A 71,922-nucleotide genomic window follows, 5' to 3' on the forward strand; every position below is an offset into this window, starting at 1 on the left:
GTTTAAGTTTTAGTAATCTCAAGCCTCCAGCGGTCTCTCATGTTACCGTGCCTGTAACTGTTACATACGCCCATATGCATTCATGATCTGGAACTGCACATGTCATGTGTGTAAATACAATGTATAACCTCTGTCCATACAATGTAACCGTGTATTGTTACCACAGACCTGTGCCAGGACATGTATAGTTACCGCAGCCCTGTGTCAGGACATGTATTGTTACCGCAGCCCTGTGCCAGGACATGTATTGTTACCGCAGCCCTGTGCCAGGACATGTATTGTTACCGCAGCCCTGTGCCAGGACATGTATTGTTACCGCAGCTCTGTGCTAGGACATGTATTGTTACCACAGCCCTGTGCCAGGACATGTATTGTTACCACAGACCCGTGCCAGGACATGTATTGTTAACGCAGCCCTGTGCCAGGACATGTATTGTTACCGCAGCCCTGTGCCAGGACATGTATTGTTAACGCAGCCCTGTGCCAGGACATGTATTGTTACCACAGCCCTGTGCCAGGACATGTATTGTTACCACAGACCCGTGCCAGGACATGTATTGTTAACGCAGCCCTGTGCCAGGACATGTATTGTTACCGCAGCCCTGTGCCAGGACATGTATTGTTACCACAGGCCCGTGCCAGGACATGTATTGTTACCGCAGCCCTGTGCCAGGACATGTATTGTTACCGCAGCCCTGTGCCAGGATATGCTGGAAGGAGAGGTAACTCTCACTGTATTACTTCCGGCTAAAACATTTTGTAAATAAAACGTAAACAACAATGTAGCTGCGGCTTTAACAGCTAGCAAACAGTCTTATCACCAAACAGACATCAGATAAAGATGGTAAAACCCATCCCATGGAAATGTTACATGTGTTTTTTTTCTTCAAAATACAAACATTTGACTGATTTTATTAAATAAAAGGTCAGTCAGCGTCATGTAACCTATTAAACATGCCCTGTCTCTATAAACAATGATCCTTATCGGTAATACTGATTGGAAACAATACAAGGTGGTAACGGAGTGTGGTATGCAGAGGGTGCCCACCCCCCGTAGTTTCACCGCTGTGGTTTTTTAGTGTTACAATGTATTATTTATTTATTTATTTATTTATAAAATATTTTACCAGGAAGTAATACATTGAAAGTTACCTCTCGTTTTCAAGTATGTCCTGGGCACAGAGTAAAACAAATAATACATGGTTACAAATACAGTTACATAAATGAACAGGGTATACATTATATACAAGACATTGCGTGCATAGTTAAAGAAAATATATATTATGGGCGTATGTAACAGTTACAGACCAGATTAAAGTGTGAGACAGCCATAGATTTGAAAGAACTTAGACTGGTGGTGGCTGTAAGAGTCTCCGGTAGGTTGTTCCAGTTTTGGGGTGCACGGTAAGAGGAGGAGCGGCCGGATACTTTGTTGAGCCTTGGGACCATGAACAGTCTTTTGGAGTCTGATCTCAGGTGATAAGTGCTGCAGGTGGTAGGGGTGAGGAGCTTGTTCAGATAGCTGGGTAGCTTGCCCATGAAGAATTTAAAGGCAAGACAGGAAAGGTGAACTTTGCGCCTAGACTCTAGTGATGACCAATCTAGTTCTTTGAGCATATCGCAGTGATGTGTGTTGTAGTTGCATTGGAGAACAAAACGACAAATTGAATTGTAGAGGGTGTCAAGTTTGCCAAGGTGGGTTTGAGGTGCTGAGCCATATACTATGTCTCCATAGTCAATAATTGGCATTAGCATCTGGTGTGCGATACGCTTTCTGACCAGAAGACTTAGGGAGGATTTGTTCCTGTAAAGTACCCCTAGTTTGGCTTAGGTCTTGGTTGTCAGGGTATCAATGTGCATCCCGAATGTTAAGTGGGAGTCAAACCATAAGCCCGGGTATTTAAAACTAGTGACAGGGATTAGGGTGGTGTTAGCGTTGGTTCTAATCAAGAGCTCAGTCACTGGAAGCTTTAAAAATTTAGTCTTGGTCCCAAATACCATTGTTACAGTCTTATCAGTGTTTAAAAACAGTTTGTTTTGGGAAATCCAGTTTACGAGTCTCAAAAAGTAAGACTGAAGTATATGTTGAAGGTCAGAGAGGCTATGGATGTGTGCATATAGGATTGTGTCGTCTGCATACATGTGTATTGAGGCTTCCTTACAAGCTGTTGGAAGATCATAAATGAACACTGAGAAGAGTAGGGGCCCCAGAACAGAGCCTTGCGGGACACCACAGGTGATATCCAGGGGGTTGGAGTTAGAGCCTGAGATGGACACATGTTGGGATCTTCCTGATAGGTAGGAATGAAACCAGTTTAATGCATGCTTCCCTATTCCAGAGCTCTGGAGTTTGTTAAGCAGGATAGCATGATCAACTGTGTCAAAAGCCTTTGCAAAATCTAGGAATACTGCACCAGTGAGTTGTCCCCGTTCCATTCCACACTGGATTTCATTGCAAACTTTTAGCAGGGTAGTTACGGTGGAGTGTTTGGGACGAAACCCAGATTGGAATTGGCTATGGAAATTTGTCTTGGTATAGAAATCGCTTAATTGGGAGTGGACACATTTTTCCATGACTTTGGATAGAATTTGGAGAAGTGAGATTGGCCTGTAGTTTGAGACAGTGTTTTTGTGCCCACTTTTGAAGATTGGGACAACTCTGGCAGTTTTCCAGGTATTAGGGATATGGCCTGCAGACAGGATAGAGTTGACTATGGACGCAATTGGTTTGGCAATGGCTGGGGCACCAAGTCGTAGGAACCTAGATTGTAGTAAGTCAGGTCCACATTGGCTGCTTAGTTTTAGTTTGAGGAGCGCTTGAATAATCTCCTCTTCAGATACTAGGCCAAATTGAAAATTGTGGGCAGTGTTGGGAGGGGGTGGGACTATAGGGGTACTCCCAGGATGAGATTCAGGTTTGTGGTTTGGGCTGCGTTTTGCTATTAAGTTAGTGGCACACCCCACAAAGTAATCATTGAATGCATTTGCAATGTCAGTGGGGTTTGTCAGAGTAATATCCCCCTTAGTGATATTACTTGGTTGTTGATGGTTAGGAGGCTGGAATATATTGTTGATAACCTTCCAGAAGTTAGCTGGGTTTGTTGTATTTTGGTGGAGATTGTCAGAGTAATATTGTGCTTTTGCATGTCGTTTGCCTTGTGCACATGTTCCGCAGGCATCTGTAGTGATTGAGATCCTTGGTAGTGCCAGTTACTTTGTAGCTTTTCCACAAGGTATCCCTGAGCTGGTAGAGTGCAATAAGGTCAGTTGTAACCCATGGAAGGTGGGCCCCCCGTACCCTTATTTTGCATAGTGGAGCATGGGTATCGCATAGTTTTAAGAACTCGGATTGGAAATAGTCGAGTGCAGAATCAGGGTCGGGAATTAAATCGATTCTGTGCCATGGGCAGTTGGTAAGGTCATCCAGAAACTGTTGTGGGTTAAAGTTTTTAAATGTTCTAGTGAGGAGAACTTTAGGGCTTGATTGGGGCAGTTTAATTTTCCTTACACCGTACACTATTGCATGGTCACTGAAAATGTCAGGAAGGATGCCAGAGGATTGGGTTCTGCTGGGGTTTGAGGAGAGAATCCAGTCTAGCAAGGAATGGTTATGCGATTTCAGGTTTATCCGTGTGGGTTGGGAAATGAGTTGCGATAGGTTAAGTGACTTGCGTTGTATCTGGATTTTGTGGTTTTTAGGGTCAAGCCAATTGAAGTTGAAATCCCCAAGAACTAGCAGCTCACTCTTCTCATTCAGAGAGGAAATGGAGCCAAGAAATTGGGTGATATCAGTCAGGGATTGTAGAGGGGCTTTAGGGGGGCGGTAGATGCCAGCGAGCAAGATTTGCTTAGAAAAGGGGAGGCAGATTTTGCCAACTAGAATTTCAAAGGAGGGTGGGCTTGGGGGGCAATTTAACAGTGTAAATTGTAAGGTGTCTGCAATATAAAATAACACCCCTCCTCCTCTCTTTGACCTATCTCTCCTAAAAATGGAGTATCCCTGAATGGCGATATTTACATGAGGACTTTTAAGGGATAGCCATGTTTCTGTAAGAATGATGGCTTTGGGTTTATGCATAAGGCACCATGCCCTTAGTTCGTCCAGTTTGGGCAGCAGGCTCCGGATATTTATATGGGCGACAGATAGGCCTTTTTGGAATTTAAAGGTGGAATTCTCAGGGGCATGGGACAGAGCTGAAATGTATGATTTCTTCATCTCTGGCATCCGAGGTTAACGTGGTAAACGTTACACTGCATTGGGCTCCGGGGAGAGCTCCATTCCCCCCCTCCCAAACCCCTCCCCCCACCCCACGGGCCCTTAATGTTTCTATCTCCTGAACCGAGCTGCGGATTTTCTAAATAAAAACAACGTCGGAATTTAGTGGGAAAAATAAAATGCACAAAAAATACGGGACCCCCAGCGGTATTACCTCCCAGAGGGGTGAAACGGGGAACTAGGGGAAAATGCCGGGCAGGGTCCGGATCGCTGACTAAATAATATCCAGGGGTGGGAACGCCAGTCCTCAGGGGCCACCAACATGTCAGGTTTTAAGGATATCCCTGCTTCAGCACAGGTAGCTCAATCAGTGGCTCAGTCTTCGACTGCACTGCCTGTGCTGAAGCAGGGATATCCTGAAAACCTGACCTGTTGGCCACCACAGCTGTACAGTGTCTTTGCTCCCACGATCTGAGCTCCATGCTTTCATCTCCACTTGTTAGAACTCCTGTCTGTCCCTTTTAGACCCATGTTTTATAGCCTGGGAACAGGGCAGAATCCAGAGCGCTGATGCTCCTAAATGTTTATACCAGGGCGTGTGTGTGATTACTATGATGCAGAGATGTAATTATTTACTTCCCTCACTCTCCCCCCCCCCCCTCTCCTTTCTCACTCCCCCTCTCCTTTCTCGCTCTCTCTCCTCTCCTTTCTCACTCTCTCTCTCCTCTCCTTTCTCACTCTCTCTCCCCTCTCCTTTCTCACTCTCTCTCCCCTCTCCTTTCTCACTCCCCTCTCCTTTCTCACTCTCTCCCCCTCCCCTTTCTCATTCTCTTCCCCCTCTCCTTTCTCACTCTCCCCACTCTCCTCTCACTCTCTCTTACCCCTCACCCTCCTCCTCACTTTCTTCCCCCCTCTCTTCTCTCTTCCCTCCCCCTTTCTCCCTCTCTCCCCTCTCTGTTCTCACCCTCTCTCCTTTCGTTTCCATCTTCCCTCCCCACTCTTTCACCCCGGCTGAAGTCTATTCATCCCCCCAGCCCTCCCACTGTCCCAGGAAAGAGGCCTACAGATGTGTAATACTAGTTCTAAATAGACACAACTACATATCATTCTGCTTTTAATTTAACCCCTTGAGGGCCGGAGCACGGGTGATGGCGCCCGAGTGCCACGGCCCCTCCAGCGCAGCAAGGTCAGTGTGACCGCGGCGGCCATTTGAGAAAATGGAAGAGGAGGGACCCTCCGCCTCCGTTTCCTCACTGGTTAAATCCCGTCCTACGCTCCTGTGGAAAGCCGGACGCGATCGAACCCGGAAAAAAAATCCCCAGCCCTCTGAGGGTAACGCAAGTCGCTAGGTCATGAGGTCATAGTGTTGAATCAGGGGCGTCTCCGGAGCTGACCCCCCCCATGAATTTCAGCTCCGGGGACCCCCTGCTTCTGGAGATACAGACCCTCCGTATGGGGCGCCAGTAGTCACTCTGCTCGGCTACCAGGGTTTGAGCTGCAAGCTGTAACAATAGACAATGTTACCATAGTAATATCAGGATACATTGTAGCTGCTGAGTTACACTGATTGAAGGAGTGACTGAAACGGAATGGCGGCCATTATGTTAGGCCCCCAAGGAGGATTTTTACAGATTTATAGCACCAAACGATTGCCACCTAAGATAAGAATGTAGAAGTATACATTGCACAGCCTTTACATATACAATAATAATAATTAAAAAAAAGAGAAAACAAGTGGGAAAATAGTTATTGCTGCTTTAATAACTGTACATTATTAGTGTAATATTATTTATAATTGCCAAATTGTGAAAATAATACATCTGGTTCACCTACTGCATATAGCTAATTAGTGGTTGATACACCGCAACTTAATCGTATGCTAACACTATTAACAGGCGGAGAAATTTCCGGCTAGTATGTAAGCGCACATACACCCCGTAAAGTCATCAATAAAACAGCTTTCCGCATACGCCCAAAAATATATATTCTAATAGTGACAGTTTTTGAAGTGAAACGTCTTTGTTGGCACCTACCTATAAAAATGTTGCTGGGACAAGTCTGCTTCATGGTGACAGAAGTCTGTAACATAAGTGACACGCGCATGCGCATAACACCTTTCTCTCCCAGTTTCTTCCCTGCGCATGCGCAGAGGCGGATAACTTTGTGCGCATGCGCAGACGGATAACTTTGTGCGCATGCGCAGACGGATACCTCTGTGCGCATGCGCAGAGGCGGATAACACCGTGCGCATACGCAGGGACGGATAACACCGTGCGCATACACAGGGACAGATAACACCGTGCGCATACGCAGAGACGGATAACACCGTGCGCGTGCGCAGAGACGGATAACACCGTGCACGTGTGCAGAGACGGATAACACCGTGCGCGTGCGCAGAGACGGATAACACCGTGCGCGTGCACAGAGACGGATAACACCGTGCGCGTGCGCAGAGACGGATAACACCGTGCGCGTGCGCAGAGATGGATAACACCGTGCGCATGTGCAGAGATGGATAACACCGTGCGCATACACAGGGACAGATAACACCGTGCGCATACGCAGAGATGGATAACACCGTGCGCGTGCGCAGAGACGGATAACACCGTGCGCGTGCGCAGAGATGGATAACACCGTGTGCGTGCGCAGAGACGGATAACACCGTGCGCATGCGCAGAGACGGATAACACCGTGCGCGTGCGCAGAGACGGATAACACCGTGCGCGTGCGCAGAGACGGATAACACCGTGCGCGTACGCAGAGGCGGATAACACCGTGCTCATGAGCAGAGACAGATAACACCGTGCGCATACGCAGAGACGGATAACACCGTGCTCATACGCAGAGACGGATAACACCGTGCGCATACGCAGAGACAGATAACACCGTGCGCATACGCAGAGACAGATAACACCGTGCGCATACGCAGAGACGGATAACACCGTGCGCATACACAGAGACGGATAACACCGTGCGCATACGCAGAGACAGATAACACCGTGCGCATACGCAGAGACAGATAACTTCGTGTTCATGCGCAGAGACGGATAACACCGTGCGCATGCGCAGAGACGGATAACTTCGTGTTCATGCGCAGAGACGGATAACACCATGCGCATACGCAGAGACGGATAACACCGTGCGCATACGCAGAGACGGATAACTTCATGTGCATGCGCAGAGACGGATAACACCGTGCGCATACGCAGAGACGGATAACACCGTGCGCATACGCAGAGACAGATAACTTCGTGTTCATGCACAGAGACGGATAACACCGTGCGCATGCGCAGAGACGGATAACTTCGTGTTCATGCGCAGAGACGGATAACACCATGCGCATACGCAGAGACGGATAACACCGTGCGCATACGCAGAGACGGATAACTTCATGTGCATGCGCAGAGGCGGATAACACCGTGCTCATGCGCAGAGACAGATAACACCGTGCTCATGCGCAGAGACAGATAACACCGTGCTCATGCGCAGAGACAGATAAGACCGTGCGCATACGCAGAGACAGATAACTTCGTGTTCATGCGCAGAGACGGATAACACCATGCGCATACGCAGAGACGGATAACACCGTGCGCATACGCAGAGACGGATAACTTCATGTGCATGCGCAGAGGCGGATAACACCGTGCTCATGCGCAGAGACAGATAACACCGTGCTCATGCGCAGAGACAGATAACACCGTGCTCATGCGCAGAGACAGATAACACCGTGCGCATACGCAGAGACAGATAACTTCGTGTTCATGCGCAGAGACGGATAACACCGTGCGCATGCGCAGAGACGGATAACTTCGTGTTCATGCGCAGAGACGGATAACACCATGCGCATACGCAGAGACGGATAACACCGTGCGCATACGCAGAGACGGATAACACCGTGCGCATACGCAGAGACAGATAACTTCGTGTTCATGCGCAGAGACGGATAACACCGTGCTCATGCGCAGAGACGGATAACACCATGCGCATACGCAGAGACGGATAACACCGTGCGCATACGCAGAGACGGATAACACCGTGCGCATACGCAGAGACAGATAACACCGTGCTCATGCGCAGAGACGGATAACACCGTGCTCATGCGCAGAGACGGATAACACCATGCGCATACGCAGAGGCGGGACACACACACCCTAATGAAGTTAAAGAACAAAACATGAACATTTCTTGTAAATGTATAATAACATTATGTAAAAAAAAAAGAAAGAAAGGCAACCTGCAATGAAAAAGCCGATTAATATATATTGGCTCAGGCGGCTTAGGTTGTAATAAATGATTGTACCGTATGTAGAGGATTAGAAAACATATTAAACGTTTCTTAAAGTAGATAGCTGAGACTTTAACAAGCAAGTTACATTTATCCGCGCCCTTCCCCAATTACTGCATTACCTACGCAAAAAGTAAAACCAATGATGAGTAATATGAGCCTAACAACTGTCACCACTTGTCACAAAAATCTTTCTTATTGTTCTTCAATAACAAAGATTATTGTGTCAAGTTCTGAAAGTTGACAGGGGCAATTTGTTAGGTCCGATTAAGGCAGCATTTCTATAGTAAAACCGGTTGAATAGTAGATAATCGCTGGTAGATTTTAAAAGGGAAATGTTAAAACGGTGAGCCCGGTCTAAGTGAAACTTCTGTGTGTTTTGTCCCTGAAATTGTATTTTGATTTTCCTTTTTTTTTTTTGATTGAATGACAAACGTTTGGGAGAATAATTACAATGTTCTCACATTGAAGTGGGCTGATCGGTTGAACCCCTTCGTTGGGCGTCTATAAAGCGTCTTCTATCCATAAAAAAAAAAGAATTTGTATCTTTCGGGCTATTCTCGTTTACTTTATGTACAGGTAATCTAGCATTACACCTCAACCCGCTAATCACACAAACGTTCATGGGATACCTAATAAAATAAATTATTGCAATCAATATACTCGTATTGGACATTACGTAATTATCCTCCAAATAGTTGAATGTGACCCGTAATAAAGTAGCCAACCCTCCTACTCGTTTTTCTGTAACTCCCCCCTCCCCAGAGCGGGACCTCGTTATTTTTGCTCCGGGGACCAATTGGTTCTCAAGATACAAGTAGAGCGTCCCTGTCCCCTTCAGGGGAAACAAAATGGCGGTATAAACCTCCAGCATAACTTGGGCCAACAGGAAGCAACAACGCCATCTGTAGTGGCTTACTGTTGGCCGGCATGATGCTGAAGATTGAAATACTGGGAGGTAACCGGCGCTACCTTTCTCGGTTAGTATCTCAGGAACCAAAAGGTTCCCATAGCTGATAGTAACCAGGTTTATCTCCAAGAGCCCTGCCCCCCCCCTCCCATCCTAGTAAGAACAAGGGGGAAGTGAGTGCAGCTGCGTCATGGAGAGTGGATTCCTTGTGCAAAAAATATCCCTCCCCATAGAGCAGGAGTGGCCAACTCCAGTCCCCAAGGGCCACCATCAGGTCAGATTTTCAAGATATCCCTGCTTCAGAACAGGTGGCTCAATCAGTGGCTCATCCTACGACTGCACCACCTGTGCAGAAGCAGGGATATCCTGAAAACCTGACCTGCTGGTGGGCCTTGAGGACTTGAGTTGGCTGCTCCTGCCGTATACTTCCATGGGATCCCCACATGACTTAATAACCGTCTTCATTAGTTTCAATGAGATCCCCTCTACAAGGCCTTATTTGTATATAACTGATTTAATCAGTCCCCTTAAAAATAAATACTTTCATTGTTTTTAATGGGATCCACTCATGATTGGTCTCCATCGCAACGTATGGGAAACAGGTTTTTGAAGGGACGGGATGGGAAAAGATCCCCTGTACCCTCGGCTCCGGGGTCCTTATAGCTTGGTCATATCGTCATGGACAACCCGCTGGCGCCCGTTCTTCTTCAGGCATTGCCTCAAAACGCTCAGGGTGACACCCAGCCTGCGGTCCAAGGCAGAGAGGTGAGGCTCCGACAACACGGGTGTGAGGGGGTCCAATGAGAGCGACTCCCGCATCAGGTCGCTGAGACGGTACGAGTCCGAGGAGAGGAGCTGCAGACGCTGAAGGGTGGACTTCTTAATCCTAGGTGAGGAGGAAGGAGCAGCTTTGTGGTTATCCAGCATGGAGGAGATGAGAACACTACAATGTCCATCGTTATGGAGTACCCCATAGAAACATAGAATTTGACAGCCTGTAATAACCACTTGGCTCACCTTGTCTTTATTTATAACAACACTTATATAGCGCTCTTATCCAGGGCGATGTATATTAGTTAGTAAAACAAAGGTGTGGTTATATATAGGTTAGATTATAGAGTAACTGTTAAGATGTCACTGTGGTGGGTAGGGAGGGAATGTGGAAACATTATGGTCGGGTTATGGGTTAGGTGCATTGAGAGCTTGCTTGGTTGGTGGGTAGGGGGGGGACATTATGGTCCGGTTATGGGTTAGGTGCATTGAGAGATTGCTTGGTTGGTGGGTAGGGGGGGGGGACATTATGGTCAGGTTATGGGTTAAGTGCATTGAGAGCTTGCTTGGTTGGTGGGTAGGGGGGGGGGACATTATGGTCGGGTTATGGGTTAGGTGCAAACGAAAAGAGCGGAGAAAGCTCACTGAGATGTAGAATATACAGTTATATAGTAAAATAGTCCCACGATAGGACTTAACAATGCAATGATACAGTTATACAGTTATACAATAATAAATTTACATCTAGCTTGTAGGTACGGAGAAGGTCACCGGGAGATCCGAAAGTGCAGCTGCGGAAGCAGATTAACCAGGTCCGGGCCCGTGAAGCTCTGTCGGCTAACCGTTCCTCTCTCCTACCGGTTTGCCTCTCCACCAGTTCTTTATGAAGCACGCAGTGCGAAACACGTTGAGGTCACGAGGGGCTGCTACGTGAGCTTCTATTGGTGGAGAGTCAAACCGGTAAAAGAGAGGAACAGATAGGCGACGGAGCTTCACGGGTCCCAACCTGGTTCATCTGTTCCCGTGGCTGCTCTTCTGGATCTCCCGGTCACCCACTCCGTACCTCCAAGCTAGTTGTAAATTAATTATTGTATAACTGTATCATTGTATTGTCCAGTCTTATCTTGGGGCTATTTGACTATATGAATTTATATCCTGGATTTCAGGGCGCTTTCTCCGCTCTTTCCGTTTGCATTGCTTTGTGAGTTCCCGTCTGGGGGCTCACATTACAGGAGATCGTGGAGTTCTCCAGCGGACGGCAGCAAGAGACTTGCAGATCTTTTTATAAACATTTGGGACAGCGTGAGCGCAGATTTCCTTTCAAATTGTCTATGGGTAAGGTGCAGTGAGAGCTTGCTTGGTTGGTGGTTAGGGAACATTATGGTCAGGCTATGGGTAAGCTGCATTGAGAGCTTGCTTGGTTGGTGGGTAGGGAACATTATGGTCAGGCTATGGGTAAGGTGCATTGAGAGCTTGCTTGGTTGCTGGGTAGGGAACATTATGGTCAGGCTATGGGTAAGCTGCATTGAGAGCTTGCTTGGTTGGTGGGTAGGGAACATTATGGTCAGGCTATGGGTAAGGTGCATTGAGAGCTTGCTTGGTTGCTGGGTAGGGAACATTATGGTCAGACTATGGGTAAGGTGCATTGAGAGCTTGCTTGGTTGGTGGGTAGGGAACATTATGGTCAGGCTATGGGTAAGGTGCATTGAGAGCTTGCTTGGTTGGTGGGTAGGGAACATTATGGTCAGGCTATGGGTAAGGTGCATTGAGAGCTTGCTTGGTTGCTGGGTAGGGAACATTATGGTCAGGCTATGGGTAAGGTGCATTGAGAGCTTGCTTGGTTGCTGGGAAGGGAACATTATGGTCAGGCTAAGGGTAAGGTGCATTGAGAGCTTGCTTGGTTGGTGGGTAGGGAACATTATGGTCAGGCTATGGGTATGGTGCATTGAGAGCTTGCTTGGTTGCTGGGTAGGGAACATTATGGTCGGGCTATGGGTTAGGTGCATTGAGAGCTTGCTTGGTTAGTGTGGGGGGGGGGGAACATGGTCAGGCTATGGGTTAGGTGCAGTGAGAGCTTGCTTGGTTGGTGGGTAGGGAACATTATGGTCGGGTTATGGGTTAGGTGCATTGAGAGCTTGCTTGGTTAGTGGGCAGTGGTTAGGGTCAGGTCTCTGGATTTAGTCTTTTCGGTGGCATGGTGATGGGTCTGATAGTGGAGGCAATTGGATTGATTCCATTTTCCTACCTGCTGTAGAACCTTATACTTGGTTTCCATACAGAAACCCAACCTCTTAGAGAAAAGAGAACTTCAAAGAGAGAGACCTCTGCTGTGGCTGTGGTTTGGCTTCCAACCGTTTCCACTGCCAGAGGGGACGAGCAACGCCTTGCAAAGCATCATATAATGTGTAATCTGCAGGTACTACAGGGGTTAAGTCTCTCGACTGCAAAATTGGGGCAAAAATGTAGCATCAGATTTATCAAAGAAATACAACTCCTGGGGGTGATGTATCGGAGTAAAAGTGACCCAAATTACGTCATTTTCATCTGGCGTCTCTGTGTCAATGTATCAAGCTCTGTGCTCTGAGTTTAGTGTCCCCTTGCGATTTCAGGGAGTGTCAGGAGGAGGAGTCACATGACGCACAGATTAGAGATGTATCGAACTCTGCGTCCAGAAACAAAAATCAGAATTGACGTCAACTCTTCTAGTTTGCGTCACATAGGAAAAACTGTCTTACATTTGACACAAATACGAGCGGAAAATGCAGCCATGTGTCAAAACAAACGTCTACTCACTTATAATCCCGTTGGAAAGGGGTGATGTGTTTTAATTGAATCCTGTGCTACTTCTTTGCACAAATCCGTTCACAATCCAGGGGGAGCACATAAGGGAAATAAAACAAGAATACAATCTAAGTGCAGACAATATGACAAATGGTGAAGAAATATACTAAGTCTTGGCTCTTTAGTCCAGCCTGCTCACAAGATGTAGATAAAATACGGGCAATAAGGAACACTGTTTCTTTGCAGGAAGACCTCTATTTCGATTGTGATGAAGACCTCCAATCTCAGCAAAACAGCGGTGTATATAAGGAAGGAAAGATGTACATAGTGCAGACCAATCATAAAACACGTGGCTTTTATAGGGTTAAAAAATGAACACTTACAATATGACCATTCAAATAATGCATATATCACGACAATTGTGATGGAAGAGAGAATGCGGTGGACATCTGGCTCACCCCCCGCCTCCGGTCTGCAATCTCTGTGTAAGACGCCGCTAGGTTGAGCTCTCCACCTCCGGGGCTCCCTCTGAGGTGTGCCGTGCCGTCACGTCACCTCCGGTTGGCCACGACACGTCACCTCCGGTTGGCCACGACACGTCACCTCCGGTTGGCCACGACACGTCACCTCCGGTTGGCCATGACACGTCACCTCCGGTTGGCCACGACACGTCACCTCCAGTTGGCCACGTCACGTCACCTCCGGTTGGCCACGACACGTCACCTCCGGTTGGCCACGTCACGTCACCTCCGGTTGGTGTTTCTGGGTCTAAGAGCTCCTTCGCTGATTCTCTGATCCAGTGGGCGGCTACCACTCTACGCGTTTCGCCAATCAGATGCGTGGCTTCGTCAGGAGTGTACCGCCCCCTCCTACCTAGCAACCTAATATACCCTCCATAATTGGCAATTAATAAAAGGTGTTTACTTCTAAAAGGTCTGCACTCATTTATGACGTTAAATACTTTATTGGCAATTCCATCTGTGTATATAAGGGAGTATTATACTGTCTCTGTACGTTCTCCCTACCTACCAATTAGATTGTAAGCTCCTCGGAGCAGGGACTCCTTCCTTAATGTTACTTTTACAGTATGTCTGAAGCACTTATTCCCATGATCTGTTATTTATATTTGTTATTTATATGACATGTATTACTACTGTGAAGCGCTATGTACATTTTATGGCGCTATACAAATAAAGACATACATACATAAGCAATTATTATAACAAAATCTCCCGGAGGTGGAGAGCTCAACCTAGCGGCGTCTTACACAGTGATTGCAGACCGGAGGCGGGGGGTGAGCCAGATGTCCACAGCATTCTCTCTTCCATCACAATTGTCGTGATATATGCATTATTTGAATGGTCATATTGTAAGTGTTCATTTTTTAATCCTATAAAAGCTACGTGTTTTATGATTGGTCTGCACTATGTACATCTTTCCTTCCTTATGTACACCGCTGTTTTGCTGAGATTGGAGGTCTTCATCACAATCGAAATAGAGGTCTTCCTGCAAAAAAACAGTGTTCCTTATTGCCCGTATTTTATCTACATCTTGTGAGTAGGCTGAACTAAAGAGCCAAGACTTAGTATATTTCTTCACCATTTGTCATATTGTCTGCACTTAGATTGTATTCTTGTTTTATTTCCCTTATGTGCTCCCCCTGGATTGTGAACGGATTTCTACAAATTGGGGGACCTACGAAACCAGTCCCTACCAGCTGGGTTTGAGCAGGGGGTTTTAATTCATTTATTTTTCATGGTATTATCACGTTTTTTTCACTGAACTATTTTGAATCACTTGATTGATTTAATATATTCACTGCATAATTAGGAGTGAACACTATTAGTGTTAGCGCCTTTTTTCTTCACCATCACACAACACCTATTTCTTTGCACCACATTTTGCCCCAGATGTGCTAGCTGGAGATTTTAACACACAGCCCTCGAAGACTGTAGTCTCGTTTATGGCGCTGAGTATGTGAAGTGTCACTTTTAGCTCCCGCCCTTGCTGAACATGTCATACATAGCTTTATAAGTTGATGACAACCCTAACCCATCACAGTTTTCAGCAACAAAAAAGGACACTTATGAGCACATTCACATCTAAACAGGGCCCACAAACGCACAGTGTACCGTGCTTCCACTACAGCAAAGGATTCTGGGTAATGACATGCTCATGTCACCATTTGAATACTCTTTCTAGACGGTTATCTGGGGTAAAATGGGCAACTGAGAAAGGTACCTGATCCCATTAAATAATCCCTTCCTAATCCGTCCCTAAAAATAGCAACTGTTTCCAGCATGTCTGTTTACTAAAGTCCCGGTTACAAGACGTGGGGCCATTAAAATGCACCCGATTTATTAAGAAAAAATATTCCCCTTGGAACCAATGGGATTTTTGTTTCTGTTTATCAATGCAGAGCTGGTTTTTTTCCCCTTGTGACAGGGTGAATGAACGTCACCAGCCATATGCCTGGAAAACCTATGTTTAGGCTTGCAGTGCAGCAGTGACGAGGTTAAGTTGAGAAGGGCTGCTTAATTAGTCTGACCCCAGCTGCATAATCAAGGTGTTAAAACCCCAGGCTGTACACACAGGCAAGAGAGCTGGTGAGGAGACAGGGCTGAAAATGCTGAAGAGATTACTGCTGTAAGGTCTGTGTTGCAAAGTACATGTGTGATGAACTGTCTGTCTCCTGCATACAAAAGAGAAGCTGCCTTATTTTTGTTTTGTCTGCTGAAGAGAAGCTATTTTGTTCTGTCTGCTAAAAAGAAGCTATTTTCTTTTGTTTGCTGATGAGAAGCTATTTGTTTTTGGTGTGCTGTATGTTTTAGGGCTCAAATAAATAAGCCTTATCCAAAGAACCCGCCTGTGTGGTTGCATGTACCCTGCAACATCCCTGTTTTGGCCCCAGTTTTGCAGCGGGGAGACTTCGGGGTGTCGCAAATGCTACGAAAGAAACCAATAATAAAGGAGCTCTATTAACCCACTGACTGGCAGAGAGGCCTGCAGTGTTGCTGATTTTTCTGTTGGAAGATGGGTTAAAATTAGCTGTCTGCTGATTTTTTTTTGCAATTTTTTGTTAGCGTCTGTGTTTTTCCGTGGTACCCCAACTTCTGGGGACCCCGAGGTTCCCGATCAATGAGCAGTTTTGTCCAAGAATACTTGCTTGGCGAAGACAAAATGGCCGCTGAGTCAAGGTTTGCTACGAAATGCCAACAAAATGTGGCAAAGCTATCGGGAGATGACATCGCGACTTTCTGTTCCCCGCACCCATACTTGTTGTTTTTTGTGAGAGGGAGCGGCTCAGTGAGCAACAACACTGACTGGCACTGAGTTTGAAGCAGGGGAACCTGGTTCAATTCCCGGTGTCGGCTCCTTGTGACCTTGGGCAAGTCATTTTATCTCCCTGTGCCTCAGGCACAATAAAATAGATTGTAAGCTCCACGTGACAGGGACCTGTGCCTGCAAAATGTCTTTGTAAAGCGCTACGTAAAACCAGCAGCGCTATTTAAGAACATGCTATTATGATTATTATTATTTGTGTGTGACAGGCACAAACAAAATAATACAAATATCTTGAGACGGGGGTGTTCTCCGGACATTGGGGTACCACAGATCAGCTCCATTGTTCAGGTAATCTTTAAAACAAAATGGTGAGAGCAGAAGGATGGTCAAGTATTCAAGCTGCCAACCCCTCCGACAGACCCGTGCCACACTTTGAAGCTGGAATGAAGTTGCAAACCAAAGTGAAGATGAGAGACTAAGATTACAAAGGACCCCATTAAATAATCCATGCATTGGAGAAGATCGACCATTTCTTGGGACCTAGAAGGATAGAGCATTAATCCACATTGCTTTTCCCGCCCCTCTGTCAGAGGAAAAGTGTCTAACAAGACTGACCGGCAGCACTGCTGGAGAGGGGCCAGGATGGAAAGGTCATCATACGAGTGACGTCCGAACCTGGGGGTTAGAGCACAGACAGTCAATATTACGGGATCGTCTTTCACTTACTCTGCTTCAAACTCTCTACCTCCTCTCTCTAATTCTCCAATGCTACTGTACACTCCTCCTCCTGCATTCGTTCTATCACTTCTCTGTCTTCCTCAACACTTTCCAGCTCTTTGATCTCTTCCATCGCCACACACACACACTTCCTCCCTCTCTCTCTTTCTCCTTCAATTTCACCCCTCTTTGTACTCCCCTTCTTTCTCACCTATCTAACTCCTCTTTCTTTCCCTTTCTCATCTCTTCCCCCTCTCTATATACTGCATAGGTCTATCTCACTTCATCTCTACCGCTCTCTCTATTTTTCTCTACCTATTTTTTTTTCTCTCCCCCCACCCCTCACGCCCTATTCCCAAATCCCTCTTTCTCCTCCCCCTCTGTCCTCTCACCCTCTGCCATTGTCCAGATGGAGGAGGAAAGTTTGGTTCCCAAACTTCTCGAATGTCTCATAGTGATGTCGATCTTGGTTTCCTTTGGGAGAGAAATTTACAAACACATGAAGATCATGGTCGTGGGGGAATAACCACGAGATAACCCCCAAACTGGGAATCCTAACCCAACCTACCCACTTCCAGAAACCTACCATCGCTCTCACTAAACAATAAGTCAAGGGAAGGACCCTTAGTATGACTGCCATGTTGTTTGTCTGGGTTTCTTGATTCTTGTGCCCTCAATCCCAGAGTAAAACCAACAGTCCCTCCCCTCAATAGACAGGGAGAGAGTAGTCATTTATGACACTGGCTTTGCCACTGAAGGCAACCAATGTGTGTTAGAGAATGGTGATCCCACAATAGTCTATTGGATGTGATGAAGGGCGTAGGAGGAGGGTGGTGATCCCACAGACGTGTATTGGATGTGATGATGGGCGTAGGAGGAGGGTGGTGATCCCACAGACATGTATTGGATGTGATGATGGGCGTAGGAGGAGGGTGGTGATCCCACAGACGTGTATTTGATGCGATGATGGGCGTAGGAGGAGGGTGGTGATCCCACAGACGTGTTTTGGATGCGATGATGGGCATAGGAGGAGGGTGGTGATCCCACAGACATGTATTGGATGCGATGATGGGCGTAGGAGGAGGGTGGTGATCCCACAGACGTGTATTTGATGCGATGATGGGCGTAGGAAAAGGGTGGTGATCCCACAGACGTGTATTGGATGTGATGATGGGCGTAGGAGGAGGGTGGTGATCCCACAGACGTGTATTGGATGTGATGATGGGCGTAGGAGGAGGGTGCTGATCCCACAGACGTGTATTGGATGTGATGATGGGCGTAGGAGGAGGGTGGTGATCCCACAGACGTGTATTGGATGTGATGATGGGCGTAGGAGGAGGGTGGTGATCCCACAGACGTGTATTGGATGCGATGAAGGGCGTAGGAGGAGGGTGGTGATCCCACAGACGTGTATTGGATGTGATGATGGGCGTAGGAGGAGGGTGGTGATCCCACAGACGTGTATTTGATGCGATGATGGGCGTAGGAGGAGGGTGCTGATCCCACAGACGTGTATTGGATGCGATGATGGGCGTAGGAGGAGGGTGGTGATCCCACAGACGTGTATTGGATGTGATGATGGGCGTAGGAGGAGGGTGGTGATCCCACAGACATGTATTGGATGTGATGATGGGCGTAGGAGAAGGGTGGTGATCCCACAGACGTGTATTGGATGTGATGATGGGCGTAGGAGGAGGGTGGTGATCCCACAGACATGTATTGGATGTGATGATGGGCGTAGGAGGAGGGTGGTGATCCCACAGACGTGTTTTGGATGCGATGATGGGCGTAGGAGGAGGGTGGTGATCCCACAGACGTGTTTTGGATGCGATGATGGGCGTAGGAGGAGGGTGGTGATCCCACAGATGTGTATTGGATGTGATGATGGGCGTAGGAGGAGGGTGCTGATCCCACAGACGTGTTTTGGATGCGATGATGGGCGTAGGAGGAGGGTGGTGATCCCACAGACGTGTTTTGGATGCGATGATGGGCATAGGAGGAGGGTGGTGATCCCACAGACATGTATTGGATGCGATGATGGGCGTAGGAGGAGGGTGGTGATCCCACAGACGTGTATTTGATGCGATGATGGGCGTAGGAAAAGGGTGGTGATCCCACAGACGTGTATTGGATGTGATGATGGGCGTAGGAGGAGGGTGGTGATCCCACAGACGTGTATTGGATGTGATGATGGGCGTAGGAGGAGGGTGCTGATCCCACAGACGTGTATTGGATGTGATGATGGGCGTAGGAGGAGGGTGCTGATCCCACAGACGTGTATTGGATGTGATGATGGGCGTAGGAGGAGGGTGGTGATCCCACAGACGTGTATTGGATGCGATGATGGGCGTAGGAGGAGGGTGGTGATCCCACAGACGTGTTTTGGATGTGATGATGGGCATAGGAGGAGGGTGGTGATCCCACAGACATGTATTGGATGTGATGATGGGCGTAGGAGGAGGGTGGTGATCCCACAGACGTGTATTGGATGTGATGATGGGCGTAGGAGGAGGGTGGTGATCCCACAGACGTGTATTGGATGCGATGATGGGCGTAGGAGGAGGGTGGTGATCCCACAGACATGTATTGGATGTGATGATGGGCGTAGGAGGAGGGTGGTGATCCCACAGACGTGTTTTGGATGTGATGATGGGCATAGGAGGAGGGTGGTGATCCCACAGACATGTATTGGATGTGATGATGGGCGTAGGAGGAGGGTGGTGATCCCACAGACGTGTATTGGATGTGATGATGGGCGTAGGAGGAGGGTGGTGATCCCACAGACGTGTATTGGATGCGATGATGGGCGTAGGAGGAGGGTGGTGATCCCACAGACGTGTATTGGATGTGATGATGGGCGTAGGAGGAGGGTGGTGATCCCACAGACGTGTATTGGATGCGATGATGGGCGTAGGAGGAGGGTGGTGATCCCACAGACGTGTATTGGATGCGATGATGGGCGTAGGAGGAGGGTGGTGATCCCACAGACGTGTATTGGATGCGATGATAGGCGTAGGAGGAGGGTGGTGATCCCACAGACGTGTATTGGATGTGATGATGGGCGTAGGAGGAGGGTGATGATCCCACAGACGTGTATTGGATGTGATGATGGGCGTAGGAGGAGGGTGGTGATCCCACAGACGTGTTTTGGATGCGATGATGGGCGTAGGAGGAGGGTGGTGATCCCACAGACGTGTATTGGATGCGATGATGGGCGTAGGAGGAGGGTGGTGATCCCACAGACGTGTATTGGATGCGATGATGGGCGTAGGAGGAGGGTGGTGATACCACAGACGTGTTTTGGATGCGATGATGGGCGTAGGAGGAGGGTGGTGATCCCACAGACGTGTATTGGATGTGATGATGGGCGTAGGAGGAGGGTGGTGATCCCACAGACGTGTTTTGGATGTGATGATGGGCATAGGAGGAGGGTGGTGATCCCACAGACGTGTATTGGATGCGATGATGGGCGTAGGAGGAGGGTGGTGATCCCACAGACGTGTATTTGATGCGATGATGGGCGTAGGAGGAGGGTGGTGATCCCACAGACGTGTATTGGATGTGATGATGGGCGTAGGAGGAGGGTGGTGATCCCACAGACGTGTATTGGATGTGATGATGGGCGTAGGAGGAGGGTGGTGATCCCACAGACGTGTATTGGATGTGATGATGGGCGCAGGAGGAGGGTGGTGATCCCACAGACGTGTATTGGATGCGATGATAGGCGTAGGAGGAGGGTGGTGATACCACAGACGTGTTTTGGATGCGATGATGGGCGTAGGAGGAGGGTGGTGATCCCACAGACGTGTATTGGATGTGATGATGGGCGTAGGAGGAGGGTGGTGATCCCACAGATGTGTATTGGATGCGATGATGCGTAGGAGGAGGGTGGTGATCCCACAGACGTGTATTGGATGTGATGATGGGCGTAGGAGGAGGGTGGTGATCCCACAGAAGTGTATTGGATGCGATGATGGGCGTAGGAGGAGGGTGGTGATCCCACAGACGTGTATTGGATGCGATGATGGGCGTAGGAGGAGGGTGGTGATCCCACAGACGTGTATTGGATGCGATGATAGGCGTAGGAGGAGGGTGGTGATCCCACAGACGTGTATTGGATGTGATGATGGGCGTAGGAGGAGGGTGATGATCCCACAGACGTGTATTGGATGTGATGATGGGCGTAGGAGGAGGGTGGTGATCCCACAGACGTGTTTTGGATGCGATGATGGGCGTAGGAGGAGGGTGGTGATCCCACAGACGTGTATTGGATGCGATGATGGGCGTAGGAGGAGGGTGGTGATCCCACAGACGTGTATTGGATGCGATGATGGGCGTAGGAGGAGGGTGGTGATACCACAGACGTGTTTTGGATGCGATGATGGGCGTAGGAGGAGGGTGGTGATCCCACAGACGTGTATTGGATGTGATGATGGGCGTAGGAGGAGGGTGGTGATCCCACAGACGTGTTTTGGATGTGATGATGGGCATAGGAGGAGGGTGGTGATCCCACAGACGTGTATTGGATGCGATGATGGGCGTAGGAGGAGGGTGGTGATCCCACAGACGTGTATTTGATGCGATGATGGGCGTAGGAGGAGGGTGGTGATCCCACAGACGTGTATTGGATGTGATGATGGGCGTAGGAGGAGGGTGGTGATCCCACAGACGTGTATTGGATGTGATGATGGGCGTAGGAGGAGGGTGGTGATCCCACAGACGTGTATTGGATGTGATGATGGGCGCAGGAGGAGGGTGGTGATCCCACAGACGTGTATTGGATGCGATGATAGGCGTAGGAGGAGGGTGGTGATACCACAGACGTGTTTTGGATGCGATGATGGGCGTAGGAGGAGGGTGGTGATCCCACAGACGTGTATTGGATGTGATGATGGGCGTAGGAGGAGGGTGGTGATCCCACAGACGTGTATTGGATGTGATGATGGGCGTAGGAGGAGGGTGGTGATCCCACAGACGTGTATTGGATGTGATGATGGGCGCAGGAGGAGGGTGGTGATCCCACAGACGTGTATTGGATGCGATGATAGGCGTAGGAGGAGGGTGGTGATCCCACAGACGTGTATTGGATGTGATGATGGGCGTAGGAGGAGGGTGGTGATCCCACAGACGTGTATTGGATGTGATGATGGGCGCAGGAGGAAGGTGGTGATCCCACAGACCTGTATTGGATGCGATGATGGGTGTAGGAGGAGGGTGATGATCCCACAGACGTGTATTGGATGTGATGATGGGCATAGGAGGAGGGTGGTGATCCCACAGACGTGTATTGGATGCGATGATGGGCGTAGGTGGAGGGTGGTGATCCCATAGACGTGTATTGGATGCGATGATGGGCGTAGGAGGAGGGTGGTGATCCCACAGACGTGTATTGGATGTGATGATGGGCGTAGGAGGAGGGTGGTGATCCCACAGACGTGTTTTGGATGTGATGATGGGCGTAGGAGGAGGGTGGTGATCCCACAGACATGTATTGGATGCGATGAAGGGTGTAGGACGAGGGTGCTGATTCCACAAAAGTCTATTGGATGTGTTGATGTGTGTAGGAGGAAGATGCCATTCAAGTGTATGGGGATATGGACAGGCGTTGCTCAATTCCTTACCCATGAAGAAGTCCAGGATGCAGAGATCTATCAGGTCTAGGAGTCTGGTTCCCTGGTCATAGGGCGGGTGCACTATCACTGTGTCACAATAATCCGGATTTAACTCCCAGCTATAGGAGAAGCAGAGATCAGATTGGGGAATAGGTATTAGCCTGGTACTGCCAGAAAAATGCACAATTATACTATCTATCTATTTGATATCTTTCTGTTTGCCTGTCTATCTTTATATCTCTATTTGTCAATCCGTCCGTCTGCCAGTCTTGGATTTATCCATCTATCTATATATCCCGTCTCTTCTCCATTAACAGTGCTATTTTCATATAACTGATTTATAACTAGTCTCTTTAGTCTGTTACTGGAATCATTACTTCAGTCTTTCCCTGGGTATATACAGGTGTATGTTCAAAATAAGGTGGTGTTTATCAACCAAGTTTTCAGTCAGTCAGTCTACAACAAATCTATGATCTCCGGGAGAAACAGCTGCGGGATCAGGGCTCTTCCACCAGTTCCCCAAAGGGGCCAGATCACAAAACATTTAAGAGTAGAAGGGCAACACGTTTATTATAATGTCAGTTTAGAGACATTGGAAGACTTCAAAATTATGATTCAACATTTTGCAAACATTTATAACATCTGTACCATATATATTTACATGGCTTTAACATATATATTTATGTGGCTTTAACATATATATTTACATGATATTTACATGTACCATATATATTTACATGATATTTACATGTACCATATATATTTACATGGCTTTAACGTACAAGTGAGTTTTAGAGAGAAAACTGCACTTCTCTCCAGCTAATTTCATACTAGTTGCCTGGGCAGCTGAGAGTCCAAGAGCCAAATCAAGGCCCCTCCCGGGGCGCCAGCTGACGAACTATCAAGTTATCAGACCCCCCCTCTGTGTACTTACTCAGCCTTCCTGCTCTTGTGATAGGAGCGCCTCCATGGGCTGCGCCAGGACTTCCTTTTGGCAAGCACAGTGTCCGGTAGGAAAGCGGCCAGCGACCCCTCCAGAAGGTCTGGCTTCCCACACAAGGCGTGCTCCGTGGAGCAGTAGTAGGAGCACTCACCATAGAAACACACATTGTTAGCTGTGAGACAGAGAGACGTGAGATCAGGGCTGAGGGGTTAGTGTGGTGTGGTCACTGATAGAAAAGAAGGGAGTGCATCCATGGAATGGAGTTTACTTGTGAGTGTGAGTGTTGGGAGGGCATGACTGGAAATACTCACTCACCTAGAGTGAGTCTCACTTGTTGAAATACACTCACTCGTCTTGAGGGCCAGTCCCTGGAAGGTAGCTTTACTCATTTAAATTGCGTCTCACTCATAGTAAGGCATCCTCACTTATTGGGAGTGAGTCTCACTCAGAAAGCGGCCTCAATTATTAACAGAGAGTGTCACTCATTGGAAGGCAACCTCACATATTAAGAGTGAGTTTCACACATTAGAAGGCAGCCTCACACACTGGAAGTGAGTCTCACTCACTGGAAAGCAGTCTCACAAATTTAGAGTGAGTGCCACTGATTAGAAGTGAGTGTCACTCATTGGAAGCGAGTCTCAATCTTTTGGGTCTTGTCTGGCTCTAAACATCACATGTGCAAGAATCGAATGGACAAAGGGGACCTTGAAATATAATTCCTAACAGAACACATGAACCTCGTCACCTCCCTGCACTCTTCTCAAGATATTTAGAATCTACATTTCAATGAAAAAGCCCCAAACCTCCAAATCTATGATCTCCATGTGTGCATCTTGGCAAAACAATGCTCATTTAGCGAAGGAAAAACATGGATTATAAAGATGAGTGAAAGACAATAGATTGTGTTTCACAACTGGGGTGACACGTCTGGTAACCCTACCCAAACGTTAGCGCCCACGAGGCCACACTCAGACGCGATCGCCAGAACATGTTCTGGAGAGAGAGGGGGAGAGAGAGAGAGAGACAGCCTATCTCCTTTCACTCACTTCTCTCCTGGTCTCATCTGCAGCTGAGATGAAGCCACCAGAGATGAAGATATTCCAACCTCTAAAAGGCAAAATCAGGGGTAGATTTGGGGGTTCTGGACCACAAAAACTACATTTTAATGGAAGACTGCAGAGTCCATGGGACGCTGATGCTCAAAATGAATGAGAAAGACCTCAAATTGTATTGTATTGTATGTATTGTATGTCTTTATTTATATAGCGCCATTAATGTACATAGCGCTTCACAGCAGTAATACATGTGGTAATCAAATAAATAACAGATAATATAAATAACAGATCATGGGAATAAGTGCTTTAGACATTAAGGAAGAGGAGTCCCTGCTCCGAGGAGCTTACAGTCTAATTGGTAGGTAGGGAGAACGTACAGAGACAGTAGGAGGGAGTTCTGGTAAGTGCATCTGCAGGGGGCCAAGCTTTATGTGCCATGTGTTCAGAATAGCCACAGTCCTATTCATATGCTTCTTTAAGCAAGTGTGTCTTAAGGTGGGTCTTAAAGGTGGATAGAGAGGGTGCTAGTCGGGTACTGAGGGGAAGGGCATTCCAGAGGTGAGGGGCAGTCAATGAAAAAGGTTTAAGGCGGGAGAGGGCTTTAGATACAAAGGGGGTAGAAAGAAGACATCCTTGAGAAGAACGCAAGAGTCTGGATGGTGCATAACGAGAAATTAGGGCTGAGATGTAAGGAGGAGCAGAAGAGTGTAAAGCTTTAAAAGTGAGGAGAAGAATGGAGTGTGAGATGCGGGATTTGATCGGAAGCCAGGAGAGGGATTTCATGAGGGGAGATGCTGAGACAGATCTAGGAAAGAGTAGAGTGATTCTGGCAGCAGCGTTAAGGATAGATTGTAGGGGAGACAGGTGAGAGGCAGGAAGGCCGGACAGTGAGACTCTCAGAAAATTGGTGAAGGTAGTATTATGCTGGGTTTGTAAAAGTACCGGTACTCCCAGTTTGTAAATAAGAAAGTAGTGGTTCTCTGAACCCTTTATAATCATCACACAGAGACCTCGGAACATCTTACTTTCTCCCTGACAGAAGTTCCCTTATCCCTGGCTGGAGGTCTCCCATGTTGGTCCCTCACCTGGTGAGATGTAGAAGGTCTTGGCCAGCTTCTTGTCTGTGGTGATATCTCGGACCTCCTTGGTCAGGTTCACCAGACGCCCAACGACAGGCGGGATGCGGCGGAAGTCCAGGATCCTTCATAGGAGAGGAGAAGTGTGATACATGAGTGAGCATGGCTGTATATATGTGTGTATATGTGTGCCTGTATGTAGCTGTATCTGTTGCTAACTGCAGTTGTGTGTTTGTATCTGTAAGTGTGCCTGTCTCTTAAGTGTGTGTCTGTGTATTAGTGAGACAATAAGTGTGCATCTGTTTGTATGTGTGTAAGTTTGTGTCTTTTGTGCTGCTAACTCTGAATTATGCCTTATTGTAACTGTATGTAATTGTTTGTTTGTGTGTAGCTATGTGTCTAGAGTCTGTGTGTAAATCTTTGGGCACCTGTCCAACTGCAAAGCTACTATTTCTGCATTGTGTTTGTGTAGTTGTGTGCCTGTGTGTACCTGTCCAGGTGGAAAGCTGCTATCTCTGAGTTATGTCGCTCGAAGTCTGAAAAGTAGAAGAAGTCTGCGGGCGTCTCCTGGTCCCTGCTTTGTCTGAGAGAAACCAAAGAAAATATAATATATATATATATACACGCCCACGCACACGCACACAGAAGTATTCACCCCCTACCAATAATATCACAGTTACATAGTAGTTGATGTACTCCACTCACGACTTTAGCCCAACCTGAAAAAGTTCCATTTATGACAACCCTCTGTTGTCTGTCCTTCAACCAGTTTTCAATCCAGGTGCATATATTATTACTGAGTCCAATTTGCTTTATTTTGTACACCAACCTCGTGTGAAACCGTATCAAAAGCTTTTGCAAAATCTAAGTAGACCACATCAACTGCATTACCCTGGTCTAAATTCCTCCTTACCTCCTCAAAGAAACAAATAAGGTTAGTTTAGCAAGATCTATCCTTCGTAAATCCATGCTGACTATTACTAATAATTTTGTTTCCCATTAGGTATTCCTGAATATTATCCCGTACTAAGCCTTCAAGTAGCTTCCCCACTATAGATGTCAGGCTTACAGGTCTGTAATTCCCTGGTTGTGATCTAGCTCCCTTTTTAAATATAGGCACCACATCTGGTTTACGCCAATCTTGTGGTACTGAGCCTGTGGAAATGGAGTCCTTGAATATTAAATATAATGGTTTTGCTATTACTGAGCTTAACTCCTTGAGAACTCTTGGATGTATGCCATCGGGCCAGGTGCCTTATTTACTTTAATTTTATCAAGCCGTCTATGAACTTCTTCCTCAGTTAACCAATTGTTCATTAATATAGACGTTGTGGCTTCCTCCTGCGGCACTACTATTGACACAAGTTGTTGAATTACAAATAATATATGCGCATTGTTTCAAACTAACAATTTTTATTCAAAGTTACAGAGGGGAGAATGGATGGTGCAAATTACAGGGAATCCTGGAGGAAAAGCTGTTCCAGTTCAGCCCAGACTCTGACACTGGGGAGGGAAGTCACATTTCAGTAGGACAATGACCCGAAGCAGAAAGCCAAAGTCACACTGGGACATGGAACAAGAAGAGAATGGATGTTATTGAGCGGCCCAGTCACAGTCCTGACCTGAATCCAATGGAACAGTTATGGCGAGACTTGAAGACCGTCGCCATCGACGATCCCCAACAAACTTAACAGAACTGGATCAATTATCCTGGGAAGAATGGGCAAAAATATCACCATCCCACTGTGCAAGGCTGGTAGGGACCGGTCCAAAGAGACCCAATTGCTGCAAAAGGGGCTTCTTCCAAGTACTGACTTAAGGGGCTGGATACTTAGGCCGCGGTCCCAGTGTACACTGTAGCATGCGCGCCCGGCGGGGGGGGGGGGAGAGGGGGGGCGTCACGTGCACAGCGCTTCTGCTGCGGTCTTTGGAGAGAGGCAGAGATTGCGACGGGAAGAGGCGAGGTGGGGGGTTTGCAGGGGCATGGCCATGACCTCATCCAGCTGGTCCACCCTCATTGGCTGAACCGTCGGGGGGGGGGGGGGGAAGGGCATTGCCACGCCTCCGTCGCAAGTTGCAAATACAATTTTTTTGTATTTGCAAAAACTTGCAGTAGAATGTGGATGCACCTTCCACGAGGAGGTCATTACTGGGACCGGACTGATTGGGTCACAGCGCACGCGTAGAAGGCACTGGGACCGTGGCCTTATGCAACCAGTATTTTTCACTGTTTCTTTCTTCCTTTGCTGACCTGTAACCTCCTCGTATAAGAATGAGCAACCCCTACAGCTCCTTAGCTTTGAATAAAAATAGTCAGTTTGAACAAATATGCATACATTATTTGTAATTAAACAACTTGTGAGATTGTTGGTAGGGGGACAATAGCTCTGCAAGCCACTGTACACACACGTACACACACGTACACACACGTACACACACGTACACACACGTACACACACGTACACACACGTAGATAATCATCCTGCCTTGTATACACGTCTCCCTCTCATCGTTCTATAGAAACACACTGTCCCGCTGTGTCTCTGCGCTCCGGACTTCTCTCTTCTCATACTCACTTCATGGGTTTGAAGAGAGCCTGTCCATAGTTGGGAAAGGTCATTAGCAGCTTCAGTTGGGTGCCACCCGGCTTCTGAACTGCAATGTGACAGCAATGGAGATATGGGTTGGTTTTCTGGCAGATAATGTGCGCTAGCTGATAACCCCTCGCTATGCTGCTGCTGATATCTACTTTTAGAAGCTGCAAGATGCTACATGTGATAGCAAAGACGTCAACGTATTAAACAAAGCTCCACCGGGCCCTCGCAGGGACGTGTTTAAGACGTTAAAGCAGCAAAACATACAAAATCTTACGTGTTTAATAAAAATCAGCTGCGTAGTATTAGAGAAGAGTGTTTTTTTGTTTGTTTTTTTTTAACATTTATTCAACTCTTAATGCCATTTTTAACTGTGTGCAGAGCCGGAGTTTGCGCAGGCAAAGCCCGCTCCCCCTAACTTTTTGTTAGGCTCCAACAGGTTTAGGGTGGGCTAGAGGTGGTGTAAACACTTGAATCACATGCGCCCCCCACCCACTCGCTCTATTGTGGGGTCCAGATTTAAAAAAAAAAAAAAAAAGACAATAATTTGTAATTTCCAAAGAAACCAAGACAGCCGCATGTTCGCTTCCAGCCCCGAGTCCATTTGATTAAGAAAGCCAACGACATTGCCACCTGGCACTGAAATGGTTAATGGAGTAGCCTACTCCTTCAATTTAAGTTTTGGCCCCCCCCCCCCCGGCTCCCACAATACATACTAGGAAAGGTGACGCTGGAACATCAGCGAATTTCAATCTCCCGACTCCCCCAGCGGGGGGCGCCCTCCCCCGGAGATGTTACCGCCGCTACCGTTACAGGCAAGTAGCTAGGGTAGCAGGGGATCCCCGGAGCTGAAATAAACGTGCTTCAGCTCCCGCGACCCCCTGCTTCTTACCCTTCGGCCAAGGGGAGGACTACTTTAATATATGGGGTGCTGTTTTTGGAGTCGCAGAATTGCACCCCACCGAGCGAGACAGTAGATCAGGGGTGGGGCAACTCCCGTCCTCAGGGTCCACCAACAAGCCAGGTTTTCAGAATATCTCTGCCTCAGCGCAGGTGGTGCAGTCGAAGACCGAGTCACCTGTGCTGAAGTACGGGATATCCGTAAAACCTGACCCCACCCCTGGAGGGGTATAGATAAACAGCGGAGGGGAAGAGAGGAACAGCAGATAGAAGAAGGGTAGGACCACGAAGGTGGACAATAAGAATAACCAGTAGGGGTAAAGAGCAAGTGAGGGCTGCAGAGAGGGTATCACCAGAGTTGAGGATCTTCTCGGAAGACAGCTCTTTCAGTAGGATGGGGAGAAGAGGGTCTCTCCGTGGGTATAGCTCGTAGCGGTTAATGCCAATGTGGAACTTCAGCCAAGTGGGGTAGGTGTCAGAAGCTGCGTCTCCAGTTGGAAGAACAAACTCCATGCCAGCGCTAACCCTGCGGGGAGAGGGAGAGACAAGCCAGTGAGTGGCAGAGGGAGAGAGAGGGAGAGCGAAGAGGGGGCGGAAGGTAAAGAAGGAAGAGGAAGAAATGGAGGAAGGAAGAGGAAGGGATGTGGGCAGATAGAGAGGGAGGGAGGAAGAGGAAGGGATGTGAGCAGGTAGAGAGGGAGGGAGGAAGAGGAAGGGATGTGGGCAGGTAGAGAGGGAGGAAGGAAGAGGAAGGGATGTGGGCAGGTAGAGAGGGAGGGAGGAAGAGGAAGGGATGTGGGCAGGTAGAGAGGGAGGAAGGAAGAGGAAGGGATGTGGGCAGGTAGAGAGGGAGGGAGGAAGAGGAAGGGATGTGGGCAGGTAGAGAGTGAGGAAGGAAGAGGAAGGGATGTGGGCAGGTAGAGAGGGAGGAAGGAAGAGGAAGAGATGTGGGCAGGTAGAGAGGGAGGGAGGAAGAGGAAGGGATGTGGGCAGGTAGAGAGGGAGGAAGAGGAAGGGATGTGGGCAGGTAGAGAGTGAGGGAGGGAGGAAGAGGAAGGGATGTGGGCAGGTAGAGAGGGAGGAAGGAAGAGGAAGGGATGTGGGCAGGTAGAGAGGGAGGGAGGGAGGAAGAGGAAGGGATGTGGGCAGGTAGAGAGGGAGGATGGAAGAGGAAGGGATGTGGGCAGGTAGAGACGGAGGGAGGAAGAGGAAGGGATGTGGGCAGGTAGAGAGGGAGGGAGGAAGAGGAAGGGATGTGGGCAGGTAGAGAGGGAGAGAGGAAGAGGAAGGGACGTGGGCAGGTAGAGAGTGAGGGAGGAAGAGGAAGGGATGTGGGCAGGTAGAGAGGGAGGGAGGAAGAGGAAGGGATGTGGGCAGGTAGAGAGGGAGGAAGGAAGAGGAAGGGATGTGGGCTGGTAGAGAGGGAGGAAGAGGAAGGGATGTGGGCAGGTAGAGAGGGAGGAAGGAAGAGGGAGCGATGTGGGCAGGTAGAGAGGATGGAAGAGGAAGGGATGTGGGCAGGTAGAGAGGGAGGGAGGAAGAGGAAGGGAGGTGGGCAGGTAGAGAGGGAGGAAGGAAGAGGAAGGGATGTGGGAAGGTAGAGAGGGAGGAAGGAAGAGGAAGGGATGTGGGCAGGTAGAGAGGGAGGAAGGAAGAGGAAGGGATGTGGGTAGGTAGAGAGGGAGAGAGGAAGAGAGGAAGAGGAAGGGATGTGGGCAGGTAGAGAGGGAGGAAGGAAGAGGAAGGGAGGTGGGCAGGTAGAGAGGGAGGAAGGAAGAGGAAGGGATGTGGGCAGGTAGAGAGGGAGGAAGGAAGAGGAAGGGATGTGGGCAGGAAGAGAGGGAGGGAGGAAGAGGGAGGGATGTGGGCAGGTAGAGAGGGAGTGAGGAAGAGGAAGGGATGAGGGCAGGTAGAGAGGGAGGAAGGGAGAGGAAGGGATGTGGGCAGGAAGAGAGGGAGGAAGGAAGGAAGAGGAAGGGATGTGGGCAGGTAGAGAGAGAGGGAGGGAGGAAGAGGGAGGGATGTGGGCAGGTAGAGAGGGAGGGAGGAAGAGGAAGGGATGAGGGCAGGTAGAGAGAGGGAGGGAGGAAGAGGAAGGGATGGGGGCAGGTAGAGAGGGAGGAAGGGAGAGGAAGGTATGTGGGCAGGTAGAGAGGGAGAAAGGAATTTATTTTTACCCTTATGAGATATCATTGGATGATATGACACTGGGGTTTTGTGTTTGCTTCCTCTGGATCAATAAGTAAGTATAGATAAAGGATAACGTATCTATCGTTTAAATTTAGCATAGGGTGAACCTGATGGACGCACGTCATTTTTCAACCTCATCTACTATGTAACTGTGTAGTATGTGCAGTGTATACAGTATGTAATATAAGATGTTATACCTGTTGTATCCAGCAGGAGCCGCTCACGGAGCAGCAGCACATGGGCGGCTTTCCGTTGCTGGTTGATCCTACTCAATGGGCTTTTCGCGGCCACGAGACTTGGATAAATATAGCAGGGCAGCTGCTGTCCTGGCCGGTTCTGCGGCTCTTAATAAGTGTACAAATCCTTCTAAATTAACAAGGTAAATGTGCCGGGACGGGAGAGGAGACTGAGACTGATCAGAGCTGCCTCCTGTAATCAGCGCAGTGGGGTATGCGCACATGTATCAGTAGGGACAGTGGTGCCCTGTTAGGTATTACTCTGCACAGTGCATTACACATCCCTGGGGCAGTGAAGGGGTTAAGTACACGCGGAGTCCCAGAACATAATAAGGTGTCTGCCTCGGGGATATCATAATGGTAAATTGACACTACGGAAGGCATTTTTAATCTGCGTTTTAGGCCCAGGTGTACTAAATTCTGCTAAACCCCGTTAACCCTGTATCCACAATTGACAGTAACATGAGATTAAGCCCCATTTTCTCCCATCACAGGGTTAACGCCAACGGACGTTAGTGGTAATTACATGCGAATGACGAGTTCTAATCATAGTGTCCCTTACCCACTAACGTCTGTTAAGGTTTAATGAGGGGACGTGGCGTGACGTTTCTCGCACCCGCAAACCCAAATGGGGCGCTTGCTGCGTTTTCGCGCAGTTACGCAGCAGAATCGAGCTACATGGATTGAGCCGCAGCAAATCTCCCAATAAACCTCGGGACGATTTCAGGGTAACACCGGGACTGGCATAACGTCGCTTTATTGGGAGATAATGCCGCGTACCCGGACATAACGGTCCTTGGCGCATCTAGGCTAGGGGCGGCCAACTCCAGTCCTAAAGGGCCACCAACAGGTCAGGTTGTCTGGATATCCCTGCTTCAGCACAGGCGGCTCAGTTATTATGACTGCACCACCTGTGCTGAAGCAGGGATATCCTGAAAACCTGACCTGTTGGTGGCCCTTGAGGACTGGGAGTTGGCCACCCCTGATCGACTGTAGGCTTTAGGTGTCAATTATATATATATATATATATATATATATATATATACATATATATATATATATATATATATATATATATATATATATATTTAGTACGAAGTGGCCGTTTAAGCTGTTTTGTGGCCAAAAATCCACATTGAAGTCTATGGGGATTGTGATACAAAAATCGCCCCAGTGACCGCCTCGGAGTACAGAGAATTCACCTATAGGCCGTGTTTATAGTCCTGGCGACGCAACGTCGCGTCAAAACAAATGTATTGAATCCATCGCGTGCGCTTATAGTAGGAGCAACGCGACGGCTTGGTCACGATCGCTGGAAGTCAATTCAATTAGTTCAGCGACGCTAGCGTGACGTCAGCGTCGCCGTCGCCAGGACTAGAAGCGAGGCCTAAGTGTTAACTCTAATAATGTTGTGATAAATCACATATACCCCGTCCCACTCTCTACATAATGCGCGGCGCAGATACACTTACACACAGCGTACTCTGCGCATGCGTTACCCCATGTGTCCCACTCTCTACATAATGCGTGGCACAGATACACTTACACACAGCATACTCTGCGCATGCGTTACCCCTTGTGTCCCACTCTCTACATAATGCGTAGCGCAGATACACTTACACACAGCGTACTCTGCGCATGCGTTACCCCTTGTGTCCCACTCTCTACATAATGCGTAGCGCAGATACACTTACACACAGCGTACTCTGCGCATGCGTTACCCCTTGTGTCCCACTCTCTACATAATGCGTAGCGCAGATACACTTACACACAGCGTACTCTGCGCATGCGTTACCCTATGTGTCCCACTCTCTACATAATGCGCGGCGCAGATACACTTACACACAGCGTACTCTGCGCATGCGTTACCCTATGTGTCCCACTCTCTACATAATGCGCAGAGCAGATACACTTACACACAGCATACTCTGCGCATGCGTTACCCCATGTGTCCCACTCTCTACATAATGCGCGGCGCAGATACACTTACACACAGCGTACTCTGCGCATGCGTTACCCTATGTGTCCCACTCTCTACATAATGCGTAGAACAGATAAACTTACACACAGCATACTCTGCGCATGCGTTACCCTATGTGTCCCACTCTCTACATAATGCGCAGAGCAGATACACTTACACACAGCGTACTCTGCGCATGCGTTACCCTATGTGTCCCACTCTCTACATAATGCGCAGAGCAGATAAACTTACACACAGCGTACTCTGCGCATGCGTTACCCCTTGTGTCCCACTCTCTACATAATGCGCGGCGCAGATACACTTACACACAGCATACTCTGCGCATGCGTTACCCTATGTGTCCCACTCTCTACATAATGCGCAGAGCAGATAAACTTACACACAGCGTACTCTGCGCATGCGTTACCCTATGTGTCCCACTCTCTACATAATGCGCAGAGCAGATACACTTACACACAGCGTACTCTGCGCATGCGTTACCCCATGTGTCCCACTCTCTACATAATGCGCAGAGCAGATAAACTTACACACAGCGTACTCTGCGCATGCGTTACCCTATGTGTCCCACTCTCTACATAATGCGCAGAGCAGATAAACTTACACACAGCATACTCTGCGCATGCGTTACCCTATGTGTCCCACTCTCTACATAATGCGTAGCGCAGATACACTTACACACAGCGTACTCTGCGCATGCGTTACCCTATGTGTCCCACTCTCTACATAATGCGCGGCGCAGATACACTTACACACAGCGTACTCTGCGCATGCGTTACCCTATGTGTCCCACTCTCTACATAATGCGCAGAGCAGATACACTTACACACAGCATACTCTGCGCATGCGTTACCCCATGTGTCCCACTCTCTACATAATGCGCGGCGCAGATACACTTACACACAGCGTACTCTGCGCATGCGTTACCCTATGTGTCCCACTCTCTACATAATGCGTAGAACAGATAAACTTACACACAGCATACTCTGCGCATGCGTTACCCTATGTGTCCCACTCTCTACATAATGCGCAGAGCAGATACACTTACACACAGCGTACTCTGCGCATGCGTTACCCCATGTGTCCCACTCTCTACATAATGCGCAGAGCAGATAAACTTACACACAGCGTACTCTGCGCATGCGTTACCCTATGTGTCCCACTCTCTACATAATGCGCAGAGCAGATACACTTACACACAGCGTACTCTGCACATGCGTTACCCCATGTGTCCCACTCTCTACATAATGCGCAGAGCAGATACACTTACACACAGCGTACTCTGCGCATGCGTTACCCCTTGTGTCCCACTCTCTACATAATGCGCAGAGCAGATACACTTACACACAGCGTACTCTGCACATGCGTTACCCCATGTGTCCCACTCTCTACATAATGCGCAGAGCAGATAAACTTACACACAGCGTACTCTGCGCATGCGTTACCCCATGTGTCCCACTCTCTACATAATGCGCAGAGCAGATACACTTACACACAGCGTACTCTGCGCATGCGTTACCCCATGTCCGGACGTACCGTTAACCTTGCTGGCTAACGATCATGTAAGATAATTGTTTCGTAACACGTTTGTTACATTTGCCGCAGTAGCCGCCAGGAAATGTCGCGGCGCATCGTAGCAAACTACGTTGCCATGGTAACTAACCACCAATGAGCTTTGGGGACGTATAGCTGATCTGACCCACCCCACTCCTTCATGCTCAAATCATATCATACTGTGGGGTGTGCGTTTTAAGATGGAGAACTTTACAAACACACACAGCCCCTGTAAGCTCAAAACCCAAACACAGACACCATATATATGTGTCAAAGAGGAACACTGCGGAGATTGTGATCTCAAGTGATATAACACAAGACAGAAAGCCTACATCCCAGATCACTAATAATATAGCTAAATACACCTCTGTCTTTCTTTAAACGGCAGTCTTGTTTTGCTCCTGTGAATGAGCAGTCTATTAAGAGAGTTCTCCCTCCAGGAGAGCGTGGTGAGGGTGCAGTAGTGTAAGGACTTCCGGGAGAGGGGGCACCTTGGCGGGGTCTGCACGCTTACAATGCTGGGGCCAAAGAATGTAACGAAGTGACCCTCACTTCCGGAAAGAAACACACACGAGTATTTACCTATATAATTAGTCATATGGGATGTGGCACGGAGGCTTCTCGTCTCTTGTTACAAGAAGACCTCTCCTCAAACTCAACCGGCCTATTCCAGTCGGTTTGCGCTGACGGCATATGAAAAAACGTGTTAATCTCATCGCTTACATTCGACGCAGCACTCCCAGGAGCGCGAGACGTTAACGTCTCTATATTACACCGGGCTGGCTTATTGGAAACACCGAGAAGGGAAGACTGGTCCAGTTATAGGTGAAACTTGTGCCCCCCAAAAAGCTCACTGCCGCAAGTGGAGCAAAGCCCCTCGGTGCGCGGACGCAAAGTGACGCACCCGGTTTTTGGGAAATGCTCCAGTTTGGGACACTTAATACCCATCCCCCATGTGTTCCTCACCATTCCTCGCTCCCGCTGCCTTTCAATGTGAAGCGTTCCTTGGCGTTGACACTAAACAGCTTGTCCCCCTCCTTGAGTAGTGGGGTTGGGGTGTTGTACAGGGGGTGTTGGAATAGAGACGACAACTTTGAGCCCTGGTACCCCCTCATCGCCTTGTCCTGCCCTTTCGACCTGGCAGGAGGGTCCTCCACAACCTGGCCGGCGTCCACCGAAGACCCTTGGGTTGAACCGTTGCTGCCGCTGAAATCCTGCAGGGCTCTTACAACGGGGGGCTTCCGGAGCCCATGGACTTTGGCCCTGGGATGATCATGGAATGGACAGTGGCAGTCACCAGAATTGGAGAAGGAGGATATATCCAGCGCAAAGTGCATCATGAAGGTGAAGAAGAGGAGAGAAAGAACCAATATTTTGAACCTCCTCTGGACAGAGAATCGCAGACTGCGGAACATTTCAGAGTTACAAAATCTCGCCCCCCCCCCGCCCCTGGGAAAAAGTAGGAGGCCAAATCTAAAAGCCTCGGGGATCCAGGAACCCAAAATATAAACCCCTATTTAGAAGTACAGAAGGAAATTAAAGGAGCCCCGAAGACAAACAAAAATTTGGTTTGGAGGGGGGCGGAATAGTAATAACGGAATCGGTTATTTTCTAGGGCGGTTGGAAGCGCAGAGAGACGATGTCTCCTGTCTAGGGAGGGCAGTAAGAGGAAGAGAGAAGAAGATAACAGAACTCTTCTGTTAAAAAAAAAAAAAGTTTTTCAGAGCTTTGTGTCAATAGAGGGAGAAAGCCAGACAGAATGAACAGGGCAATCAATAAAACCATTTCCAGCCAAATAGTTCCTATTCCAATGTATTTTTTTTTGTTGTTGCAACATTGTAGGTAAAATAATGAGCTAAATAAATAGCTGTATGATATAATATTAGAATCATTTAAAAATCAGCACATAATCACTTTGTAAATAAGCACGTTAATACCCGCTTGGGTAAGTTTAATGAACTGTTAGCACAACAAAAAAATGCTAACTCCTCCTCTCACTGCTCCTATAACTCCTCCCATAACTGCTCCCTATAACCCCTCCCCGCTCCTATAACCTCTCCCTATAATTCTTCCCCTAACTGCTCCCTATAACCTCTCCCCTAACCGCTCCATATAACTCCTCCCCTAACTGCTCCTATAACCGCTCCCTATAACTCCTCCCCTAAGTGCTCCTATAACCCCTCCCCTAACTGCTCCCTATAACTCCTCCCCTAACTGCTCCTATAACCCCTCCCTATAACTCCTCCCCTAACTGCTCCTCTAACCCGTCCCCAACTGCTCCCTATAACTCCTCCCCTAAATGCTCCTATAACCCCTCCCTATAACTCCTCCCCTAACTGCTCCTGTAACCCCTCCCTATAACTCCTCCCCTAACTGCTCCTATAACTCCTCCCATAGCTGCTCCTATAACCGCTCCCTATAACTCCTCCCCTAACTGCTCCTATAACCGCTCCCTATAACTCCTCCCCTAGCTGCTCCTATAACCGCTCCCTATAACTCCTCCCCTAGCTGCTCCTATAACTCCTCCCCTAACTGCTCCTATACCCTCTCCCTATAACTCCTCCCCTAACCGCTCCCTATAACTCCTCCCCTAACCGCTCCCTATAACCCCTCCCCTAGCTGCTCCTATAACTCCTCCCCCAGCTGCTCCTATACACTCTCCCTATAACTCCTCCCCAACCGCTCCCTATAACTCCTCCCCTAACCGCTCCCTATAACTCCTCCCCTAGCTGCTCCTATAACTCCTTCCCTAACTGCTCCTATACCCTCTCCCTATAACTCCTCCCTTAACCGCTGCCTATAACTCCTAACCGCTCCCTATAACCCCTCCCCTAGCTGCTCCTATAACTCCTCCCCTAGCTGCTCCTATACCCTCTCCCTATAACCCCTCCCCTAGCTGCTCCCTATAACTCCTCCCCTAACTGCTCCTAAGGCATTGGACATAATGCAGGCGATGGCACGCCGACCCGAACAAATGCATGCAAGTGCATCAGCCCAGCCATGCTGCGCGCTATGCGACGTGATTTTGAGCAGACAAAAAAATTAGATTTTTCACGCGTCACTGCCATGTTTGAGCCTATCAGGGCGAACCAAGACATCACAGTTACGCCTCCCCATCACTCACACAAGTGGTCCCCAGATCGCTCAGGCAACAGGCGTGCGCCTCCCAGTGTGCGCACTATGGCTGCAGCCTAAGGCTACGGCCCCAGTCCTCCCTGCTGCACACACGCTGGCGGCCTGGCGGCGCGCGCAGAGACTACAGCCGCGATCGTCGGTCTATAGGGGAGCGCGGCCGTGACGGGGTATATCTGCCCTTCCATTGGTGCGCGCTGACCATGTGATCGAATCGCGGCTCGGAAAGAACATTCTTGGCTTCCCTGCCAGCGTACGCGTCACAGCGCTTTGCGCGCCCACACACAGCCATCGGGGCCTGGCCTTAAATGTACTCACTGACAGAAGTGACCCGGAGATTACAGGAGCACCCTGCGGGACTGATGCAAATGAACACAACATAAAACTGACCCTCTTAGTGTCACTGTGGTAATACCTATTGGATTAAATATATATATATATATATATAGCGTATTTCCTCCATTGTAAGAAAATTGGACTCAGTAATAATATATGCACCTGGATTGAAAACTGGTTGGAGAACAGACAACAGAGGGTTGTCATAAATGGAACTTTTTCAGGTTGGGCTAAAGTCGTGAGTGGAGTACCTCAGGGATCGGTTCTGGGACCCCTGCTTTTTAACTTGTTTATTAATGACCTTGAGGTTGGGATCGAGAGCAAAGTCTCCATCTTTGCTGATGATACTAAATTGTGTAAGGTAATAGAATCAGAGCGGGATGTAATTTCTCTTCAGAAGGACTTGTAGAGACTGGAAACGTGGGCAGGTAAATGGCAGATGAGGTTTAAAACAGATAAATGTAAGGTTATGCATTTGGGAAGCAAGAATAAAAAGGCGACTTACAAATCAAATGGGGATAAATTGGGGGAATCCTTGCTGGAGAAGGATTTAGGAGTGCTTGTAGACAGCAGGCTTAGCAATAGTGCCCAAAGTCATGCAGTAACTGCAAAGGCAAACAAGATCTTATCTTGCATCAAACGGGCAATGGATGGAAGGGAAGTAAACATAATTATGCCCCTTTACAAAGCATTAGCAAAACCTCATCTTGAATATGGAGTACAATTTTGGGCACCAATCCTAAGAAAATACATTATGGAACTAGAGAGAGTCCAGAGAAGAGCCACCAAATTAATAAAAGGGATGGACAATCTAACTTATGAGGTGAGACTAATTAAATTACATTTATTTACATTAGAAAAGAGGCGTCTAAGAGGGGATATGATAACTATCTACAAATATATTCGGGGACAATACAAGGAGCTTTCAAAAGAACTATTCATCTTAAGGGCAATACAAAGGACTCGGGGCCATAGGTTGGAGGAAAGGAGATTTCACCAGCAACAAAGGAAAAGGTTCTTTACAGTAAGGGCAGTTAAAATGTGGAATTCATTACCCTTGGAGACTGTGATGGCAGATACAATAGATTTGCTCAAAAAAAAGGTTGGACATCTTTTTAGAAGGGAAAGGTATACAGGGATATACCAAATAAGTATACATGGGAAGGATGTTGATCCAGGGATTAATCCGATTCTTGGAGTCAGGAAGGAATTTATTTTTCCCCTTATGAGATATCATTGGATGATATGTCACTGGGGTTTTTTGTTTGCCTTCCTCTGGATCAATAAGTATAGATATGCTAAATTTAGACAATAGAGGTTTTATCAGGTTGAACTTGATGGACGAAAGTCTTTTTTCAACCTCATCTGCTATGTAACTATGTAACTGTGTAACTATGTAAGACGCACCATCGATTTGGCCCTTACAATCGAGGAAAATTACATTTTTCACTCTCCATGTTGCAGAGAGGTCCCACGTCAGCGGAGGATGAAGCGGGCAGCGGGGGCAGGAGAGGTCCCACGTCAGCGGAGGATGAAGCGGGCGGCGGGGGCGGGAGAGGTCCCACGTCAGCGGAGGATGAAGTGGGCGGCGGGGGCAGGAGAGGTCCCACGTCAGCGGAGGATGAAGCGGGCGGCGGGGGCGGGAGAGGTCCCACGTCAGCGGAGGATGAAGTGGGCGGCGGGGGCAGGAGAGGTCCCACGTCAGCGGAGGATGAAGCGGGCGGCGGGGGCGGGAGAGGTCCCACGTCAGCGGAGGATGAAGCGGGCGGCGGGGGCAGGAGAGGTCCCACGTCAGCGGAGGATGAAGCGGGCGGCGGCGGCGGCAGGAGAGGTCCCACGTCTGCAGATGGTTGAAGATGGGCAGCGGGCGGGTGTGAGGCAGAAGTGCGGCGGGAGTGCGGTGCGTGGCAGGACAGGTCCCAAGTCTGCAGGTGCATGAAGATAAGAAGACAGCAGGCGAGCGTGCGGTGGCGGCAGCAGATCATAATAGCAGGAGAGCTGAACAGGAGCAGAGCGGCACTCCCGACGCACATCTGCTGTACACCCGCCGCATTTCCAGAGCCCCCCCCCCCCTCACTGCATTTCCACCGCACCCTTCGTCCGCCGCTGACATGGGACCTCTCCTGAAACAGGGTAAGTGAGAAGAGGGGGTTAGTGCTGTAAACATTTTTTTTTTTAATTATTATTTTTTTTAATACATCGATTCTAAGACGCACCCCGATTTCAGACATGTGAAAGTCGGAAGAAAGGTGCGTCTCAGAATGCAGGAAATAGGGTATATCCCCCTGAATGTCTCGTCATCACTGTGACGCTGTGTTACAGGATGCTGGCGAAGCTACCCTGGTCAGCCTGGATTTGCTTCCAGGAGATGCCCTCACCTTAGACCCTGGATGACCGTCTCTCTCCTCTCACTATATTGTGAAGGTCAGTGGCAGCGCTTGCCCGGCCAGCACAGAGCGACAATAATTCCTTCTTTCAAACGCATCTCCGCTACGCGCCTGTGGGGTTATACACTCACTGGTGGGTTAACGCACCTGATCTGGCATTAACGGTCATTCACTTCAACCAGGTGTGTTATTCCTGTGTGTCCATCAGTGTGCATGCGTATAGAACGGCAGTTTCTAACTGCACAGCAATGGCTACCAGTATCAACTGTAGCTAAAGGAAGAGCGGTGTAATGGTTGAGCTATAAGAAGAGTAGTGTCTGGCTGCAGCTCAATGCGCAACAACTGCTCTAGCTATAGGTCTGGCAGTGTCAATAATGTAGGAAATGCAGTGTCTATCTGTATATACAGGCAGAGCAATGGCGGTCCCTGTGTACTGCAGGGGTTCCAACCTTATTTTTGTTAAGGAACCCTATGTGAAATTCTGGGGATCCACTACCCTCTCTAATAGGGTCTGAGATCAGATGCATTGTAAGGAACCCCAACCCTCTCTAATAGGGTCTGAGATCAGATGCATTGAAAGGAACCCCAACCCTCTCTAATAGCGCGTCTGAGATCAGATGCATTGAAAGGAACCCCAACCCTCTCTAATAGCGCGTCTGAGATCAGATGTATTGTAAGGAACCCCAACCCTCTCTAATAGGGTCTGAAATCAGATGCATTGAAAGGAACCCCAACCCTCTCTAATAGCGCGTCTGAGATCAGATGCATTGAAAGGAACCCCAACCCTCTCTAATAGCGCGTCTGAGATCAGATGCATTGAAAGGAACCCCAACCCTCTCTAATAGCGCGTCTGAGATCAGATGCATTGAAAGGAACCCCAACCCTCTCTAATAGCGCGCCTGAGATCAGATGCATTGAAAGGAACCCCAACCCTCTCTAATAGCGCATCTGAGATCAGATGCATTGAAAGGAACCCCAACCCTCTCTAATAGCGCGTCTGAGATCAGATGCATTGAAAGGAACCCCAACCCTCTCTAATAGAGCGTCTGAGATCAGATGCATTGTAAGGAACCCCAACCCTCTCTAATAGCGCGTCTGAGATCAGACGCATTGTAAATTCTTCTGTATTTGGTACAATTTGAAAATTACAGGCAACCCTTTAGGGAGGCCCGGGGGAACCCAAGAATTCCTAGGAACCCTGGTTGAAAAACACTGGTGTACTGTATGTTATCTAAATCACTATCTGTAAACTATTGGCAGTGCTACCTATATGCTAATAAATGGCTTGCACAGCATAGGCCTAGCAGCGATTAATGATTAATATTTTATGAGAGCACTATATACAGATCAATATCTTTTTAAATTAGAAACAGAGCAGTAAATAGGGCTACTTTAAATCGAAATCATGTTATATAATTTCAGAACAGGATTAAACTCCCAATAAAGAACAGACAACTCCTGAAGTGCACTAAAGCGTTGAACCGTTTGGCTGCGCAATGCGTCGCTGGCCCCTCTGGCAGCAAAAGGGTTAAAGATAGTTTTATGATGGGTTAGTTCAGATTTGGGACTCGAGTGGTTAAGAAATCCCAGTTGGGCATCTCCCCCAGGTCAGACTGACCGCTCCGGCACGGAGCTTCTTCAAACAACCCCCACCAGATAAAGGCTGCAGGCAAACACAGATCCAGTGGTCACCCTGACCTGGCCAGAGTCCTTTCAAATGAAGGACATGCAATAAAGAGATCCCCCATCTCTTCTCTAAAGAGACCCCCAATCACATCAGTGTACATCTGCGTCACCCCAAAGGCGGACAGCCAAAGGGCAGCTAAAGGGTGCGAGATGTTTGGTGATGTTAAAGCTTCTCCATTTCAATCTGGAACTCACCAGCCCCTTTTATCCCCTGCACTAGGGGTGTACCGAGTACCCGGAATTACCCGGTACCCGGCACATTTCCAGCTACCCGGACATGGCAACTGAGAAGTAATGTCAGAGTAGATTTTCAGATAAACCTTTCAGCCGGCGTGGGACAGCAGGATTCTATAGCGGAGGTGGGGTGGGCAGGAGCGGAGGTGGGGTGGGCAGGAGCGGAGGTGGGGTGGGCGGGCGCGGAGGTGCTGTGGACGGGAGCGAAGGTGGTGCGGCAGGCGGGAGCGGAGGTGCCGAGGAGGTACTGAGGTGGGGGGAGCGGGAGAGGTGCGGAGGTGGAGCGTGTGGCGGGCAGGAGCGGAGGTGGGCAGGAGTGGAGGTTCACTGTTGGGGTGTGTGTCCAATAGGAACGCTCCGTCTCCTGCTCCGGTCACGTGGTTCCCCGGCGGCTCTTACACACACAGCTGTGGGTAGAACCATTGATTTTGGCTGGGTACCCGTTACCCGTTTCTTTTTTTTTTAAATCGCTACCCGTGCAACACTACCCTGCACCCAATTTTCCAACTCTATCTGTCCATGAAATGTCTGCGAATTCACTGTATAACCCTGTTCTTTTAATGTAACCATGTATTGATAACTCTATGCCCAGGACATACATGAAAACGAGAGGAAACTCTCAGTGTATTACTGCCTGGTAACACATTTTTATAAATGAACCCCCTAAAGAGAATATATAATATGCGTTGGTTCTTCGCAGGATTCTCATGGTCTCCTGAACTTGCTTTCCGTTTGCCATTTTCTAAGAGGTTTGATTGGAAATTCCAAGGAAACCCCCAACCCCCGAAATAAACTCATTAGGACAATCCTAATATATCCCTCCGAATCATGAGCCATGCGAAATCCATTCCATTCCCATTGGAAATGCACCCCCTCCCTCCCGTGTTAGAAGTTACCTTCGCATTATGACGCCACCGGAATTGATTACAAGTTAAAATACAACAGTACATGGAGCTGAAAATATTAAAATAAAAATCCAAGGAAGTTTATTAACGACAATTAGAGCAAACCGGGTTTTTTTTTTTTCCTTCTTTCTTTTAACCAGAGTTCAAATAAAAAGTTCAACGCCGCGTATAAAATCCTTCCAAGAAACATGGCGTCACGTTTCTCCCCCTGAACAAGAGACATGAAGGTTTAGTAGCTGGCAGGCTGCTCTGTGGGGCCCTAACATTCCTGATCTAGTAGTTATGGCTTCTGGATAAATCTATGATGCCCGTCTACATATAAAGAGTGGGGGGGGGGGGGAAGACACACTGCGTTACGGGGAGGGGGAAACTAGCGTGATGGGGGAAACAGCGAGACGGGGGGGGGGGGGAGACAGACAACATTGCTGTGGTATGGAGAAGAGCGAGTGAGTGTGTACAGTATATGTGAGGGAGGGAGGCAGATATTCTCTATATAAAAAAAAAAGAGAGAAGTATGTGCAGGGGAGATATAAAGAAATGAAGAGATTAGAAGGATAGATCCACACGGTAACAATAAATAGTCTCAACAATCTGTCAGGTCACAAAAGTGGTCAAAAGGATATATGGAGGTGTTTATTTCTCACATGGAGCAATAAACACTTCAAAAAAAGAAGAGGGGAAAAAAATATATATTTAAAAAAAAAAAAGCATTTCGTTAGCCACAGAACGGTGTCGTCTATTCATTTTTGATTATTAAGCTCGGATAAGACGGTACAGATACGTGCAGATAGATACATACATTTCTGTGCTGTACCGGTATTTTGACCACACTTATGATCTGACATTACCGACGCTGACAAATTATGAAGAAAATAAGGATATGTTTATTCAATCCATAACCTCCTCCCCCCCACCCCTCCAGTGTCCCGACATTTTGGTCCCCAAAAGGGACCTTCTCCAGGGTGCAGGAATACTCAGCGTTTTGTGGATTGAATAAACACATCCTTATTTTCTTCAACCATTGTCAGCACCGGCATTTAGTGTATATTTTGCCTCGCACGTAACACCTCTCTTCATCTCCAGTTTACGGGAGTGTGTCAAGGTTGAAAAAAGATGGCGGTTGTGGGATGAAATAGGAAAAAAAAAACGTCTGAAAGAAAAAACAGACAGTCGGAAGATTGGAAATGGGTCTGAGCGCCAGCTAAATGCTAAAACCCTGTGCATAAATGTGTCCGGATAATAAAAATCTCTGAGGTGCAGGAGAAGGGAATTAGTTCTGCTTATCGGACCCTTCCCTCCCCATTTGGTTTAGTTGATAGGCTCGGCAACACTGAATTAGCGATGGACGTTCCCAGAATGCATTGCCAGTGCCACATTAAAAGGAGACCAGAAACAGCGCTGGGATCCCAGTCTTCGGAAATAAACCCCTTTGTCGCCAGAGGGGCCGGCCCCTGTGGCTGCTAAGGGGTTACGTGGCTGCTCCCAAACACCCCAAGAGAGAGATATATATATAAAGAGCCCAGCCAATGACCCTTTCCTGAGCGAGCCCTGCGTTAGCGCATCCTGAGTAGAGGGTGAGAGGGGCGTCCGCTGCCGGCGGCCCTCAGGAACACTTCCAGACGCAGATTGCCAGGCTGCCCCCGAAGAACATGTACAGCAAGTTCTTGACTTCGTGCGTGATCTCGAACCCGAAGCCCTCTCCGATGACCACGTGCCACGAGGAGCCAAACTTCTTGTCCATCGTCTCTTTGATCATCTTTGCTGCGTTCTGCGTGGGAGGAGAGATGGGGCGCGTGAGAAATTGCTGGCCACACGCACAGCACTATGCGTTATAGGTTACGCTTGTCGCCCCACTTTGTTACACTGCCCCTTTTGAAGCAGCACTCCTGGGGACAGTGTGTTTTTTTAGGATTGAAGCCGTGGGTCTCTGTAGCTGAACTGCACTGATTTCAGCTGCGGGATCCTCTGCTTCCCGAAATACTTCCCTCGGAAGGGTGTGCCGGAATCTCTATGCAGTTTAAATGTCCTGCGAGCCAATAGGAAGCAGCAAGCCATGAGGTCATGGCTTCTTATTGGCCCGCAGGATGTGGGACAATAAAGCCGCCTTATGTGAACCCAAACTAGCCCAGCCAGAGCTGCTGCCCGCACCCCCTACGGAGGCAAGAATCTCTGGAGGTCCTCAGAGCTGAAACCAGCGCAGTATTCCCAGGACTGCTGCTTTAAGAGTCTCAGAATATGCTCTTGGATCTGCTTCAAGTCACAAAAACAGGATGATAAACCAGAGCTCAAACACGTTGGAACAGCCTTAGATAGCAAAGGTCTCTCAGGGTAATTCAGATCCAGAGTTACTGCTGCCGGCTTTGTTCAGAAATATCAAACACTGCACCGGCTGCAAAACGGAGCAAAACCAGTGCAAAAAAATTGCACCAGCTGGGAGAATGCACTTGGTAAACAGGCCCCTATGTATTAACATAGACGAGCGCCTTACATCTGCTGTTGATGGATGCCACAAAGTTATAGCACCTTAAAAAGAGGCAATCCAAGCGGGCACATTTTTTTTTTAACACAGGTTTGAAGCAGGGGGTCTCCGGAGCAGAACCCCATTCATTTCAGCTCCGGGGACCCCCTACTTTCAGAGATACCTTCGTGGGGGATGCCAGTATCCGTTCCGCCTCGGCTAGCTGGCTTCACATTATGGCGTCGTTTCAAAGCTCCCGCGCCCTGCGGGCCAATAGGAGGCCTTGATGTCACCCGGTGCAGCATCCTATTGGCCGTGTGAGGCGGGAGCTTTAAAAAGCAGAGAGATACTGGCACCCCCTTCGGAGGCAAGAATCTCTGGAAGCAGGGGGTCCCCAGAGCTGAAATTAATGGGGATCAGCTCTGGAGACCCCCCACTTCCATCCTACGCAAAGAAAAAAAATACAATATTTGTTCTGCAGATTACAGTGACAAAAAGCAACTTACAATTTGATCCATCTCGTTATAATATTAAACTGTGTAACTCCCTCTTGGATGCACACGCAGCACAAAGACTTGACGTGAAAAGATGCAAGATGAATTTAAAAAAAATTGCATTGGTTGTGCTCCAAAATTGCCTTCATATATGGGACCCCTGTAAGACTAGATCCACAAAGCTGCATCAAATCTTATAATGGGATGTTCCCCGAGGGCAACGCGTATCCGCAAAGCTAGTTATATGCAAAAACAATGGCCGTTCTATATCTCATATATCAATGTAACATCACGTTATTGTAGCAGAAGGATGTGTTATCTGCCGATAACATGATGTTAAGTATGTCTTAGTGTTACTCTGATCCAGACCCCGAAATAGGGGTTTAACTCACGTGGAGTAAGAGATAAAGAACGTTGTGTTAGTTAATGATACCCAACTGCGGCATTGCCCCCATGCAGACCCGGAGAAAGCCCTATTTCAGGGTCGGGGTGGGAGTAAAGCCAAGTTTACGAAATGACCTAACGTAACGTCAAGTCCCTGTATTAACGTTAACGGACTTTAGTGGATATGCGATGTTATAACACCTGTACCTGGCGCTTAAAAACACTCTGCACAAGAGACGCAAAGTCCATAGGGTAATTACAGTCCTTTGGGAGACCTTCCCCTGGAATCCAAGCTGGTGGAAGTAAGGAAGGGATCCTGGAGTCTGCCCCCCCCACCCCCTCCAACTAGGTTTAGGGCAGTCTATCCCTTTGTAGATCAGTCCCTCTGGATTTTGTTTGTGTACAAGTTTGAAGTGGTTGGAGACACTGTGTCTCCAATCCCCTCTTTATATGGTACACATGTTCTGCCAACCTGCGTTTAAGGGGTCTGCCTGTTCTCCCCACGTATTGAAGTCCGCAAGGGCATTGCAACAAATACACGCAGAATTTACTCCTGCAGCTAATAAATGTGCTAATGTTATAAATTTGGCCAGTGACTATAGATTGAAATGTGTCACATTTTACACTGTACTTACAACCAATACATCTGCCACACACAAAATAGCCTTTCAGATTTGTTAACCATGTGTTGTTGCAATGACCTACTCCAATGTTGGGGCAGCTTGGGGACAACGAGTCATTTAAATTCCTAGCCTTTTTATACACTATTTGTGGAACAGAGGGTAAGAAGGATTTTAACCCAGGGTCTCGGTGAAGAATTCCCCAATGTTTTTTTTAAAGGTTGAGGATTTCTGGGGCCATCCTGTTATACCTAGTAATAAAGGGGATAAATTCTCCATCTTTGTGTTTGGTATTTCTTTTGTCCATACTTACTAATGTGGTCCTATCTATAAGTTTAACCTTAGCAATAGCTTTATCTACTCTCTCTGTATTGTAATCACGTTCTAAAAATTTATTTTTTAATTCAATTACTTGCTGATCATACACGTGTGGTTGTGAGCAATTCCTTTTTAGCCCAAAGCCTGGCTTTGGGGGATGTTATTTATCCATTTGGGATGATGGTGGCTAGATGCCAAAAGGTAAGAGTTGGTATCTACTTCCTTATGATAAGTTTTTGTATGTACCACATTATTCTCCACATATAAGACTAAATCAAGAAAATTTATAGATCATGTATCACTATTGGAGGTAAATCTAATATTGAAAGGATTGGCGTTTAGATGTATTAAGAAAAGAGACAAATCCTCGGGGGTACCTCTCCAGACGCACAGCACATCGTCCATGTATCTCTTCCAGAGCACCAGGTTTGCACCAAACGGGTTACCATTCCAAATGTGGTCCCGTTCCCACATGGCCATGAACAAATTAGCATAGCTAGGTGCAAACCTGGTGCCCATCGCGGTGCCGTGCGTCTGGAGAAAAAATTCGCCCTCATTGGAGAAGTAGTTGTGTTGGAGGATATATTGGATGCCCTCCAAGACAAATGCCTTTAGTTTTACATCTACATTGGGATCTTGTTCCAATGTTTGTTGGACTGCCTTGAGACCAAATTCATGATCAATGATGGTATAGAGAGATACCACATCACATGTCAGAAAGGCTGTTTTGTGTGTGGCAGTGGTTGTAAGTACAGTGTAAAATGTGACACATTTCAATCTATAGTCACTGGCCAAATTTATAACATTGGCACATTTATTAGCTGCAGGAGTAAATTCTGCGTGTATTTGTTGCAATGCCCTTGCGGACTTCAATACGTGGGGAGAACAGGCAGACCCCTTAAACGCAGGTTGGCAGAACATGTGTACCATATAAAGAGGGTAAAGGTTTAAATATAGAATTTGACCTGGCATCTTTTTTGAGGGATTGAATCCCCTTTATAACTTTAGATTTCCTGTTTTTGGCATGTTACATTAATTGTAGCACATAGCGTTTTCAATTATACTGCTTCCATTATCTGTGTCTTCAAACCCCAAGGAGTTAATCCTTGGAGACAAGTTTATGCAGCACAATTAGTTTTAAATGTTATTAGGTACATTGCATTGCAGTTTTAAGGTTACCCAAGCAAGGGTTAAATATCTCGGAGGGTATAAATAGGCAAGAAGTTGACTAGCTCCTCATTCCTTTGACAAAGTGACGTGCCTACGTCACGAAACGCGTTAGGAGGGGAGGAGCATTTTGAGGCTGTCATTAGGGAGTTCCCTCTGTGGTATGAGTCGCGCTTCCGGTGACGTCACGATCTGAGCGCCAGCACACACTGCGGGGAGCAGTGAGACCACATACTTTGCAGTATAGTGTGGAGGGGTGTTGGGAGCGCCGGCATACTATCCACGGCTCTGAGGGAGGTCCCTGCACGATGCGGACAGCACTCTAATGATGTTTTTAGTCTCACTGGTTATGCGAGTATTTTATTGGCTGTTAATTGTTTTTTAATAAATTGTTCGTGCATTCTACAATATTTTATGCATTCCATCTCCCTATGTGATCAACTGAAAGCATTGAGGGACACTTCTGACCATCATTGGATTGCAGAAGGGAGGCAGCTACACGTGGGGTTCGTGGCAGCAATATAGAAGTGGTTCAAGCACAGATTCTCTTCACTGCACCTATACAAGAGACTGATTGTAAGTAGGCATTATTCCTGTCTGTTGGGGAGGGTCCGAGTTCTGAGGTACTGCGCAATGGTGTGCTTTGTCTATCTCCCATAGGAGGAACATCAGGATCCCTTCCTTACTTCCACCAGCTTGGATTCCAGGGGAAGGTCTCCCAAAGGACTGTAATTACCCTATGGACTTTGCGTCTCTTGTGCAGAGAGTGTTTTTAAGCGCCAGGTATCTGCGTTATATTTGCAATTCTGTTACATGTAAGTTTATGAGAGACTTACCCCATGAGACACCTTGTCAGCTTTTGATATCTCCAGCAGGTATCATCATCATCATGAGTAGTAGCACTGTTTATTTTTTCACGAACATATCACTTTTATTTTTTGTATTAGTATTGTCACTGTTTAAATTCACAGTTGTGTAGCACTCACATATATTCAGGTCAAGCGCTGTTTAGTTTAGGGTGTTATTCCACTAGCAGATGTTATAACACCTCATTTATATTGCATTATCACCAACGGACGGTAAAGTTACCGCTTTGCGCAACAAAACGTAGCACGGCTTAACTTTACGTTATTGTCCTTTGAAGATACACGGTTAGTGTTAACGTGACGATAAGTTAGGTTACCGGGGCCTGTTAAATGACTTAACAGAGCTCCGTGGATCTGAGCCTAGGTGTTTCACTGGGTGAGAGGGACACCCTTCCCCTGCAGTGCACTTAAAGCGAGTGTAGTGAAGATACCTCGTTATTGCTGGCGAACTTTTCGCAGGCTGTCACGCAGAGCTCCATGGTCTCTACACGCATCTCTTCCGGCATGTCCGTGTGCTGCAAAGGGAACACACACGATGTAAGGAGCAGGTGCATAGAAACCCTTATGTTACAGGTTTTTTTCGGTTTAATTATTCCGACGCGTTTCTTTGGCCACGAGACTTTAAAGGGGCACCTCCCCTCCCCCTTTTTTTCTACAGGTATGTAAAACAGGGGGTCCCCTGGGCTCCCGCGATACATACTGCTGAAGGTAGCACCAGTACCACCACTTCCAGGGGAGACAAAATGGTGGTTTCCATCTCCCGCGTCACATGTAGCTGACAGGATACAGCGACGTTATCAGTTGCGGCTTTAAAGACCAGAAAATACCGGCACTATCTGCATCGGTAAGTATCTCGGAAAATAAGGGAGTCCTGAAGCTACGAATAGTGTGTTAAATAAATGAGTATACCACCCTACACAGGAAAATACCATCGGAAGCCTTAATGTAACATTTGAAACTGGATGAAGAGGCTCAGGGGCTCCTCCCACCGTGCCAGAGAACGGGTATATTACCCGTATTAACGGAAAGCTGTGGGTCCTTTTATAATCTGCCTCCTCCTTTTTGCTTTCTCCAGGGTCGGCCATGCTGCTCTCTCTTCAAACCCTCGGCAACTGTTCCGCGCTCGAAATCTGGGTCGTTTCAAGCGCTGCTGACTATTTGCAGGAGACGCGGTGGGCTCAGGTGCAGCAGTGGCAGGCGGGACCCGTTTAGATACCTAAGGAGATAGAAGACGATCGACTTTTAGAAAGGGTTGAGGTTTCCCTACACCCTCAATTCCCTGCAAGATACATTTTAGCACCAACATTACTTTGTAGCCCAATTGTATGGCTTTACGTCTCCTTTTTGTAAAATTATTACTTGTCACCACTTTGATTTACATTAAATTGTATTTGTGGACGGTATTTAACCAGGGACGATGCATTGACGATGCAAATTAACCAGGGACGATACAGACTGCAAACATGCTTAGCATAGACAGAAGGCTATCCTAAATAAGAAAACTCAGGCTGTGTAATACGGCAGGCATAAGCTCACCCAGGTCCAGGTTAAAATGGATAAGACACTGTGTGCTCATCTGCATGTCATTTCCCATAATCCCTGGCTGCAGTGTGCTAAGAGATAATGGGGAAAGGCAGGGTTGCAGACCTGTCTGAGACATGAGAACGTGCTCACACGTGGGGTATTTATTTGCTGTACACTGTACGGTTTTTGCAACTCTTTTTTTTATCCAAAGAAAACCAAGGAGCAAATCGGGTGTGAGCCTTTATGAAAATGGACAGGCTAGGTGGGCAAAAAGGCTTTAATTTGCCGTGAAGATCAGCGGTTACTGACACACGAGCAGTTTAAATGTTTTTACTTCCAAGTAATGGAAGCCTAAAAACAAAGCAGCATGGCTACTGCCCAACGTTACCAAGGCGACCGCTGAAAAGGATTCATGTTCAAAGGGACAAAGCCATAATCCCTTTATATGTTACACTGCACTCCTTCAGAACATACACAGGGCACTGCAGGGAGAGGCAGGCTCTCTGGGTATAAACGGGGCTCTAACTCCTTCGTTGCCAGAGGGGTAATATAAACATTGGCAATGGGCAAACGTGTTGAAATTTTCTTTATGGTGTTTGTTTTACATTTCAGAAAAATGTTGGATGCGCAAGTACTTTCAGGGTGGAAAATGTGAGCGTAATGTGTAAAGTGTGGCGGGACACTCTAGATTTGAGGTTATTTTCATGGCGAAAACGTTTTTCTACGTTTTCCGATGGATTATTAGAGACGAATTTTTTTTTATATATTATATATATATATATATATATATATATATATATATATATATATATATATATATATATATCATTTTCAAACTCCATATAAGTTCTGAAATATGCAAAAATTCGTTTTTTTTGCGGCAAAAGCAAACTTTGGCAAAAGTTTCTCATCTAATTAAGTAAAGTCACTTTCCCCAAGGTCACTTTCCCAAGGTCACTGGGATAGAGGAATACAAACCGGGGTCAACTACTTTAAAGGGAACATTCTTACCACTAGGGTTATCTCTCCCCCTTCACCTGCCCTGTCTGTCTCTCTTCCCCCACTCCTTCACCTACCCTCACCACTCCTTCGCCCACTCCACTCCTTCACCCATCCTCTCAACACCTTCGCCCACCCCCTCTTCACGCCTTCGCTCACCCTCTCTATTCCGTACCGATGCTCATTTTTAGCACACCCTCAACCTTACACACCTTATCGCGCCGACAACAGAGTGCACTTCCGATCTAGTAAAAGGTGGTCCATTAAACTCCAGCGGCAGCATCTATAGTGCGCAAGAGGGTGATGCTGTTAAACTCCAAAGGGTATCTGTGTGAATGACCCGTTTATACGTCACCCCATTACACACATCACACCCACCATAGATATAAATGGAATCCGATAGTCTAAAAAGTCCAGCCACGCATCAGCGAACCTACAGACTTTAATGGGGTTCCTCTCCTAAAAGAAAAGATCCCCCCCCCACATAACCGTCAGCAGAATGACTCAATTTACCCCAGAATTGCCAACAGATCCTCCCTAGACTTTAACAGGATCACTCTCACATAAGTGACCCCATAAAAGGGATCAACCTTAATACAAGGCAGATCTCACCCTAAAGTCAATGAATAAGATACATCTGACTCTCACAGTGTCTCCCACTCTCCCTCCTTTATCTTGTTTCTTCCTCTTTATCCACCTATCCTCTCTATCTATATATCCTCTCCAGCCACCTATACTCTCTATCTATCCTTTCTTCCTCTCTGTCCCCATTAGCACCGCAACCCCATCCCCACATTCAGTTACCGGAGCCCCGTGCCGGATCCATGCCTCTCTCTCCCCTTCCCGGTCTCCTCGGGCCTGTAAAGCGTCTGTCCGCTCTCGGTTGCTATGCAGCGGCCCAGGCCTCCCTTAGCAACCGCTCCCAAACCCGGAAGCACAGCCGCCGAGCCTTAAACCCCGCCCCCTCCGCTCCAAGAATGGCCGCCCGCGATTGGTGGGTAGAAGGGGGCCTTCCTCGTGACGTTGTCAGGCGCGGGGTCCTTGAACTGGGTCGCCTAGGAGACGGATCTGCGGTAGCTGTCTACAATACTGCCTAGCCTGTCCCACCATACAGTGTTTTACCCTCGTGTATAACTTTTTTTTTTATATCTAACAACTTGTTATCAGGTCCCTCACATTCTTACACGTGAGCTGTGCCCAAGGATTTATTCAGTCACTTAATATCACTTACCCCATATACTTTAATGGGATCACCTTTTGAACTGCGAGGATCATGTATATAATGTATTTCATTGAATGGGATCACCCAGGGAAATTTCAGGATCACCCCCGTAAATATAAAACCCCATATACTTTAATGGGATCACCTTTTGAAATTTCAGCATCTCCCCCATAAATAGAAAACCCCATGTATTTTAATGGGATCTCCCTCTTATACATATGCTTCACCCATATACATTAATAGGATTATCCTTTAAAATGTCAAGATCACTCCCGACACCTCACTTACCCCATATACTTAAACCCTTGGAAATGTCATGATCCCATATACTTGAACGGGATCACCCTGTAAAAGTCAGGGTTGTCCTTTTATGCACTTTGCTTGCCATGTATACCTTTGATGGGATCAACCAGGAGCTGGCTGGCAAACTCTAGCCCAACCACCTGGCCCAAGAATCAGGCTGCCCACAAACCATTTGAATAATGGAAATGAAATCCCCGGCGCCAATATACAATAGTAGAATAGTAAAGGGTCATACAGATACTAGTATTAGTCCAGCAACAGTGTCCCAGTGAGAAGTGGCAATGTCAAATGGAAAAGAAAAGAAGGGAAATGTCTTTAAAGTCCCAACTTCAAAGTGGCTACAGTGTGGTTTTCCTTCTGTGTGTGTCTTCCCCTAGTCAGAGATGGATACAAAGAGACAACACAACATTGCGCAGTAATCTTGACCACAAATCACTCTCCTGCTAGTATTAGAAATGCCTACTTACAGGAAAAATAGTGATCGTACATGAGATAGAATCTGTGCTCTGATGTGCGTCTTTCTCCCCAGGTTCGCGGCTTGTTATTCAGGATCTGCGTCCCCTCTCTCTGATTAATGCCCACAAACCATACAAAGACGCACAGCACATACACGCACCATACGCACATGCATGTACACACCATACAATAAGCAAGCTCCATACATCACATGCTCAATAAACACGCATACTGTCTCAGATACACACATCATATACGTACCCACATAAGGCACACATGCTAGCTATGTAACTCTATGCTTCCTTGACTTAACCTGCATGACCACTCTTGCGTGATACTTTGTGGTGAAGTCTTAAGGTTTAAGTTACTCTGTTGCTGCGCAAGAGGTTTTCCTAAAGTTTTTATTCATCCCGTTATGGACATTACATGCGGACTATCCAATCAGGAGAATCTCCTCCCCTTCTACATTGGTGGAGACACGTCTGTCGTGACCTCTCCCTGCTCTGTGCGGGTCGCCCTGCAGCGTGTCGGAGGGTTCGTCAGCAGATTTAATCCAAGTTCCAGCGGTGTCACCCGATAATCTTCTCCGGTGCAGGAAACGCCATCTGATCGTCCACTCCGCTGCAGTACAACCCATGTTGGAGTTACATGAAATGCGTAAAAGAACTGCTTTGATGTACGCCTAATACTCACCTGTTACATTGATTGGCACACAACATATGTACTTATTTCACCATGAGCGTTGTGCGCTGTTTTTTCTTCTTTTTCTCCTAGTACCTGAGGGGTGCTGAGCCATCCCTCCTGAACCAGCTGCAGACCATTGTACAGTATATACACATTGTTAAGGTTCTGTTATTGATACAGTCTCCTGGCTATATATGATTCATTTTATTTTATTTTTCCACTTATTCAAGTAATGTTTTTCATACTTGATCTTTAATCACTACACTATGAACTGTTTGTTTCTCACAGGAAATCACTGTCTTAGACAATAGGTGCGCACTTTATCACTTTCTTTTCCAACACATACCACATGCATGCAGACCAGATGCACACAGCATGCATGAACATACACTATGTATGTCCCTGTTACACACATCACAATAACATTGTATGCATTATACACACACACATACATGTATCATATACACGCACACATTTTTTTATATATAATATACAGTTAGGTCCGGAAATAATTGGACACTGATACAAGTTTTGTTATTTCGACTGTTTACCAAAATAAATCCAAGTTACAGTAAAATAATGAATATGGGCTTAAAGTGCAGTCTATCAGCTTTAATTTGAGGGTATTCACATCCAAATTGGAGGAAGGGTTAAGGAATTACATCTCTTTAACATGTAGACCCCTCTTTTTCAAGGGACCAAAAGAAATTGGACAATTGACTCAAAAGCTGTTTTATGGACAGGTGGGCTATTCCGTCGTTATTTCATCATCAATTAAGCAGGTAAAAGGCCTGGAGTTGATTCCAGGTGTGGCATTTGCATTTGGAAGCTGTTGCTGTGAACCCACAACAAGCGGTCAAAGGAGCTCTCAATGCAAGTGAAACAGGGCATCCTTAGGCCTCGGTCCCGCTGCGCTCGTTGGCGCGGGCGGCGGGTCGCGAGTCCCCCACCAGCAGGGGAATCCTCGCGAGCCGGTCCCGGTCCCCACTGGCTGCACAGCTGACTACACGCTGTAGCGCGTCAGCCGCTGGAGACACCAGAGAATGGTGTTTCCTAGCGTTGACGCGTGACGTGTGTGGCTGTGAGCCAATGGGGAGGGGAGGCTTCAGGAGGAGGAGAGGCTTCGGGGAGCGGGGAGGAGTGTGGAGTGAAAGCAGGTGAGTGCCTTTCTCTGTGTGTGTGTCTGAGTGCGTGCCTGTCTGTGTGTGTATGTGTCTGAGTGCGTGAGTGCCTGTCTGTGTGTGTGTGTGTGTGTGCCCGAGTGCCTGCCTCTGTCTGTGTGTGTGTGTGTGTGTGTATGAGTGCCTGCCTGTGTGTGTGTGTGCGCGCGTGTCTGTGTGTGTATATGAATGAGTGCCTGCGGTGTGTGTGTTTAAACTTACCTTCCAGCTCCAGCCCGAGTCCGTGGAGGGAGGGGGGGGGAGAGTAGCGGGTCCCTCCGCTCAAGCCACGCCCCCCTCCCTGTCAAACCGCCCACCTCCCGCCCACCTCCCACCCACCTCCCGATCAAACCTCCCACCTCCCGCTCCCGCTCCCTACAGACCGCAGATCGCGGTCTGTGTATCTCAGCGCACCGCCTGTCAGCAGCGCAGGTGCGCTGACTCTGGGAGCGGGGCCTTAGCCTCAGGCTGCAGAAAAAAAGAAAATCCATCAGAGAGATAGCAGGAACATTAGGAGTGGCCAAATCAACAGTTTGGTACATTCTGAGAAAAAAAGAACGCACAGGTGAGCTTTGCAACACAAAAAGGCCTGGATACCCACGGAAGACAACAGTGGTGGATGATCGTAGGATCCTTTCCATGGTGAAGAAAAACCCATTCACAACATCCAGCCGAGTGAAGGACACTCTCCAGGAGGTAGGCATATCATTATCCAAGTCGACCATCAAGAGAAGACTTCACGAGAGCAAATACAGAGGGCTCACCACAAGGTGCAAACCATTCATAAACCTCAAGAATAGAAAGGCTAGATTAGACTTTGCCAAACAATATCTAAAAAAGCCAGCCCAGTTCTGGAACAGCATTCTTTGGACAGATGAAACTAAGATCAACCTGTACCAGACTGATGGGAAGAAAAAGTATGGAGAAGGCTTGGAACGGCTCATGATCCGAAGCATACCACATCATCTGTAAAACACGATGGGGGCAGTGTGATGGCATGGGCATGCATGGCTTCCAATGGCACTGGGTCACTAGTGTTTATTGATGATGTGACAGAAGACAGAAGCAGCCGGATGAATTCTTAAGTGTATAGGGATATATTGTCTGCTCAGATTCAACCAAATTCAGCGAAGTTGATTGGACAATGACCCAAAACATACTGCAAATGCAACCCAGGAGTTTTTTAAGGCAAAGAAGTGGAATATTCTGCAATGGCCGAGTCGATCACCTGATCTCAACCCGATCGAGCATGCATTTCCCATGCTGAAGACAAAACTTAAGGTAGAAAGACCCACGAACAAACAACAACTGAAGACAGCTGCAGTAAAGGCCTGGCAAAGCATCACAAAGGAGGAAACCCAGCGTTTGGTGATGTCCATGCGTTCCAGACTTCAAGCAGTCATTCTCTTCAAAGGATTCTTGACAAAGTATTAAAAATGAACATTTTATTTATGATTGTGTTAATTTGTCCAATTACATTTGAGCCCCTGAAATAAGGTGTTTGTGTATGAAAATTGTTGCAATTCCCAAACGTTTCATACGATATTTTTGTTCAACCCCTTGAATTAAAGCTGAAAGTCTGCACTTCTATTGCATCTTGGTTGTTTCATTTCAAATCCACTGTGGTGGCGTACAGAGGCAAAATTATGAAAATTGTGTCAGTGTCCAATTATTTACGGACCTAACTGTATCTGTAACCCTGTCTAGCGACGTTACATCGGTGTAGTTGAGTACTGAACATCAGCATAGACTTGCCTTGTCTCAGGGGGCTGTCTGTGATCGGCTGGGCGATGGGAAAGATGGGTGCTGGGAGTTTTATTAGTTCAATTTCAATATTTATTCATGTTCCCAGGCTTGGGAATAATGCAGCCACAGTTCCATTTAGATTGACATGGTTGTACTTTATTTCATCCCTACCGTTAGCATTCTTGACAGACTTCTTCCCTAAGTGCACACTCAACACTCATGGGAGGTCCATTCACTTGTTACTGTACTGACTTCATCTTGTGAACTGGGCCCCCCTTCTTAGCAATGTCCTATGGTCCCCCTTTACTGCGGGCCCCTGCTGAGATCCTGGCTTGTTATGTGTACATTACTATTAATGCAAGCCCTGCTCTGGAACTGCCACTTCCTCAGCGGTGATGAATACTGTAGATGAGGATCGGTTTGTAGGGCTGATCCTCTGACATGCTGGGGGCATTCTCTGATTTGCCCACAATGGCACGTCTGCATTCCCACTCTTTTTTATGGCCATGCAACAGGATCCTGACTTATAGGGCACTATCTCTAACTGGAACACAATCAAAGGGGCACTTGACCTGCACTATATCTGTGGGAATATAGCCCCATCTTTACTCCCAAGGCTCTGTTCTTCCTCTTATGCTGGAACCTAACCTTCCAGAACTCTCTACAGGTTTCGGCCCCGTATCTCTTTGCTAACGGGTTTACCAAGTAAACCTCCGGGTGGTGGCAACCTTGTGGACGGCATGTCCCGGCATGCTTCGGCATCTTGATCCTGCAACTCTGCAAACAAAAAACCCCAGTGAAATATCGTCTAATGTTATCTCATAAGGGGAAAAATAAATTCCTTCCTGACTCCAAATATTGAGATCAGCCTGGATCAACATCCTTCCCATGTTTACTTATTTGGTATATCCCTGTATACCTTTCCTTTTTAAAAAGATGTGCAAACTTTTTTTTGAAGATAGCTATTGTATCTGCCATCACAGTCTCTATGGGTAATGATTCCCACAGTGTAACTGCCCTTACTGTAAAGAACACTTTCCTTTGTTGCTGGTGAAATCTCCTTTCCTCCAACCTAAAGGGATAACCATGTGTCTTTTGTACTGCCCGTGGGATGAATAGTTCTTTTGAAATCTCCCTGTATTGATCCTGAATATATTGTATATAGTTATCATATCCCATTAGACACCCCTTTTCTAATGCAAACAAATGTAATTGAGCTAGCATCTCATCATAAGTCAGATTTTCAATCCCCTTTATTAATGTGGTGGCTCTTCACAGCACTTTTTCTATTACCATAATGTATTTCGTATGGAGTGGTGCCTAAAACTGTACTCCATATTCAATGTGTGGTCTTACTAATGCTTTATAAAGGGGCATAATTATGTTTACTTTCCTTTCATCCATTCCCCGTTTAATGCAAGATAAGATCTTATTTGCCTTTGCAGCTACTGTCTGACATTGAGCACTATTGCTAAGCCTGCTGTCTACAATCACTCCTAAATCCTTCTCCATCAAGGATTCACCTAATTTTGCCTCATTTAATTTGTAAATTGCCTGTTCATTCGTGTTTCCCAAATGCATAAACTTACATTTATCTGTATTAAAACATTTATGTATTAAAACTGCCAGAGTTGTCCCAATCTTCAAAAGTGGGGACAAAAACACTGTCTCAAATTACAGGCCAATCTCTCTTCTCCCAATACTAGCCAAAGTCATGGAAAAATGTGTTCACTTCCAATTAAGCGATTACTATACCAAGACAAATTACTCTAGCCAATTCCAATCTGGCTTTCGCCCCAAACACTCCACCGTAACTACCCTGCTAAAAGTTTGCAATGAGATCCAGTGTGGAATGGAACTGGGACAACTCACTGGTGCAATATTCCTAGATTTTGCAAAGGCTTTTGTATGTATGTATGTATGTATGTATGTATGTATGTATGTATGTATGTATGTACTGTATGTATGTATGTATGTATGTATGTATGTACTGTATGTATGTATGTACTGTATGTATGTATGTATGTACTGTATGTATGTATGTATGTACTGTATGTATGTATGTATAGTTATGTCTTTATTTATATAGCGCCATCAGTGTACATAGTGCTTCACAGTAGTAATATACGTGACAATCATATAAATAACAAATAATACAAATAACAGATCATGGGAATAAGTGCTTCAGACATAAAAGTAACATTTTAGAAGAGAAGTCCCTGCTCCGAGGAGCTTACAGTCTAATTGATAGGTAGGAAGAACGTACAGAGAAAGTGGGAGGGAGTTCTGGTAAGTGCGTCTGCAGGGGCTCAAGCTTTATGTATCATGTGTCTAGTATTATCCACGGTGCTACTCATATGCTTCTTTAAGCAAGTGTGTCTTAAGGTGGGTCTTAAAGGTGGATAGAGAGGGTGCTAGTTGGGTATTGAGGGAAAGGGCGTTCCAGAGGTGTGGGGCAGTCAGTAAGAAAAGTTTAAGGTGGGAGAGGGCTTTAGATACAAAGGGGGTAGAGAGAAGACGTCCTTGAGCAAAACGCAAGAGTCGGGATGGAGCATAGCAAGACATTAGGGCTGAGATGTAACCCTAACCTCTCTGACCTTGGACACGTATCATCCCTCCCCCCTTCATCCTCTCATCACTCCTCCCTTTATCCTCACACCCCTCCCTTCATGCTCTCTCACCCCCCCTCCCTCCATCTTCTCTCAAACCCCTCCCTTCATCCTCTCACCCCGTCCCTTCATCCTCTCTCATCTCCCCTCCATCCTCTCTCAACCCCCTCCCTTCATCCTCTCACCCCCCTCCCTTCATTCTGTCATCCACCCTCCCTTCATCCTCTCATCCCCCCCTTCATCCTCTGTCACCCCCTCCCTTCATCCGCTCTAACCCCCCCTCCCTTCATCCTCTGTCACCCCCCTTCCCTTCATCCTCTCTCCTCCCCCTCCCTTCATCTTCTCTAATCCCCCCTACCTTCATCCTCTCTCATCCCCCCTCCCTGTCATTATCACCCCACAGGACAGCCAGAGAAAAACACACACGCGCACACACACACACACACACACACACACACACACACACACACACACACACACACACACACACACACACACACACACACACACACACCAGTACAAGTACAAATAAATACACACACACACACACACACACACACACAACAGTACAAGTACAAATAAATACACACACACACACACACCAAAACAAATACACACAGGACACACAGAGGACACAGGACACAGACACTCACCACTCTATGCTCCATGCTTTTCCTCCGCTCTCTGGCCCAACCCCCAGGCTCCTGACACCTCCTCCTGATTGGTTGCATTACACAGCAGCAGCCAATCAGGATAGAGGAAGCTGCCCAGCCCCCTAGAAGCAGCAGCCCTGCTCTCTCCCTTCTCAGGGGAAATCCCACGATTGGTTACTAAGGGCCTCATGCAGAGAGCAGCGCTATTTACAATCTCGCCATTTTCCGGCGAAAATCGCGCAAAAAACAGCTGAAAATGGCGAGGTAGGAAAAAAGCGCCATTTTTTTTTTCTATTTGAAAATCTCGCCGCGCGGCTGGTGAGAAACTACATCTCGCCAGTCTGAAAAATATCCGAATTCAGAAAGGCGCGCTCGCCATCTAGCGGCTGTTTTTGGCAAGATTTTCTTCAATTTTCTCCGCCAACTAAAGTTGGCAAGAAGCAGGAGCTCGCCGGCTATAGGGAAAAAAAAAAAATGCGCCATTTTTTTTCCTCCCTTTCAGCTGCGCGCATCTCCTCGTTTACAATTCTCCACATGCAGTAATGCTAAAAATAGCGGATTTCGCCCATTTCTGCATATGGAGAATAAAACTCTCCATTAAAGCTACTTTTTCTTAAACTCTCCAATTTATTCTAGCGCTGCTCTCTGCATAGGCCCCTAAGTCCGTGTAAGGAATCGGGGGAACACGTCCCCTGTGGCGTGTTCCCTCCTTACCTGCTGCAGCGCGCCTCTCCGCTCTGGTTACAGAGCGTGCGCACCCGCAGCTCTTCACACGGTGCCACGGAGCTTGGCTCCGCCCCCCTGTCGCATCGCACGCCTGCCCCGCGCGGCGGGCGCACGTGACATCGTGCACCGCTCCCCAGCTGCGTGGCAAGGACTCCTAATTGGCCACTTGTCTCCTGCAGCCTATCCCTGCCTCCGCAGAGGCCGTGCCTCCGCTCCGCCCCCTGCCTCATTGGTTCCTGTTTACTTTAACTTTCACTTCTGCCTTGCTGAGCATAACCTGTGAAGCCTTGTGTTCCTGCGTTTCCTGTGCCTTGTGTTCCTGCATTTCCTGTGCCTTGTGTTCCTGCGTTTGCTGTGCCTTGTGTTCCTGCGTTTGCTGTGCCTTGTGTTCCTGCGTTTGCTGTGCCTTGTGTTCCTGCGTTTGCTGTGCCTTGTGTTCCTGCGTTTGCTGTGCCTTGTGTTCCTGCGTTTCCTGTGCCTTGTGTTCCTGCGTTTGCTCTGCCTTGTGTTCCTGCGTTTGCTGTGCCTTGTGTTCCTGCGTTTGCTGTGCCTTGTGTTCCTGCGTTTGCTGTGCCTTGTCTTGTGCCTTGTTGCTGTGTTCTCTCTGTTGCTTTCTCGTGTACCGACCCGGCTAGACTATTGGACCCTCTCTGGAAAATGACCTCGGCTTGCCCCAGACTACCCACACCTCTCCAACTCCTGACCACGGCTTCACGGACACCGACCATCCCACTGGCTCCGCCCCGGGACTCCGGCAAGTATCTGAACTAACCCGATTTGTCCAACCCAGACCTGGCTACGCTGACTATCCACTCTCCAGGGGTGCCTCCGCGGCTGTGGGTGCGCATTTGTGTACTTTCCCACCTCAGTACCAGGGTCCCGCCTTGTTCGTGGTGAGCGCAAGCGTTACAGTCTGGAGACGTAATACCGGCATACACATACATGTCCCCCCCCCACACACATACATGTCCAGAGAGGTAATACCGGACACATACATGTACAGAGAGGTAATACCGGACACATACATGTACAGAGAGGTAATACCGGACACATACATGTCCAGAGAGGTAATACCGGACACATACATGTACAGAGAGGTAATACCGGACACATACATGTCCAGTATTATCTCTCATTTTTTACAGCCTGGTATTTGGTTACTCTGTCCGGTTCAATACCGGACACCTGGCAACCCTATGCGGAGCGCTCATGGGCACGGGCACGCGCTCAACTTGACCCTGGACGCGTCCATGCGAGCGGCGAGATGGATCATTAATGTGAGTGTAACGTCTATAGTGCACGAGCGCGCGTGTAACGGGTGCTCGCCACAAACAGGACAGAACTGCGAGTCTGAGGTGGGGATTTAGATTACACCAACCTGCAGCCGCGAGACTCCATCCAGTGTGCAAATCCGTAGTCGTGTGGCTGGGTCAGGGTAGGAGAAGTAGGATAGTGTCGACACTCGCCTTGGTCTAGGATTGGAGTTGTAGAATAGTCGATGTGCGTAGCCGAGGTGTAGAGAAGGTGGGAGTCCAGGTACAAGCCGAGGTCGTGGACAGTAGGAGACAAGACAAGGTTAGCAGAATTGCACAAGGCAAAGCAGGACACGGCAAGCTGGGTGCTTGTGGGTAGCACTTCGTCGCAGGTTAGGACTACTATGCTCAGCCGATTTGGAACAGGGATCGGTGAGCATATTAAGGACTGTAAGCCAATCAGGGAAAGGCACAAGGCTGAATGTGATGATTGTCTTTTGGTAGCAGAACCAATCCACGCTGATTTGTACGACTGTGAATGCTGATTGCCATCCGCCCACTCAATCGTCAGGAGGCGGAGTAAGCACCGCAGGTGAAGTAGATGAGATGGTTATCTTTGTGAGGATCGGGGTGTCACGCTACCCTCGGCGCACTTCCCGCTTACCTCTCTTCATTACCGGGGCTCCCGCCCTTCCCGTCAGCCCTGGCTCCTCCTCAGGGACTGCCCGCAGAGCGGAGCGCGCACGTACCTCATCCGCAGCTATCTGCTTCTCCCGCTCGCCCTGACTCTGCCCACGCGTTGGCACCACACAGACCGCACGCGTGGCGCGCCACTGGCACGTGCAGGACCCGCACCTTTCATGCATCACCGGGGTGCCTCCCCATACCTGTCCTGCATTTCAGAACGGCCAATAGCAGCCACCACTTCAGACGCACCTTCACTACACCTCCTTCCTCATTGGTTGCCTTCCTCCTTATATGCTCAGCGGTGCCACTGGCACATCGGCTGAGCATAGAACCAGTTGCGTTGTACTTACCTCTTCTCTGCCTCCACAGTCCTGCCTTGTCTTGCTGTTCCTTATTCTGTGTACCGGCCCGGCCTTCCACGACGATCCGCACCTCTCCAGACCTGACCTCGGCATTCAGACAAACGACCATTCTACTCTCTCCAAACCTGACCTCGGCAACCGAACAACGACAACTGTACCCTCTCCAAACCCGAACACGGCTAATAGTACCTGTAACGTTCCGCACCTCTCCTACTCTGACCCCGGCAAGTATATCGACCATCCGTACCTCTCCAACCCCGACCCGGCTACCCCGACTAAATCTACAATCCAGACGCGCCCTCGTGGCTGTGGGTGGCGTTATATCCTTTCCCACCTCAGCACGTGGTCCCACCTTGTTTGTGGTGAGCACAGCGTGACAATCCTGCTGTCAGTGTTAACTCCTGGTTGAGTCCTTTTGCCTGACAACAGTAGAACGGCGCCTACGCACAATCCTGTCAACGTGAGGCGCGTCACCAGTGGCGTTACGGGGCACATCACAGGGGCGAGACCTAAGACCGAACCTCACAGCGCACACGTGAGTGTCGGGAAGAGTAAAGCTACAGGAGACAAAATTATTTGTCTTTGTAGCGCGACGGCAGGGTCACGTGAGCATTTCGCCCAATGAGGGCGAACCAGCTCCATGACGTCAATGCCACCCCCCCCCAACACGCCTCCCCATTGTGTCTGCCTACAGGACTGAAATCTCTCCTGCTACAGGCATGATCATGGACGTGGCCTAAGTCTCTCAACATACCACTTAGATTGTAAGCTCTCCGGGGCAGAGATTTCCTTTCCTATTGTCTGATGTTGTTTGTTGCACTTATTGTATTATAATTCCCTGTACTGTATGGTCTCTCTTGTGACGTAGGGTTGCCAGGTGTCCAGTATTGAACTGGACTGTCCTGTATTTGGACACTCTGTCCAGTAAAAATGTAGAAGTAATACTGGACATGTATGTGTCCAGTATTACCTCTCTGGACATAGTGACCTGGCCAGCTTGGGGGGCCGTGGGATTTCCCCAATCAGGGCTGTTGCTAGGGGGCTGGGCAGCTACCTGCATCCTAATTGGCTGCTGCTGCTGGGTAATGCAGCCAATCAGGAGGAGGTGTCAGGAGTCTGAGGGTGGGGCCAAGGAGAGGAGGAGACAGCATGGAACGGAGAGAGGTGTGTGTGTCTCGAGCGCGTTCTACAGTACCTTTCACCATTGTGTCCAGTATTTTTGGAGAAGCCACCTGGTAAACCTAAGTGTGAGAGGTATATAAATAAAGATATCCATACATACATACATGCCTATATTATCTCCATTATGGCTCAGCCATGGAGAGCAAAATATCCTCACACTTATTTAGTGAAAAATGTAGAATATGAGTTGATCTCTCCATAGCCATCCCATCCCAGATTCTGGCTATCCAGACTTCCAACCGAGACGTTCCATGGTTTCCTTCCACCCCCCTCCTCCCCCAAAACTAGCAATAGTACATATTGCAGTTATAATAAAATGGCGGACCAACGATTTTCTAAGGGGTACTTTTAAATACCACCCCAAGGGTCGTAAGAAGCCAGTGATACTGGTAATAGGTTTGATTACATTTTTACCATCTTTGCCAGGGAGTGTAGTATTTTAGGAATTTGGAACTGGGAGAATTGGAGAAGGACCACGGTTCAGGTCAGGGACACCGCCTCATGGACCCCCCCCCTGCAGGGAGACCCACTCATGGAAACGCCCCATTAAGGGAGACACCCTCATAGACACCCCCCCCCCAAGAACCCCATTCCCTAGGGAGACCCGACCCCTCATGGACACCCCCCAGGGAGACCCCCTCATGGTCCTCCCCCTTACTGAGATCTGCTCCCCACAAGCAGACCCCTCATGGACCCCACCCCCCAGGGAGACCCCCTCATGGACACCCCCTCCCCCCAGGTGGGTACTTGGTGAGGGAATTTTCCAGATCTCCCAGAGCAGGGAGACAGCAGAGCTGATGCTAGGGGGCTGGGAAGTTTCCTCTATCCTGATTGGCTGCATTACCCAGCAGCAGCCAATCAGGAAGAAGCCTGGGAGCAGGGCTGGGGAGGTGTGTGTGTGTTCTGCTCTGTAGTGTGTGTTTGTATGTGTGTGTGTTCTGCTCTGTTGTGTGTGTGTGTGTGTTCTGCTCTGTAGTGTGTGTGTGTGTGTGTGTGTGTGCGTGTTCTGCTCTGGAGTGTGTGTGTGTGTGTGTGTGTTCTGCTCTGTTGTGTGTGTGTTTGTTCTACTCTGTTGTGTGTGTGTGTGTTCTGCTCTGTTGTGTGTGTGTTCTGCTCTTGTGTGTGTTGTGCCCTGTTGTGTGTTTGTGTGTGTGTCCTGCTCTGTTGTGTATGTGTGTGTGTGTGTGTTTTCTGTGGCTGTCCTGTGTGTGTTTGTTCTGTTTTGTGAATGTCACAGTGAGGGGGAGGAGAGAATGACAGAGAAAGGTGGGGTATTTATGTATATGTGTATGTGTGTATGTGTGTATGTGTGTGTGTATGTATGTATGTAGGTACAGTATGTGTATCTTTATTTATATAGCGCCATTTATGTACATAGCGCTTCACAGCAGTAATACACGTGACAATCATATAAATAACAAATAATACAAATAACACATAATGGGAAGAAGTGCTTCAGACATAAAGTAATATTAGAAAAAGGAGTCCCTGCTCCAAAGAGCTTACAATCTAATTGGTAGGTAGGAGGAACGTACAGAGACATTAGGAGGACGTTCTGGGAAGTGCGTCTGTGTTAAATGTCTTTTTACGCCTTTTTCATAATTACGCCAGCATAACCAAGGGACCAAGGTTTATGTATGCGGTGTAAAGTATCAGCAGAGCTACCCATATGCTTCATTACAGAGGTGTGTTTTAAGGTGGGCATTAAAGGTGGATAGAGAGGGTGCTGGTCGGGTATTGAGGGGAAGGGCGTTCCAGAGGTGTGGGGCAGTCTGTGAGAAAGGTTTAAGGCGGGAGAGAGCTTTAGATACCAAAGGGGTAGAGAAAAGACATCTCTGAGAAGAATGCAAGAGTAGGGACGGTACATAGAAAGAAATTAGGGCTGAGATGTAAGGAGTAGCAGAGGAGGGTATAGTGAAATATTACGGTGAGATGTAAGGAGGGGCAGAGGAGGGTACAGTGAGATGTAAGGAGGGGCAGAGGAGGGTATAGTGAGAGATTAGGGTGAGATGTAAGGAGAAGCAGAGGAGGGTATAGTGAGATATTATGGTGAGATGTAAGGAGGAGCAGAGGAGAGTATAGTGAGATTTTAGGGTGAGATGTAAGGAGGGGCAGAGGGGGGTATAGTGAGAGATTAGGGTGAGATGTAAGGAGAAGCAGAGGAGTGTATAGTGAGATATTACGGTGAGATGTAAGGAGGGTCAGAGGAGAGTATAGTGAGAGATTAGGGTGAGATGTAAGGAGGGACAGAGGAGGGTATAGTGAGATATTAGGGTGAGATGTTAGGAGGAGCAGAGGAGTGTATAGTGAGAAATTAGGGTGAGATGTAAGGAGGTGCAGAGGAGTGTATAGTGAGAGATTAGGGTGAGATGTAAGGAGGGGCAGAGGATGGCATAGTGAGATGTAAGGAGGGGCAGAGGAGGATATAGTGATATATTAGGGTGAGATGTAAGGAGGTGCAGAGGAGGGTATAGTGAGATGCAAGGAGGGGCAGAGGATGGTATAGTGAGATGTAAGGAGGTGCAGAGGAGTATATAGTGATATATTAGGGTGAGATGTAAGGAGGGACAGAGGAGGGTATAGTGAGATATTAGGGTGAGATGTTAGGAGGAGCAGAGGAGTGTATAGTGAGAAATTAGGGTGAGATGTAAGGAGGTGCAGAGGAGTGTATAGTGATATATTAGGGTGAGATGTAAGGAGGTGCAGAGGAGGGTATAGTGAGATGTAAGGAGGTGCAGAGGAGTATATAGTGATATATTAGGGTGAGATGTAAGGAGGTGCAGAGGAGGGTATAGTGAGATGTAAGGAGGTGCAGAGGAGTATATAGTGATATATTAGGGTGAGATGTAAGGAGGTGCAGAGGATTGTAAAGCCTTAAAAGTGGGGAGGAGAATTGTGTGTGTGATACAGGATTTGATAGGAAGCCAGGAGAGGGATTCCAGCCCGGGGGAGAGACAGGGTTTAGTCTTGTCAGTGGTTTTTACCTTGTGTATTTTCTCTACTTATGAGCAGTAAACATATTATTCTATTCATTTAACATTATGTCTTGTTACATTCTTTTTATTTGTGTGGAGTGACATATATGCAATATATTATCTGTTAGAGGACTTGCCCTCCCTGTTACCTGCAGCGATTTAAAGTAGAACATACACTTGTGTAACACCAGGTGGCGCTGGTTGTCATTTTTTAGTTCCATTTATTATTGCCTGCAGACAGAAGTGCGCGCCATATCACAAATGTCATTTTTAACACATGGCGGCAATTTAGATATTACACCACGTACTTTTGCATACACTGCGGCAACATTATCTATTGTTACAGTTTGCAGCTCAAACTGCTGGGAACATTGGCAACAAATGATCACAAATTGGAAAGTGTTGCAAAGATCTTGCACTGCTGGGGAGGTGGGATAAACCTGCTGTAGAAATCAAAGGGTGCTCAGTATATTAAAACTCATTAAAAATGGCATAATGAGTTGAATTAAAAAAAATGTAAGTACAGTATTCTCTAATACTACAGAACTGATTGTATTTAAAAAAAACACGCAGAATATTATTTATTTATTTATAAAATGTTTTACCAGGAAGTAATACATTGAGAGTTACCTCTCGTTTTCAAGTATGTCCTGGGCACAGAGTTAAGACAAATAATACATGGTTACAAGTACAGTTACATAAGGGAACAGGGTATACATTATATACAAGACATTGCATGCACAGTTGGAGACAATAAATATTATAGGTGTATGTAACAGTTACAGACAAGATTAAAATGTGAGACAGCTTTAGTTTTGAAAGAGCTTAGACTGGTGGTGGGTGTGAGTGTCTCTGGTAGATTGTTCCAGTTGTGGGGTGCACGGTAGGAGAAGGAGGAACGGCCGGATACTTTGCTGAACCTAGGGACCATGAACAGTCTTTTGGAGTCTGATCTCAGGTGATAGGTACTGCATATGGTAGGGGTGAGGAGCTTGTTCAGATAGATGGGTAGCTTGCCCAGAAAGTATTTGAATGAAAGACAGGAAAGGTGAACTTTGCGCCTAGACTCGAGTGATGACCAATCTAGTTCTTTGAGCATTTCGCAGTGATGTGTGTTGTAGTTGCATTGGAGAACAAAACAGCATATTGAATTGTAGAGGGTGTCAAGTTTGCTAATGTGGTTTTGGGGTGCCGAAAAACTATGTCCCCATAGTCGATAATTGGCATTAGCATCTGCTGTGCGATACACTTTCTGACCAGGAGACTTAGGGAGGATTTGTTCCTGTAAAGTACACCTAGTTTAGTATAGGTTTTGGATGTCAGGGCATCAATGTGCATCCCAAATGTTAAATGGGAGACAAACCATATGCCCAAGTATTTAAAACTATTAACAGGAGTTAGGGTGGTGTTAGCGTTGGTTCTGATCTGGTGCTCAGTCGCTGGAAGCTTTAAACATTTAGCCTCGGTCCCAAATACCATTGTTACAGTATTGTCAGTGTTTAAAAACAGTTTGTTATGGGAAATCCAATTTTCATGTCTCAAAAAGTCAGATTGAATTATGTGTTCAAGGTCGGAGAGGCTATGGCTGTGTGCATATAAGATTGTGTCATCTGCATACATGTGTATTGAGGCTTCCTTACAAGCTGTAGGAAGATCATTGATGAACACTGAGAAGAGTTGGGGCCCCAGAACAGGCCTTGCGGGACACCACAGGTGATTTCCAGGGGGTTGGTGTTAGAGCCTGAGATGGACACATGTTGGGATCTACCTGATAGGTAGGAATGAAACCAGTTTAAAGCATGCTTCCCTATTCCAGAGCACTGGAGTTTGTTAAGCAAGATAACATGGTAAACAGTATCAAAAGCCTTTGCAAAATCTAGGAATATTGCACCAGTGAGTTGTCCCCGTTCTATTCCACACTGAATCTCATTGCAAACTTTTAGCAGGGTAGTTACCGTGGACTGTTTGGAGCGAAAGCCAGATTGGAATTGGCTAGGGAAATTTGTCTTGGTGTAGTAATCGCTTAATTGGGAGTGAACACATTTTTCCATGACTTTGGATAGTATTGGGAGAAGAGAGATTGCCATGTAGTAATGTTTTTGTCCCCACTTTTGAAGATTGGGCCAACTCTGGAAGTTTTCCAGGTCTTAGGGATATGGCCTGCAGACAGGATAGAGTTGACTAAGGAAGCAGTCAGTTTGGCAATGGCTGGGGCACCAAGTCTTAGATTGTAGTTAGTCAGGTCCACATTGGCTGCTTAGTTTTAATTTGAGAAGCGCTTGTGTAATCTCCTCTTTGGATATTGGGACAAATTGAAAATTGTGGGCAGTGTTGGGAGGGGGTGGGGCTATGTGTGTACTCTCAGAATGAGATTCAGGTTTGTGGTTTGGGTTGCGTTTCGCTAATAAATTAGTGGCACACCCCACAAAGTAATCATTGAATTAATTTGCAATGTCAGTGGGGTTTGTCAGAGTAATATCCTCCTTACTTGGTTGTTGATGGTTAGAAGGCTGGAATATATTGTTGAAAACCTTCCAGAAATTAGCTGGGTTTGATGTATTCTGGAGGAGATTGTCAGAGTAATATTGTGCTTTAGCGTGTCTTGTTTGCCTTGTGCACATGTTCCGCAGGCATCTGTAGTGATTGAGATCCTTGGTAATGCCAGTTACTTTGTAGCTTTTCCACAAGGCATCCCTGAACTGGTAGAGTGCAATAAGGTCAGTTGTAACCCATGGAAGGTGGGCCCCCCGTACCCTTATTCTTCGTAGTGGAGCATGGTGTTACGCCAGTGCTGCCCGCACACCAGACCCATCCCTTGTACTGAGGTGTGGACGAATATGTGCACGCACCCGCAGCAGAAGGAGCGTGTCTGGAATGTGGACTTTTGGTGTTGCAAGGCCAGGTGGATATAGCTATAGCAATACTTGCCGGTACCGGGTAAAGAAGAGACATAGTAGTTGCCGTTAGCCAAGGTCAGGGAGAGGAGAGATCCGGAAGGTCGAGGTCCAAGCTTAGATCGAGGGACGTGAGAAGCCGCGTAGTCAGGAGGGAGCCGGGAACAAGAGCCAAAGAGAATAGTCAGCCAAGCCGCGTCGTAACCTGCGTAGCAAAGAGAAGACGAAAGCCCAAGTAGACATCCACAAGTGGATGTCGAGCGATGTGGGAATGGTAAGACAGGCATTATATAGTGCGGCTGGCGAATAGGAAGAGGGGGCAGACCTGAAGGAGCGCATGGAGCCCTCCTGGATAGGCTGCCTTGAGAAGTATACAGGTGAGCAGCTTTGGGGTAGG

General features: G+C 47.6%; 2 protein-coding genes across 4 annotated transcripts; both read right to left on the reverse strand.

Moving 5' to 3' along the window:
* Positions 1 to 5,971: 5,971 nt before the first annotated feature.
* LOC142467895 (extracellular serine/threonine protein kinase FAM20C-like) lies at positions 5,972 to 36,518 on the reverse strand. Its single transcript, XM_075573852.1, has 10 exons — positions 36,070 to 36,518; positions 29,499 to 29,671; positions 28,228 to 28,306; positions 26,142 to 26,234; positions 25,661 to 25,776; positions 23,512 to 23,692; positions 22,587 to 22,696; positions 17,358 to 17,439; positions 16,864 to 16,923; positions 5,972 to 10,297 (listed from the first exon to the last, which is right to left on the reverse strand). Exons 1-10 carry the CDS (start codon positions 36,516 to 36,518, stop codon positions 10,069 to 10,071), a joined length of 1,572 nt encoding a protein of 523 aa, XP_075429967.1. The 3' UTR covers positions 5,972 to 10,068.
* Positions 36,519 to 43,841: 7,323 nt separating this feature from the next.
* Positions 43,842 to 53,564, reverse strand: DNAL4 (dynein axonemal light chain 4). Of its 3 annotated transcripts, XM_075573854.1 has the most exons (6): positions 53,418 to 53,561; positions 52,992 to 53,072; positions 52,826 to 52,896; positions 51,104 to 51,306; positions 50,522 to 50,605; positions 43,842 to 45,551 (listed from the first exon to the last, which is right to left on the reverse strand). In XM_075573854.1, exons 4-6 carry the CDS (start codon positions 51,173 to 51,175, stop codon positions 45,387 to 45,389), a joined length of 321 nt encoding a protein of 106 aa, XP_075429969.1. In that variant the 5' UTR covers positions 51,176 to 51,306; positions 52,826 to 52,896; positions 52,992 to 53,072; positions 53,418 to 53,561; the 3' UTR covers positions 43,842 to 45,386. The 3 variants fall into 3 exon arrangements, with proteins under 3 accessions (XP_075429969.1, XP_075429970.1, XP_075429968.1); XM_075573855.1 differs by lacking the exon at positions 52,992 to 53,072; XM_075573853.1 differs by lacking the exons at positions 52,826 to 52,896; positions 52,992 to 53,072 and having other exon boundaries at positions 53,418 to 53,564.
* Positions 53,565 to 71,922: the final 18,358 nt, after the last annotated feature.

The sequence above is a fragment of the Ascaphus truei genome, chromosome 17 (genome assembly GCF_040206685.1).
Source record: "Ascaphus truei isolate aAscTru1 chromosome 17, aAscTru1.hap1, whole genome shotgun sequence".
Lineage (NCBI taxonomy): Eukaryota > Metazoa > Chordata > Amphibia > Anura > Ascaphidae > Ascaphus > Ascaphus truei.

What these genes read in the sequence shown, in the direction of transcription:
- LOC142467895 (XM_075573852.1), bottom strand. Translation starts at nt 36,518, where the DNA reads ATGTTCCGCAGTCTGCGATTCTCTGTCCAGAGGAGGTTCAAAATATTG. An exon ending in GCAGCTTTCCACCTGGACAG is followed by an intron (nt 25,777 to 26,141) that starts GTACACACAGGC and finishes TCTCCTATGAAG; the next exon opens with GATCCTGGACTTCCGCCGCA. An exon ending in CACAAGAGCAGGAAGGCTGA is followed by an intron (nt 22,697 to 23,511) that starts GTAAGTACACAG and finishes CTTCTCCTATAG; the next exon opens with CTGGGAGTTAAATCCGGATT.
- DNAL4 (XM_075573853.1), bottom strand. Translation starts at nt 51,175, where the DNA reads ATGGCCGACCCTGGAGAAAGCAAAAAGGAGGAGGCAGATTATAAAAGG. An exon ending in ACAGCTTTCCGTTAATACGG is followed by an intron (nt 50,606 to 51,103) that starts GTAATATACCCG and finishes TTCCCTTTGCAG; the next exon opens with CACACGGACATGCCGGAAGA. An exon ending in AGTTCGCCAGCAATAACGAG is followed by an intron (nt 45,552 to 50,521) that starts GTATCTTCACTA and finishes CCTCCCACGCAG; the next exon opens with AACGCAGCAAAGATGATCAA.